At 38.8% G+C, this 72089-nt stretch overlaps 2 protein-coding genes across 4 annotated transcripts; one reads left to right on the top strand and one right to left on the bottom strand.

The window, feature by feature from the left end:
- Positions 1 to 1411: 1411 nt before the first annotated feature.
- Positions 1412 to 9413, top strand: SDCBP (syndecan binding protein; the record flags this gene model as incomplete). 3 transcript variants are annotated; one of them, XM_079534022.1, is made up of 8 exons in its annotated part: positions 1412 to 1444; positions 3006 to 3084; positions 5004 to 5104; positions 5362 to 5520; positions 6755 to 6930; positions 7999 to 8170; positions 8678 to 8769; positions 9202 to 9413. In XM_079534022.1, the coding sequence occupies 8 exons, from the start codon at positions 1412 to 1414 to the stop codon at positions 9254 to 9256; spliced, it is 867 nt and encodes a 288-aa protein (XP_079390148.1). In that variant the 3' UTR covers positions 9257 to 9413. The 3 variants fall into 3 exon arrangements, with proteins under 3 accessions (XP_079390148.1, XP_079390147.1, XP_079390149.1); XM_079534021.1 differs by having other exon boundaries at positions 1412 to 1462; XM_079534023.1 differs by lacking the exon at positions 5362 to 5520 and having other exon boundaries at positions 1412 to 1462; positions 6770 to 6930.
- Positions 9414 to 13011: 3598 nt separating this feature from the next.
- NSMAF (neutral sphingomyelinase activation associated factor) lies at positions 13012 to 49992 on the bottom strand (the record flags this gene model as incomplete). Its single annotated transcript, XM_079533477.1, has 31 exons — positions 13012 to 13106; positions 13950 to 14059; positions 14660 to 14762; positions 15202 to 15352; positions 16398 to 16481; positions 17001 to 17124; positions 17366 to 17433; positions 18888 to 18955; positions 19609 to 19667; positions 20480 to 20588; positions 21780 to 21937; positions 22309 to 22351; positions 24017 to 24148; positions 24412 to 24532; positions 26255 to 26306; positions 26424 to 26487; positions 26580 to 26670; positions 27906 to 27985; positions 28858 to 29034; positions 30220 to 30328; positions 31159 to 31230; positions 32177 to 32306; positions 32800 to 32852; positions 32945 to 32992; positions 33356 to 33427; positions 35598 to 35648; positions 38625 to 38661; positions 38771 to 38838; positions 38999 to 39077; positions 39176 to 39265; positions 49940 to 49992. 31 exons carry the CDS (start codon positions 49990 to 49992, stop codon positions 13012 to 13014), a joined length of 2751 nt encoding a protein of 916 aa, XP_079389603.1.
- Between the last annotated feature and the right edge of the window lie 22097 nt (positions 49993 to 72089).

The raw sequence follows: 72089 nt of genomic DNA, 5'->3' as shown, positions 1-72089 counted from the left end.
GCATTTGCATTGATGGCATTCAGGTCAGTGCTGCCTTAAAATGGAATCTTAAACTTGTGTTAAATGTGAGTGTTTAATTTTTAAGGTTCTGGGTCTGGGTTATATTTTGTTTGCTTGCAATGACCTGACAAAAAATATCAGTTGCAAATAATGAGGAACTCGTGGCCAGTTCTGTTGGGGTAGTTTAGATCTTTGTCACACTTTGGGCTCTCTTTGGAAATGTTAATTGTAGTGTGACATGATACTTGAGCTGTTGGGTGCTCTGCTGAACAAGTAGAAAAGCTGTTGGTGACATTAATGTTATGTGAAGAGACATCTATTGTGTTACTGCAGCATGACATTAAGCATCAGCTTTTTTTTTTTTTTTTTTTTTTTTTAAATCAACTTAGTATCTGCATGTAAAGTAGCAGCTCAAGGATTTATGCAGTGGTCACTTCCGGTCTTGCACAAATAGGACCTCTAACTTATCTTTGAATGAGATAATTGATCTCCCAACCAGAAGCTTTTCACAGTGCCTCTGTTAACTACGCTAATGTTAATTAATACCACATCTTAACTTTCGAAGCTTTATCGTGTTCTTATTTTCTGTTTCTGCCCTTTCCTTTGCTCAGTTAAAGCGTTCACTTATTCTGGGGTGAAATGTCTTAATTACTCTTCTGCAAAGTTCTGTTGACCTCACTGAGACCTTGAGCAAAGGATCTCTCAAAAGTGGAATTTTCTAAAGCCTCTCTGGCACAGATCAAGCAGAACTGCGTGCCTTCCAGGATCACGTGAAGTGTTTTTATTTCATTGCTTCCTGTTATGTTGTCACAGGGCTCTCTCCTCATCACATGACGGAGGGAGACTGAAGTTTGTGGATTTCGAAACCCACCACTGTCTAGGTCTGGCTGGTTTGTGGTCTGTTGCTTCTCTTTGTTACATTTAATATGGTACAAATGGACGCAGGAAGCCAGTTCTCTTGAGTGACTTCTTAATAGGAGTGTTAGAAATTATGAAAGCCTTTAGATAGTGTGAAAACTTCTGAGCCCTTTTTTCCTCAGTTGTATGTGAATTACTGTCCTACTTGGAAGGTGGAACATGATTAGGTTTCCAGCTTAATCCTCATCATTTTTGCAATACTTCCTGAGAAGCTGTTCTCTGTGCAGGCTTTCTCATGGCTGCGACCTAAACTTTAACAGCACTGAGAAAGCAAAGCCTATTATACACGGGCTATTAGTGATAATAGATTAAATGGTTAGTCTTAATGAAATTTGTCTTCAGTGCTTTGTATCTGTAATGCTAAGATTTACAGGTCACAACTTGCTTATTTAGTGCTTTCTCTTTCATTTCTGTTTTAAGCTATAATGCGAGGCAAATTCCCAATGGCTAACCCTTTCTTTGTCTTTCTCCAACTCAGTGAGGCTGCATCAACATGTCTCTCTATCCTTCCCTGGAAGATCTGAAGGTGGACAAAGTTATTCAGGTATGGCAGGCTTTCATGAAGGTGGTTTTGGTAACAATAATGTTCCCATTAATATTTAAGACAGGGACGGGAGAACTACTAGATTTTGTATTTTACAGTCTCTGAAAAGGAGAAAAAAAGGTAAAGTGTCTCAGTCTCACCTGCATTTCTCTGTGGGGGTGAAGGATCTTTTGAAACTGTGGGAGCTGCGTTGGTATTTCTTTGTTCAGCCCCATGTGCCCTGCATTGTTCTGAGGTGAAGATACAGTCAGTTGACAGTGAACTTTGATTGAAAAACGAAACCCAGTCCTGCCTGGAGCTGATTATGTGCTCCTTCAGCCTTTTGAAGACCAGCTGCCAGTGTTTATATGCTATAACTAAAAACCCTCTACTACTTAACTTTTGTGACTGCTGAGGTAATGGAAGTAGAGTATCTCTGTACTGAGTACTGAAAGATGTACCGTGTCCTCTGCAAATCAGTATGATTAAAATGAGGCTCTTTTAAAAAAAAAAAAAAAAAAAAAAAAACACCTGTTCTTACTTTAAGGTGTTTGAGTTGGAGGTTTTTCTTCCAAGTACTTGGTAAATAGGTAAATAATGGGTCATTTTTGCTCTTCTTAAATGTGGCTTCCTGGAGAGAACAGGACTATGAAATCTTCTATTTTTAAGCATTATTTCATTAAAAAACAAAAACATTCAGTAATTCAGTCATGTTGAATTTGGTGATTTATGTGTCCTGTTTGGCATTGTATTTCACTACTTTTAAACTTAACCACACCTTTAACTTTTAACATCAGTAGCAATGTTAAGGTGGCTGTTTCTGTTCTGAGTACTAATTGGTCTCTGCAAGGTAAAGTTTTTTACTCTTTGTGGATGCTCAAAGCTAAAAGAGAAGCAGATCAGATACTGTGAGAAGAAAGGGAATTGGCTTACTTTAAAACAGTCCCTTCTGTTTGTAAGCCAATAAGCAGTATGGAAACTAAGCTTAGCACACTTGTGTGAAGTTGTGCATTTGGGAAGATAAATAATTTTGGTAAGTACTTGCCTTTCAGAAGGTATGGAAGTAGTAGCTCTGAATTGTGTGGAGCTCCACTTGCAAGCTGCAAATGGTTTTGGCAGAACCCGTGAATAATACTTCTAAATGATGAAAAGGTAGAACTGCTGGTATCTACCTCAAAAAACCTACTGTACTTTCATATAGTACTGGATGTGCTTTTAAACTTTTAAGTTTTAAGCTTCGGCAGTCAAGCTTATGCATTTTTTTTTTTTGAAGATCACAGGCTTTTTAACTTGCCTAATGACAAAACTGGAACTGAGGCTGGTGAAGCCTTCCTGTGTTATTAGAATAGCTCTGTCTCTCAGGAAGGTTCGAGTTCTTGTTGAAGTAGTATGATAACACAGCATATTGTGTTAAATACTTCAAAGAACATGATTGCCTTCAGTACTTGAAGTTGAATGGCAATTAGCATATAAAAAAGAAAATGCTTGATCCACTGGCTGCATAAGGAACATCTCTTATACAAAAAAGATCCATGATAACATATGGGAGTTTCCTTCCTTTTAGGCTCAGACTGCCTTCTCTTCAAATCCAGCTAATCCAGCAATCTTGTCTGAAGCTTCTGCTCCTATTCCTCACGATGGAGGTAAGGTCATGCTCTGTATAGTATGCTAATGTTGTAGGTACCATTTTAGCTCTCCTTAACTCCCACCTCAGCCACTTGCATCTACTTGTTTACAAACACATGTGGTAAGTTTCAGACAACAGCATGAATCTGAGCATCTTCCCTCTGGAGCATATCAGCTTGCTTGGAAATGAGCGAGCACGGATCTGTTAATAAAGAGCTCAGGAAAATGGAACTTTGCTGTCATGCTTTCTACAGCTTTCGGGGTGAAAATGTATGTTGAAAAATGCAGTGGACCTAAAGCTGTCTGTCTCACTTCTTTTTATTCCCATGCTGATGAGCATCCACAAAGATGCACAGATATGCCTGAAAATCTGTAACTAGCGTGACCAGCTGCAGTGCTGGAACACAGCAGTCAAGGATGCTGGTAGTGCAGGTATTAAGGCTTGGTGGATGTACCTTTGTCTGCAGTTGTGCTCTTGGAGCTGGTGTGACTTAAGTGATTTTAGGGCTGGAATTTGTTTAGCTCGTCAGAGACCAGCCTTAGATCTGAGAAAATTAATCGGACCAGAAAGAGCTGAAAACGTCACCTGAGCTAGCATCATCAGATCAGATGCAAGTTTGCTTTGTGGGTCCCTTTTTAGTAGCATTCTTTCTGCTGCCTGGCATTAGTGTTCTCCTGCAACTTTTGTGCCTTTCATATTGCTGATCAAATGTCTTATTTTGACATCAGCTTGTCTGCAAATTCCTCAGATGTTGTGTATGGCTGAGAAATGTTTAATTGCTTATTAGATATCCATTCTGTTGGGGCATATCGACAATTTCTAGGACGTGTCAAGCCCAAAGGGACTCCCTCAGTCCTGTTAGAGGCAGGAGAATGTATGTCGTCCTTATTTAGAGATGCTGGATGCTTTCTGCTGTTTGGAGTACTCTCTTACTTTGAATTGGAGTCTAATACAGCCAGCAAGATGCATTCTGCAGTTATCTTTTGATGAAGAACAAAAGACAAAAATAAGGTGTTGCCAAAATCATGTACAGCTTTCATTCCCGAGGGCTTGGAGTGCAAGCAGAAGGCAGCCACAGAAGAAACAGTCATTAAAGACTTGCTGACTGGTATCACTAAACCAATTCTGAAGTAATTGTATCTTCTTATGTGAAACAAATTGTGAACTTGTCCCTAAATACTTTCAGTTGTCGAAAGTATCTTGGTTAGATAAGAATATCTTGTAATGGCCTTTGAGTTCTTTCACAGGCAGGGTAGCTGTCAGTTTCTGGTCAAATGTGGGTTCTTAAAATAGTTGTACGTGTACCTGTAAATGAACACTGGAAACCTAATTGATGTGTATCAATGAGCCTGCTTGCTTTCATAGTTGCCCCTTGTAGCATTTTGCCCTCCTAGAAGCCTTTTCTATCACCACTCTTGTCTGAAGGGCAGGTAGATTTGTGAGAGTCCTTTGTAAGAGTCCTGCTGCTTGTCAAATGGCACCCTTTAATCATCTGTGAAACATGAGTGCCATCAAGCTTACTTCTGGAGTAGTTTGACTCAAGATCTGACAAATCTCTGCAACTTCCTTTTTTCCCCATCCCCTGCCACCCGCTTCTCTCAGAAGAGGATTGTCCCACTGGATGTGTCAAGGGCTGTAGTTCTTTCTCTGTTGGTAGGAGCAGCGTGACTAAACAGATTTCCACTTGGAGCTGTGAGGGAATGGCAGCAACTTGCTCGTGAAGAGCATAATGTTCAGCTTTACTCGTGTGACTTTTCTGGGGAGAACTTTTCAAGACCTGTTGGTCTTTTCAAATGCCTGTTGGTTCCATGTGTATCTCTTGCACTCAAATAAAATACGTTAAGATATCACAAGATTTCAGTTAATGTACATATGAATAATACGCTGTTCTGTTTAATTGACAAGTATATTAATTTCATGTTTCTCCTCACCTAGGCTTGTACCCCAGGTTATATCCAGAACTTTCTCAGTACATGGGTCTGAGTCTCAATGAAGAGGAGGTGCAGAGAAACTTGCTGGTTGCTCAGCCACAAGGTGTAGGTACCAGTCAGTGGTGTTTCAGAAACCACAAGTGTAAAGACTTAAATGTTTGTTAACGTTCTAGGTAGTAGATTATTGTTTGTGTTAAGTACTACAGTTAACTGATTAATACTTTTTCTTAAAAAGTCATTTTTTCCTCCACTTTTAAACTATTTCCATTTTGGAGGGGGGAAGAAAAGAGCTGATGTTGTGATTTAATTATTTTTAATCAATTGCCATAAACTAAGTTGTCTGGCTGTTTTGTTTTAATCAGCAACTGGTAACGCGACCTCCTGCTAATTATATGGTAGCTCCAGTGACTGGAAATGATATTGGAATTCGCAGGGCAGAAATCAAGCAAGGCATCCGTGAAACAATTTTGTGTAAAGATCAAGATGGAAAAATTGGACTTCGCCTTAAGTCTGTTGACAATGTAAGTATAGCAGCTTACTTTTGCCAGGAGAAATCCTACTGCTGGATTAAATTGGTAGTTAAACGTGTGTGTATGCCCGTGCGCACACACACACACATATATATACACTGTATGTACATATATATACATATATATGTGTGTGTATATATATATACACACTGTGTGTGTGTATATTATATATATAGTCAGAAAGTAACCGAGCATTATGCATGAGACTATCTGCAGTCAGAATTTGAAAGTCCTCTATTAGCTGAAACTAGAGCATGGACTAGGGTCTAAATTCATAGCAGCAATATATTTTCATATTTTACAGCACCTGAAGAATAACTGTAATTTTCTTTTTCACTTTGGAGAGTAGAGGTGGGTACTTAGCAGTTCAAGACTTAGCTTTATGGAAACTCTGGGAGGTGCTTAAGTTCAGCAGTAGGTGGAGTAATGCATGTGGCTTAAACATATATTCTTCTAATAGACTTTTAGAGATGTTAATAGAGTTCTGCAGTATGCTATCTGTGAGGGAATTTAGGATAGCAAGAGTGTCATTTTACTTGTACGCAAGGAATAATTTCAGAGTAACTGTCTTCTAGTTTCCCTTAGCATGAGTATACTATGAGAAGATACAGAGGATTCCACAGTCTGCTCTGAAGTTTCCCTCCTTTGGTATTGCACAATTCTCAGTGTAGAAAGCAGTACTGTTTTGTTGACTTTGGTTTTTTTTTTTTTTCTTTTGTCCAGATTATGTAATTTGAATGTACAAAAAACCCATTGTATTCAGGGCTTCAAATAGGGTTAAATTGATTCTGCATTTCTCCTAACCCAGAAATGCTGGAGTCTTCCTAGGAAGTACTGTGACTTCGTTCTACTGCCTGTCCTGTCGCTCCAAGAGGCGTCATCTACCTTCTATATTGACCTGCTCTATCTGGGTTTTAGGGTACTTTGATTAGGAATTAGTGGTATTAGGTTTGTTGTTCTAATGCTTCTCTGTTGTTTGTTTTTACCTTTTGTAACAGTCTAGCAATTCTTAATTAGTAGAAAGTTGAAAACTAATGACGTTGAGTAAGAGGGAAAACTATGTGGAGCTCCTAACACTGCTGATCCATTTCTCAAGCAGCATATAGGCTGTCTTGCACAGGAATTCTTGGTCAAATCTGCAGGAAGATGGGCAAATTTAGTACTAGTCTGTATGAGGAGTTGCTCAAACTTTTTTTTGCTTCTACCCTGCCCCTTTCTTTTGCAGGGAATATTTGTCCAGTTAGTACAAGCAAACTCTCCAGCGTCTCTAGCTGGCCTGCGGTTTGGAGACCAAGTTCTGCAGATCAATGGTGAAAACTGTGCAGGATGGAGTTCTGATAAAGCACATAAAGTTCTGAAACAGGCTTCTGGGGAGCGGATTACAATGATCATTCGGGACAGGTAATGCTAACTGCAAGTGCTCCAAGATGGGTGGCAACCACTTCTAATCCTGTGAGGTTTGGGTTTCTCCTCTCTTGAGAAGCATTGCAGGCATAGTACACAGGCAAACAGGTTCTGCTTTCTTCACATAGATCTCTAGAAGTGTTTCCTCTTGTGGAAAATAGTACAGATCATAATAGCAACTAACTTGCAAACTTCCATGGCACCCCTCATCTTGGTGTGATGAGGCCTGATGTCTTTCAGGTAAATGATGAGTGCTAGCACAAGTTTAAATTCTGAATTCACAGTTTCTCTGCTTCTTTGACACAGCTTGACTTGTGCTTATACCAGTTGAAGAAGCAATAGTAGGTAGTGTTGAAATATTCATTGTACTCATGTGTTTAAAACTTTCATTTGCATTTTTACTTAGCATCATAGTCTCCTTCTGAACTTCATTATTTACCTATGAATTTGTGACATGTTTGTTACAAGTATGTTTGGTAAAGAAATAGGGGTTTTAAAATGGGAATTGGATACGTAGTCATAATGGTAGTGGTGTTGGCAAAGGTCATAATGGCAAAGATTCTGCATGAAGTCCATAGGTTGAGAAGATGTATCATATGCAGTAAGATGTATCACATGCACTAAGTAGGCCTTCAGAAGCTTTCTCAGTGTTACGTTTTTAAGAATGAAGATTGACCTCCATGGCAGCGTAAGACTTTTATTGTGATAAACTGAAATACAGTGATAGTGTATTTCCCTGCTGCATAATGCTTCTGTGCCTGACTTCCTACCCTACTCCTGGATTAAAGTGGCCTGCAGTATGGCAGCTACGTGGTAATGCTTGTATGCTTGAATGGCTGTTTGTGTGGTTGTTTTAATGTGTGTGGTTTATTTTTAGTTTATATCTATAGAAAAGTGAGAACATAACAGGTTTAGAAACATTCTTACATGTGTAAAGTATGGCTCATACTTCAGTTATATGAACTTCTGGTGAGTTGCAGGAACTGAAATAGTGCGTAGTTCTTCCTGTGGTTTAGCAAACTGAAAATGTGTTTTTACATTTTATAATTCCTTTATTTCCTGCAGGCCTTTTGAGCGTATTATTACTATGCATAAGGACAGCACAGGGCATGTTGGTTTCATATTCAAGAATGGAAAAATAACCTCAATAGTGAAAGACAGCTCTGCTGCAAGGAATGGACTTCTTACTGAGCACAACATCTGTGAAATTAACGGCCAGAATGTAATTGGACTGAAGGTAAGATAAGTACTGCATGGCTGATGTAGGGGGCACGTATTTTGCTGTGCAGTAACTCTCTTTTGCAGAGGGGAAAATGATATAGTGAATGTTTATAAAACATGATGGTAACTTGATCCATAACATGATGGGAAACACCTGCTTTAAGGTGTCTTTGCTGCTTATTATCTACTAATGGGGAAACTCCATCTTCTCTGCATCTACCTGTTACACTTGGCCTTCTGTTTTTAATCTTTACTGGCAAAATGTAAGGAATGTTCTCTGTCAACCTGTATCAAGTTGTAGTAGGGTGCCTGTATCCCTTCCCCAGGCAGTTCCTGTAAAGCATAACTCCACAGATGCTAATGGATTGGCACAGTGTGTTAGTGATTAGCCCTAACTAATTCAGGTTAAAACCCTGAAGTAAGGAGCCATGTATCTCTGCACGTGTCCAGAGGGAGCTCCTGAACTCTGCTTTATTAGTCATCTTGAGTGATGTTGCTCATACAATTTCTTGTTCAATAACAGGACCCTCAGATTGCAGACATCTTGGCAACAGCTGGAAATGTAGTGACAATTACCATCATGCCTTCAAGTATTTATGAGTATATAATAAAGAGGTAGGTAACAACCAAACAAAGCAGCCAGTGTTAATTATACTCAAGTTGACCACTGCTAGCTTTTGCAGGCTAAATAAAATGTAACTTGGGCTTGCCATGAGAACAAGCTTGACAGAAAGTCTGGTTAAGATGGGAAGTCTGAAAACATGCATGATACGATGACTTGCATCAGACTGGGGTGTTTTGGTTCTGTTTTCAAGCTGTTCCTATGGCAGTGGTGCTCCTTTGCTTTTTCTTTACTTCCAAAACCCTCTTCTAAGCACAGTTAGACTAAGTGCCTTGAAGTACAAGTCTTTGTTACCTTAGAACTAAAATATTGTTTCTAGTGGTGTGGGAGGCCAGTATTTTTAATTAAAGAGATAGCAATGACAAAGATACAACAATCATTCTGCATCTGTCTTGCACAACTGAGCACCTTCTCCTTTTCTTTAGGATGGCAACAAGCATCATGAAAAGCCTCATGGATCACTCTGTTCCTGAAGTCTAAACTTCCCTCATGCATGTGTGTGTACATGTATAATGAGAGTTCTGCTCGACTTGGCCTATTATACTCAGTGATTTCTTTCTGCTGCACATGAGCCTTTCTGGAGGCCAGGAGAAGTTATGCTGTGTCAAGCACTTGCATCTGTCATGGCTGGGAATGTTGCAGTTCAACATATCTCGTTTATTCGCAAACTGTAAAACTTGTAGCCTTATATGCTTGACAAATGTGAAATTCCAGTTATGTTAGGACTTCTTTTCATAGGTCTCTTCCTTAGTTTACTACTATGATAAGCCATGCAACTGAAGGAACCAGATGTAACTTGCAAAGTTAAGTGTTGTTAACTAGGGCAGTGCTGTGCTTTGTACATTTAAGAAAAAAAACATATTTTTACTGCTTTCTGTTTGCAAGAGTAGATTTGATATAACACGTTAGAAGTATGGCTAGTAGTAGCTTATGTTCTTTGTTTTAGTAAATACTGTTTACACAAGAATGCCAGGTAGGCTGAATATAGCTGAAGGCATCCCTCACTAAGTATAATGAAAAGTAGTGTACAGATAATCAAATCTTTTTATTACTTGTTATACAAATTGTAACTAATACGCTTATCTCTCGCCTTAACCAAGTTCTTAAGGATTCAGAAGTAATGACAATAAACAACTGAAACTTTAGATGGGGTGTGTGTGCTTAATGAGACCAGCTAAGATGGGCTTCATTCATTAAGGCCAGTTTCAGCTGGAAGCGAAGACAAGCTAGGAAATAAGCTTAGTTAAGAAGACATTACAAAACTTCACTGCCAACGAAGTTGAAATATATTAAAAATGCAGATCTCACATGTTTTGCCAACACATGCTTATTTTCTACCTTCTGTTTAACATGTAGAATAGAAGTTCCTATTCATCAGGAGTACTAATTGTGTAGTTCCAGTTGTTCCCAGTTGTGTGCAGCTCACTAAGTATTCTGGGGCTGGAGTTAACTTTCTCTGAAGTGCTTCCAGGTACACTGGGGTTTAGATTTGTGTTGGGTGCTGATAGCCTGTGTGTGTTTGCTAAGCAATACCTGCAGTGCACTGAAGCCTTTTGTTTTTTTACTCTGTGTTTGTGCACACAAACACAGGTGGGGGGGTGGGCAAGAGGCTTGAAGGGACGAGAATGGGATTGCTGACCTGAATTGAGCAAAGAGGTATTCTGCACTGTCTAACATTGTGCTTAGCAATAAAACTAGGCAAGGGGAAGAAATGCTTCCTGAATTGCTGCTTGGAGATACCTGGGCTTTGGTCTGCTAGTAAGTAGTGGTGATTGTCTTTACATAACTTTTTTTTTTAATTTTTCCCTTAATAAGACAACCAACATGAATCTGTCTTTTCCCCTTCCTTTCCAATCCATCCTGCTCTGTGGCAGGTGCCAAACTCGGTGGGGACACCAGCTGATGGGTGGTGTGACCTGCAAGTTTAGGTCATAGGCATGGGTTCAGCTGAGTCTTTAAGTGTTCTGAAGCTAAATGCCAAGTTCAGCAATTTGTTTCCCTTTTCATGCTCTGTTGCAGGCACTAACTGTGTAAACATTAGACCTTTAGGTACCTTAATTGCTTGCTTGTTCATTTAACTGAAGGGAATATTTCAGAAGGGGAATGCGAAACACTTGAAGAAAGCAGACAGTGGATAGCTACAGGCTATGGGGTCACTGTATTAGCACACACAGGTAGCTGTGGGTTTTCCCATTTGCAGAAGCAATGCTAATACACTACTGCAGTGGCGGTGAAATTCATTCTGGAGCCTCTTTAATTGAATTGTTCAGTTAGTAATGATCAGGCTGACTGTGACTGGGGTGAGCTCTTAGTGGCACTGATTAATGATGTCACACAGTGTGTTATGATTCAGCCTTACGGGGGTAGGACCTGTGACTTCTAGCAGTGATCGTAAGGTTCCTAAGAAAGCCCCGGAACCTAAGATGGTGTATAAGTGAGTACATCTGTTCCTTTATGTCTCTTTAGACAGATGAAAACAAATTCTAGCAACAGCCCTGGAGATCTGCAGAAAAACCCTTAATATGCTGTGTAGAGGGCCCTTTAGGGACAAAGGAGTGGGCCTGTGTCCAAAGCTTGAATAAGAGAAGGGTGTGAAAAGTGGGAGGCTAGTAGTAGTCAAGTTCTTTTGTGCTTCTCAAGGCATGCCGGAGTGCAACTCTAAGCTGCCCAACTGCAGAGTAGCAGGAATGGAGTAGAAGAACATTATTACCTTGTGAAACAAGTTACAAAAGTTTTAAACTCCTGCAAGAGCTGGGTGCAGAAAACCCAGTGAGCCAGGGAAGAGAGAGAGTGGAGGTAAACAAGCAAAGACAGGCACAACTGAAGCAAAGCTTTTAACAGGCTCTACAATTCATTGTGACCTTGCTCAGTGCTTTGTAGAATTTGGGTTTCTCTGCCTTTTTGGCTACATGTAGCTGTATTGAGGAAATAAAATGAAAAAACAGCAAGCAACAGCCAAACATTTTAAGGCAAGGTTAAGTAAATCTGGTAACAGCAGGTACAGTATGTAGCAAAAGCTTCATGCAGCTGAAGCAAGCTTAAATTATGTTGTAATACAAAAGGAGGAAATTAATTGTAATAATTCCAAGGAAACAGCTGCCCCCTGAAACCTTTGAAACCCAGGCACTATGGCTAAAACCAGACTCAAAGGAGTGATGGAAATTCCAGGGAGGCATCCTGAACACACTGACAAGGCAGTTTAACATCAGCAATAAAGAACACCATTAAAAAAATATTCCTCTTGAGGGAACAGAACCACAGGTGGCTCTTACTGTAATATGCCCCTAAGGGCTGGTATTTGAAGTCTTTAACTTCAGAGTAGCCCCTTGCAGGGAAGTGTATTCTGAAGTCCTACAGAGAAAAATAAGCCCAGTACAGTACCACTTTACCCCTGGGTTGCAGTAATAAGGGCTCACATAAACCCCCAAGTTATACCTGTACTCAAGAATCTTTGGTATGAAACTTGAATGCTGTACTAGAGCTGAAGGAAGCTGAGAAGGCCAAATAAAACAAGGTGAGGAAGACAAAGTAATAGAACAGATACAAGGCATTAAAAAGAAAAGATATTACAAGATCTTAGTATTAGGGGAAAGACTGATATATGCATAGTATGTCAATATCAAACTTCTCCACAGTAAGGGCTCATGATTATCCTTGGTTCCCTTTCAGACTGATGTGTGAAGGCTGTAGTTTTCAGTGTGTTGTTTGTTCAATAATAGGAAAAAAAAACCACCTCTGCCTTTGCAGGTAGCTACAGTTGGAGACTACATAGTAAAGCAGACTGACCCCTGCTCAGACCAACTTACTACCTAAGCTGTAAGTGTTCAAAGCAGTGTTTACCATCATATGCATCTTTGGTAGGAAGGGAGATGTACATCCATTGTCATGTTGCAAGTATCTTAAATCTTTTAAAGAATGCAACTGCTGCTACTTTAGAAATGGTTCAGACAACACACTACAACAGTAACTACCAGTTAGGAGCTCTTCAGTTACAGAAAAATAGGTCTTTAATGTTATCTCACATTATTAGACAAAGCATTTTTGGTAGTTTATGAAAACCCAATACATACATTATTGAAGTTAAGAGCTCTCAGTGAAGTCACCAGAAAGTTGTGGTTGAGCAAAGCTTCTTTTCTGGTTGAACTTCAGTAACCATCATTGCACACAGTCAAGTTCCTTTAAAAGGTTTGGTTTAAAATGAAAGAGTTCATTTAAACAGCTGGAGGGAAAGGCACTTAGTATTGCAGTTTCCAGAATATAATTTGTTTGTCTTCCCCTCCAGTAATAACACTGTTGCACTGTTCATTCATCCACATGGAGGTTACAGCACCTGGAGGAAAAGAAATAAAAGAAATCAAACCGGACACAAGTAGAAGTCAAGAGAATGGAACGTATTTAAGTCAGTTTAGGATCATCAATCAGTATCTTGGATTACACTGACAGTACATGCACTACTGTAAGAAGAGCCACCTTGTATCCTGTTAACCTTCATGACCTCTTGGTACACTGCCTCAGCCACTTGGGGAAGAAGAGGCAAACTGTAAGTTGACATGTACAATATAGATCACAGTAGCATAAGGATTCACTGGGAAAGGGGACAGGCTTGTCTAGAAAGTTTTTCACTTTGCCCTTTGGGCTTTTTGTATTGTAGGTATGTAGCCTAGCAGCTCACTTTTAAAGATTCTCCTGGCTACAGACTGATCTCTGTACAGCTCAAATTCCAGAGCTTCAGTTACCATTAGGGGGAAGTTTGAAATGACTATTCATGAAAGCAGCCATAAAAGCAAACTAAGTAAAACTAAGTTATTCCTCCCTTCTTGCAGTTGAGTTGCTAGCATACTGAAGACAAGGCAGGTACATATAAGATGTCTACAAACACCCATCCAAAATAACTTTATCACAGTCTGTCTAGGCTGTGAGTCTAACAATTAACTTTGCTAATTAGAAAACACCAATGCATCTGCCCCTCTTCATTCTTGCAATAACACTGGAAGAGTACTGTTGTTTATACTTCCTAGGAGGTTCAGGTGTTACCTGGGACAGAAGAAAGAGGTACGTGTAATATCATGAGCCACTGAGTGGAGCAAATGATTCTCAAAATTGGTCAATACTAACACAGACAGAAAATAGGAAGCTTCCAGGTAATTTGAGAACAAGAACAGCTCAGGCATACCTGCATGTCCTTTGATTCTTTCAGTAACTTTTCCATTAAGGAGATCCCAAGTCAGTAATTCACCAGACTGACTTCCTGACAAGACAGTATTTCCATCCCATCTGAAGCACCTGCAAAGTAACTGTTCATTAGTACACTTAACTTTTGTATACAAGCTGAGCAATTTCAGACTAAGATAGAACAAATTGGAAAGGCTACTGCCAGTTTCCTACTTCAATCTTCATCTGTTTACATGACACAGCATTGTATACGTTTTAGTTGGTGAAAAAAAGTAGAAGTATTAGCTGACTGCTCTTTATCTTTCAAAAGGCAATCTCTTCTTAGCTTACACAGAAAAGGAGCTTTGGAAAATAAAGGTTATTGACAAGTGATGCAAGTAAGAGAACTGGCCGCTTGCTAGAAACATCAGTTCTGGAAGAGCCGGTTGGTGCTACAGCTAAGCAGCTCTTCTTAAACACCATCTTTAACTTTGTATAAAGAATAGAATTACTTCCTTAAACAGTTGTTTCTTTTATCCCTTTTTGAAAAGCTTGCCTGGAAAGCACTCAAAAGCCTTTGCACTTAAGTGCAAATTAAGTATTTTGTATCCAGTACCTTCACTGTTATCACACTTTTCTTTTTGCTATGGCAAAAAGAAATGCATTGAGCATCTACATTTAACTAAGCTGGCCATGCAACTTCATAATCCATATGGATGTTCTCAGGATTACCTTTGTGGCTCATCAGCAGTCACAGAAGATATAAGCATTCCAGTCTGTACGTCTATTACTTTAAAACAACAGTCTTCTCCCGCACTGAGTAGATGTCTGCCATCTACACAAGAGAGCAAACCATGACAACAAACAAAAGGAGCATGTTTAGACACACAGTCCCAGTTATCATCACAGTCTGCAGTATGGCATGTTGGCTGTGATAGGCCTGACCTACTTATTTAGAGAAAATGTACTTTACATTGTCTGCAAGCATACAATGATAAACACTGGTCTACAATCTAGACTACTGGTTTACAAGTTGTTATGGCCTTGCATCAATTAAAGATTTCTTTAAAGCAGAGAAGCATGTCATAGAATTAGAATGACTGAATTGGAAGGGACCTTTAAAGATTATCTAGTTCCAACTACCCTGCTGCAGGCAAGGATACCTTCTGGTAGATCTCACCATTCCCCTTAGACTAGTAATTTCAATAACAGAGCGTATTACATGTAATCAGGAAACTCCCAGACTTATATGTTAAAACTGAAATCCAACATACCGGGACTAAAAGCAGCATCAAACACAGTACCAGAATGACAAGGCAACTGGTGTAACGCTGTTGCTGTGGTAACATCCCAAACACTAATGGTACCCTCTTTGGTTCCAGATGCTAGTATAGTGTTTGAAGCAGTAAGGTCGATCGTATTTACCTAGGAAGTTAAACATCCCATGATTTTCCTGTTCTTCCATGTAAGCTGTCTCAAAACAAGTTTTAAATATACACAAAAAAGTCCATCAGCCGTTCAGATGCCATTTTATTGTCAACAGATTTTGAATTTAATTCTGCAACATCTTTAAGCACAGTTATTACTGAGAAAATGTAAAAGGCAGCTCCCTTTAAAATATCTGAAGAAAAACATATTTTAAAGTACTTCTTTGTAGAAGAGGAAACACAAAGTGACATTTCCTACTACTTTTAGTACTCATATTCTCAACATAAATGCAAAATTTTACCCTTTATCAGAAAGAACCAATGGCTAGAAATTTCTTTTAAAAATACCCTTGGACACCATTCTTCATTGTTACAACATTAGATGCTATAAGAAAAAGTGCACAGTTACATGTGATTAACTGCACAGAGTGTGATTATACATTTACTGTGAAATTCAGCAATGTGTTTTGGAGTATGTTTAAAAAAAAAACAAAAAAAAACCAGCAGTAACTCAATTCTTTTTATTTGTTTGCCTTTGGAAGAGTTTCATTAGGAAGCAGTAACAATAAAAATACTGAAAAAAAAAAAAATCCTCACTCTTGAGTTTTCAAAAAGCAAAAGCAAAGAAGGAAACTAACGAAAACCAACTCCCTCTCTGCTGTCCACCTCCCCCAACCTTGAACTTTGTGCAAACAAGCTGACCAAAGCAAATAAGAATAAATGAACAAGTAAACAAAATAAAAACCACAAAGCAGAACTCTTCCTACTGTGGCTTTCTTCCTTAAGAGCAGACTTGTCAGCAAAGGAAGCAGGGGATGCTGGAGAACAGCACGCTCATCTTAGGCAAAGTTATGCCAACAAAAGCCAACGAGACAAAGCAACTCACCGCCCCAGAAACACCAAACCCCAAAAGAGAAAAAACGCACAGCAAAAGGAAACATCACCCCAGACAATCCTCATACTTTAGTTGTTTGTTAAACTGAGAGTTGAGATCACGTGATACAATCTCAAATCTGGTACTGCATCTCTGTCAGCATACTTACACTAACATCGTGCTCTAACTCTGCAAGCAATTCAAAACAGTTTCTTTTATTGCTCGATGTCTCTCCAGGTACACATTTCCACACCTACAACACAGACATTAAAGTTTGTTCAAAGCAGCATTAGTAAAATCGGATGAGTTTCTCCACTGCTTAATGCTCACATTACAAGTGCTGCTTGTGTAACTGCAGGCCTCATCTGTGTGGCAAAACAGCAACTGGCACCTTAAACTGTTCACATTAAGCAGAGCAACACCTTAAACATGACTGTGCTGATTCCCAGTAGGTTACCAAGGTGCTGTATATCACACCAATGAATGGGTACTTACCACAAGGCTTTGGGAAATTCTTTCCTATCTCTAACTTCCAAATTATTTTTTTTAAAGTAACACTCCAGCTTTGAAACACAGTTGAGGCAAAGCTAACAAAAGATAAACTACTTGTACTTATTATATTATTTGTAGTGACTTATAAATATTATATAAAATTATTCATGTATTTATTACTAGAACATAACAGATGCATCCACTCCAATGCATGCCTCTGGCCAAATATTAACTGCTAGCAATAAATAGCTACTGAAGTATTATAAACTTGTCTACAAACCTTTACAGTGGAATCCCAAGATGCAGAATATAAACACCCTTCTCGCCAACAAATCTTGCTGACAGCATCATCGTGTCCCATTAAGATGTCCTGCCGTCTTCCAAATGCAATTGAATAAAAATATCTAACAGGAAGAGATCATGAAAGTGTTACACCTTCAGGTAACATAAACAGTTTTCTCTGAATTGATGAAAATAACTTTTTTTTCTACAGTTTTTAACAGGAACCAGACTAAAAAAAAAAACAACAAATGTAGAAGTACAGATACTGCATTTTATCAGTGATCTTCTGTATCTATAGCCATAATTATAACTACCAAGGTACTCAATATAATTCAGCAGAGTCAGCAGGAAGTAAATACTCACATATTATTGTCCCATGAAGAACTTATGACAGTGGTATCTCCTGGCAAGATGATACAAGATGACAAAGCCTGTAGAAGAAAAGGAAAAACAAAGCAGTGTTCTATTTCTGACCCTCAAAGAGAGACACATTAACGTGGTTCTGGAGAACAAGGAGCATAGTAATCTTTTCTGCGTGCAGCATTCCGGTGTTGCATGAATGTTAATTAAGAAAAGCCTTATGAAAAACTCCAGTAAATACAAAGTTAACTCCAAAGTTGGGAAACACAGGCACAGCCAATGGATCTCCTTTTTTCAAGTACTTCATGTATGTTGCACATGATTCCACACTCAGGAGAAACCGAGCCAGCTTTTCATCTTTCAAGCTATGTCAATTCTATATGAAAACAGAAACCTGAAAAAACAGGTTTTCTTTCATGCTTTTCCCTCTCCCCCCCCATGACAGTAACTCTGCTCTGCTCTTTCAAGCAATGGATGTAGCCATGTAATTTCTATTATTCTCAGCAACAAAAAAAAAAAAAAAACAAAACACCACAACAGCGCAATGCTCCTGTAAGTATCATTAGAAAAATGAACAGTAATCTGCTCTTAAAAACATTCTAGCAGGCAGGTGGAATGCAAAGAGATTATAGCTTCTGGCCTTGCTGCAACACATCAACACTGAAACTACCAAGGGGGCAGGAGAGAGTGAAGAGGAAGAGAACAGAAAGGTACACAACCTCCTCACTAGTGACTAACTTGGACTAGGATTAAGTGAAGGGCTCCCTTTTTACAGCATCAAGAGGAGCATACCATGGCAGGCAGTAGTGTCTTGATCTTACAGCTTCTTTGGGGATGTGCTAGAGTATACTATGGCTTCTATCTGGGCAACATATCTGCTTTCCCTTTCCTCTAGAGAGGAAGGTACAGAGGAGTGTTAATGCATCCTACTTGTCTCAGTAAATGACTCAGAAAGTGACCCAGCTCAGGCCCCAGCACTCAAGCACAGAAAATAAAACACAGAATCCCTTTCAAAGTTCTGTTTGAGAAGCACGTTGTTCAGAGGTTGCTGAGATTATCGCTCATGAAGCAAGGACTGCTAAAATTCACACAGCTAAGATTCCACTCCCTGTCCTTTGCATTCTTCAGCTGACTGACTGACAGACTCCAAACACTTTGAGTATGACCTGAACATGGGTATAATTCAAGCTTTGTTTCTGGGCTTGAACAACAATTCAAAGTTGTTTGGAAAGACGTGTCTGCTCATGCCAGTGTATCTTAGTCTACCACAAGACCTTCTCTATATAGCAGAAAACTCAGAACATTATTAACACAGAAGAGAACCATTTAATGCTCCCTTGCTGCGTTCAAAGAATGTGTTCTCTCTCCCTGGAGACCTGAGAAGCAATCTCAATTCATTCTGCTAAATTATCCACATGTCATATAACTGACATGTGGAAGAACACACTGAGCTACACCAAGAGACATTTCTATGAGTAGCTTTCAAAAGATTCCTAATGATGTTTTTATTTTGACAGCAACTTACCATGTTTGAAAAGGACACACTTCTTTGGAGTGTTTTGGATTCTTTGGAAAACATCTTCAGAGTTGAGTCTAAGTATAAAGAACAATACTACATGACTGTATGACTGTAAAATGACTGGTTGATATTACAGAAGATAAAATTTTTGTATCTGTTTGAAGATTCATATATTTAGTTATAAAAATCAGGTACTTTTTTTTCAGTCTTTGAATTAATAATCTAAGGAGATAAATTAACACTTTCACAAGCCCACATGTGGACAACATTGAAATCCGCAGACAACTTAAAAAATATATAAAATAAAAAAAAAAATCATACTTAAGCTATTTAATTACAGGAAATATCTATTTGGCTTCATTAATTTCTATAATAGGTGTCTTGGGAACGTCAAAAACCAAAAGTAAACAGAAGTACTGACATTGTTTGAAAACTTCAGTATTTGTAAGAAGCAATAGGGCAGAAAGTGAAAATGAGTATCTTGCATTTGGCAGAACACTGGGACCATGTTCCTTTAAAAACCCAAACAAATGAGAACTCAGTGATTCTGGAAGAAATACCCTTGAACACTACCTTAATTTTGCTTCCAGTGAAGGTATTCTAGGGATTTAATCTTCACATTTGAAAGTTGCGCGCTGTTTTGTTCACAAAGCATCACTTGGTGTCCTAAGTTCATATTGAAGCATTTGCACTGCAGGTTTGAGGAAATAACTGCAATAATACTCACCTTGGGATGTGGTGAAAACAGAAGACCCATTGCAGGTGACTGCTATTCCAGTAATTGCCCTGTTAATACAAATATGCTCATCAGTTATTTCATAAGTTTTGAAACTTACCCACAATACTGCAAATTAAATACTGCTGAAATCTGTTATTTGATTTCTATTTAAAAAGTTAAGATATTCAATGAGATTAAAAATACTGCAGTGGTGAGCAACATGCCCACATACTCAAATATACCTCACTATCATCAGTACAGGTTCCCTATATTGTTCTGCAAGAACTTCAACCTCGCTGGAAAGGACATGCCCACGTGAAAGGATCAATGGTTTCCCATTCAATCTTCCCAGTGTGGGATTAGCTGGGCTTTGTCAAAGTTCACCTGAAATTGGGCTGCTTGGTGCGCGGCTCCCTAGGAACCCATCAGAACACCAGTGTGGTGCTTGGATTACCTTACTGCCCATGGCTGGAGACATTACAGACTCCTCGTAAGGAGGCAGCTCTGGGTTGTGCAGTTGCTTAACTTTCAATTGGCTTAAACTTTCAAATTAAATGGTATGAAGAAATAAGTGGAAATGCTTATCTAGCTGCTGCTATCACAGTTTTGGCAAATGGGTATTAATGTCTGCTTCTAAAATGTGAATGAACTTGCTTTAGATCTGTCTAAGGAATAAAATTAAGCTCATAACTACCTTTTCTAGATTGGTAATTCATCACAGACTAAAACCAAACAAACAAAACCAACCCAGCTATCTCAAAAAAGAAAAAAAGAGAAAAATTACCATAAGCCTTAACCCGTCATTCAAATAGACTTGCAGATACTCCTATCCCTAGTTAGATGGAACAACTGTGACTGAAGAGTGAAGAGCAGTACCTACTCTTTGTGAATTTTATATTGTTCATCTTGTCTTAGTTTAGAAATATTGTTCCAAGCAAGTGTAATGCTTTCTTCTGTCAAATCTTCAAATGATTCTTCATTTGGAGATACTGCAATAAAATGCCACAACAGAATTTTACTACGGGCAGAAATCAGAAAGATAAACTTCAAGAAGTAGGTGAAGGTACAAACATAAACACAAAATACAGAAATCATGCAGAGCTCCAGGAATGTAAATTTTTGGTTACTGTAGACATTGAAATGTCAAGAGTTTCCCAAATGGAAAAGTGCAATCAAAGCCACCTACCTATTATTCTTTTACATTCAATTAAGAATGTCGTAAGTTTATTTTCTGCAGCGTCTCAGAAGTTAAGGGATAAAGAAGTGGAAACACACTAAATATAAATTATCATAAAAAGCCTAAATCTGACAGGAATTATGTGGCCTACTACCAGAACCATTTAAGAGGCATGGCCATTATTACAGCCATACACAACCGGTATAGTTGCAGGTTACCAAGTAAGTAGTAATCGTCTTTGCTTCTCTATGTAAAAATGAAAGCCATCAAAAGGTCAGCAAATCAAGGACAATCGACCAAGAGACTGAATGTCTCCCCATTCAATAGACAGCCTGGAGATTCAGTCCAGTTTAAAGTAGACCACTGTTCATATAATGAGGGCCACAGAACCTTAGTTTCAGAAAAATGGGCAAAGTTTGACATTGTAAAGAAACCTGTACTGCCATTACATATCCCTTTCTTGAAGTTATTCTACCAATTTTTTTTTCCAATATATACTGTAGGGACAAAGTAATTTCTCTGCAGTTTCACTCAAGTAACAGTAGAGGGGAAAAAGACCCCAGTCTCACATGTTCATATCCAGATGCTCAGATTAAATTCTCAGTTCAAGCTTACTGCCATAAAGACAGTTCTGTTCAAGAACAGAATGAATCTCTACATTATTTAGTCTCTACAGAGACAGTCAAAGAAACTGCTGTCGTATCAGTTTGATTCTGAAGTGTCACAAAAGGCCAGGGAACACAGCCCTCCTACATCTTCAAAGGCAGAGACTGAACTGGACCATAAAGCAAAGTGCAGGATCACAGCTACGGGATATGTGTATTTTCAGATTTGAGACTGATCTTGCCTGTTTCTCCTTTAATAGGTAAGCTCATGGATTTATTCTGACTCTGCTTCTAGGGCAAGTGGCCAGGAGATGCCTATAATGAGATCCTGTGGGAAAAGATAGAGAACTCCTCCAAATTACAAATCAGTTACATCAATTTATCTGTTATACACTTACCTGGAGATTCACTTATGGAAACACTGTGACTAGATGTTCTAGAGGAGCTTTTTGGCATTATCCGTTGAGGATGAGGAGTTGTAAACAACTGTTTTGGTGTCTGTCCAAACTCCAAGATTTGTGTCAGCAAAGCTACTTTCTCATTGGGGTCCATAATGCTTCAGAGAAGCAACACAGTTAGTTAGAGCAAGTTCTCTGTTTCTGTCCTGGAAGCACAAGGCTGCACATAAGAGTTACTATGGTCATCACAGAACTGATTTACAACAGGCATTCATATGACAGCTTCACAATTTCCTTTATGTATGATGGCAACGTGACCTCCAGTTAAAAATAGCAGTAATAATAATAATTAAAAAAAAATAAATCAGATAAATCAACATGAAGAAGAGTTCAAGTAAGGGTCTTTGAACATCTATTAAAACTGACAGCCTGGTATCAGTTCACCAGCTATTTTTACAGCCACCATAGAATGTGAAGAGATGACGATACATTTAGCTGTTTTTACAAAAATATTCAAATTCTTAATTACCTGTTTAAATCCACTCCTCCTTCATAAGTTAATGGATGAAACACTGGAAAAAGAAATATTTGTACAATATAAAAATACAATGTTTATCTTGGGCTTGAATCTAGGAGACTCGGAGGCAGTTTCCAAAGCCAGCTCCTTCATAAAGGAAGGACAGCTTATTTAATCTTCATGAAGGAGAACGCCCTCCCAACTCCTCAAAAATGCATAGCTATGTGACTAGATCTTCGGTTATTTTATAGACAGGTAACAAAATACAGCAAGAAAGATCATAAAAGCCTATCTATGCTGCAGTTCATTTGATAAAGTGGTAGTGGATTGCAAACTTTGCTAATTACATTGGGAGCTCAGTATATGAACACTCTGTCTCTTGATACCAAGTCATTTGTAGACATGGTCCTTTCTGTCTCTCTTATCTACTCAAGAGGGTCTTGCAGTTCATTACATTAATTAAAAAAAAAATAAATAAATCACACTGCATCAAGAGAAGCATGTTTTGCTTTAGAAGTAGATCTGCACAATAACAATACAGATACCGTAACATAAATACTACTTCTCTTTATTCAGAGTCTGGCATATTTTACCTTACATTTATGACACCTAATCATATGGTAACTGGACCCTGCAAGCTCAAAATACAGCTAATCACAATTCAAAGGTGCATGAGGAAGCATATTCATATCTATGGATTTTCACATCACATCAGCTCTCTCTAGAAGTAGAAAGCAATGACTATCAAAATTAAGATTGCTTATGCATTCTTTCCCAGTAATTGTAAGTTTAAGAAAAACAAAACCTGCCTGTCTCAAATTTTCTCTTGCTTATAATCAGGGTTTCTGGAATAACCAAAATCATCTTCTTCCTATACTGTGCATCTGCTAATCTTCCTTTAGTGAGAAGATGGTTCCTTATCAGGCAGTAACACAGTTAGGTTAAATATCACACTGTTAAACAGATTGATCATTGATATTACTATGATGTCCAGAGAACTTCAGCACACCAACATAACAAATACTGAGCAACAGCTTCTTTTATAAGAATTTACAATAGCTACCTACAAGATCAAAACAATATGTCAAACATTTAACCTTTACTTACATAGAATAAAAAGCACACGTGCTACAGAAGGACAAATCTGGTTACCCACGTACTTTTTCCTCCGTTCATGCTCCTCAACAGCTGTAGCCCATTACCTCCTCCTTTTCCTTCTCAATTCACTTAAATGAGAGGGGAAGGAGGGGGATTTCTGAATTGAAATTCTCACACTACAATCACAGCACAGGGAATGTTGAATACCTGTCTGTGTGGCTGCTCCCTCAAACTCCCGTTCCTAACTGAGGCACACTACTTGAATACTACATTGCTGTACTGCACTGTAAGTAAATAACAGCAACACTGCAGAATCATCTCAGCTACCGTTTTAGAAGCATGGAATTGGTCGGGTTGAAAAAGACCTTAAAGATCATCAAGTCCAACTGCAACCTAACCATACTACCCTGACTCTAACAACCCTCCCCTAAATCATGTCCCTGAGTAAGATTTTACATCTTCAAATATAAAGGCAATAGATTTTTCAAGCAAGATACTACTTCAGGTAAGGAAAACCTGTATCTCCTTTAAGGATCAAGCATTTAAAGCACAGCAATAAAAGATCAAAGCCAATTTATCATCAAAGTTTTGGTTTTGTTACTTCAGTGAAATGTATACTTACCATTGCAAGCTGTAACAGCTTTGCTTCCTTTTTGTTTGCAGCCAAATATGAGGTCAATCCACTCATGAAGATGCTCTGAAACGTACTGACTTTCTAAAGCCTCTTGGCTCTTCTGAAGAAAGTCATCAGGACCTGGCAAGAGACAGGTTAATTAAAAATTTCCCACTTACTATCATCACCTCTCCCCGTTCTTACAGAAAGAACCAAACCAGAAGACCCATACTAAACTCAAAATTGCCATGAAAATTAAACACAACTACAGAATATATCAATGCTTAAGAGCAAAAATTACTTCAGGAGGTAACTATGAGAGCTTTTGAGAGAAATATGATCCCAGGAAATAATAATGATAATCCTGAATTCACTCATAATGCAAGAAGCTGGACTACTACTACCTGATGCCCAAGGGGGAAGCTCTACATCTTCAACGATCTTTCCACCCTGTCTTTTTCCCAAATCCAATTTCAAGCTGTTTACTAGAAAGCTAGAATCATTTTCATAAAATTCCGGAATCAACTGGTAGAAAAGAAAAAAAAAATAAGAAAGGAAAAATTTCTGAGGTCAGCTTAGCTTCAGTCATTTTAACTAGAAGACATTCAGTAAAAACAAAGTTACTCAAGTTCACACATTAAGCCCTAAAGTTGGATAGTAATTCCTCCAAGCTTTCCTCTTTGCCAGAAGAGCAGCACTAGAAACTTCCTTACATTACAATTTCAACTTCCAAGTATCAGGCATCCTGTCCACTACCAAGGCAATTATCCAAACTAAATTCAAGGGCTTATGTATTTTTAATATAGTACATGTAGCATGTGAATTCATAACAACAAGAGTATCTTCAGATCTCTAACTGTATAGCTGCCTTCTTAATTTTAAGACATCAGGTAAGATTCATAACAAAAATCTAGAATGCAACTAGAATGACAGAAGTTTGAGAATTTAGATCAGTTATTTAAAGACCAACAAAGCTAACCATTCTTACTTCTTCCATTATATAATTTTAAAAATTAATTATCATTAATCACTTCAATAAAAAACATTTAACATCACCCACCAGTCGGCAGTTAATCATTCAACATATTCTACGAGGTACTGGTTTTATAAAGCTCAAAAAACCCAAGTTAAAATGTCTATTGTTTAACATCCCAAATACATTGTTACCGTAGAATAACTTGGGTCCAAAGAGACCTTGGGGCCCATCTAGTTCCAAGTCCCCCCACTGTGACAGCAGTGCTGCCAGCCACTAGATCACATCACCCAGGGCCCCATCCAACCTAGCCATGAACACCCAACAGGGATGGGGCAATCACAACTTCTCTGGGCAATCTGTTTCAGTCCTCACCATCCTCTGAAGAATTTCCTCATGATATCCACATCTTCCCTGTTCTAGTTTTAAACCATTCTGCCTTGCCCTACTGCTATTAGACTGTGCAAAGAGTCAGTCTCTCTCCTTCTTATAAATTCCCTTTAAATAATGGAAGGCTGCAACAAGGTCTTCTCCAAACTGGGCTTCCTCAACCTTTCTTTCTTCAAAAGAGGGGTGCTCCAGCCTTCCAAATATCTTCACAGCTCTTCTCTGGACCCACATCTGTCTTGTACTGGGGGACCCAGGCCTGGACACAGCACCCCAAATAGGGCCTCACAAGGTCATAGCAGAGCAGGACAATTACCTCCCTTGCCCTGTTGACCATCTCTCTATTGATGCTGCCCAGGATACAGTTGGCCTTCTGAGCTGCAAGCACATAATACTGATTCATTCTCAAGTCCTTCTCCACAGAGCTGCTCTCAAAAGTTTGCACAGATATTTAAGATTACCCTAACCCAAACACAACACCTTGCACTTGATAACCTTGAATCTCATGAGGTTCCCTCAGACCCACTTCCCAAGCTTGTCCATGTCCTTTTAGATGGCATCCCTTCCTTCTACCATCTGCACCATCCTCCTTAACCTTATAACGCAGCCAAATCCTAGAGAGACTCCAGTAGATGAACACAATACCTACAATTGTACATTTTCCCCCTTATCCCTGTAACATTCATAATGACACTTCTATCAAATTAAAAGATAGAAAGCCATAAGAGGAATCACACAATTACAGAGAAAAAACTTCAAAGCATGAAAGGATACATAAAATGCCATCAATAGCTGAGATAAAATATAAATGAATTAAGATCAACAGGAGACATCTGAGAAAAGTTCTGCACAAGTGCTTAGACTTCAGTTATTTTCTGGCCATTTACCTCTTTGAAATCTGTTGCGCCATCCAAACAGTTTTTCCAGGTTTCTGCAACACTAGACAACATATCAATTACACATTTTAAAATGTTTTCTAACATTTTCTAATGCTTTGCACTCCCTTGATGCCCATTTTAAAATGACAACTTACATACAGAGAAAATGTAAACAAACCTGTTGAACATTCTGTCAGCATGATCAAACTTTCCATTCTGCAGACAGAGCATGTATTCTGGAGCTAGAGAGAAATAAAAAGTCATCATCTGCCTTCAAACCTTGCCTGCTTTTGAGGCAAATGTCTGAACAGAGAACACATAAAAGCAATCTTACCAACTCTAACAAGATAAAACAAAACATAACCCGGGGATGAATAGTGGCTCCCATACATGAACTTAGGTTCTGGCATTTCCTCATAACGTGTCTACAACATAACGAAGAGAGGTCTGTTTAGTATCAGTGCTCCTGCTTGCTTTCATGATTTTACTCACCATCTCTATAGATTTATTTAAGAAGGGGAGAGATAAGAGCCACCCATTACATTTCTTTTTCCCAAAGACAAAGCACATTTTAAGCACTAATAAGCATGCAGATTTAATCAGGTCAGTAAATCAGTAACACACAAATGTTCTTATAACTTATCATCCAGAATTATCAGGTCTTCAGCTTTCTCATTCTCTTACTTTCCACACGCTAAGGCAGTGATATAACTTCAAAGTAGCATGAACACAGCCCTCCTTTTTTATCTTTCATGTGAACTTTTCTAAGGTTATGGAAGAACACATTGATTGAACTCAACCTGGCACATTCCTTCAAGACTTAACCTTTCTCACAGGTTATCCCTAAAACCTACTGTACTCTAAATAAGTGCAGTAAGCATGAGATGGCTAGCAGTTTGAGGAAACAGCCTAATCTTAGAAAGAAATCTTTATTTACTGTTACTGAAAATGAAATAGTGATCATATTTGTACTCTCCAGAATCTTAAGAATTGTAAATGATTTGGGAATAGCAACCTTACCATGGCAGAAGATTATGTTATATGATGAATTGAAAGCAAAGAAATTGAGGACCTTCTAACTCTAATGGTATATTTGACTGCTTATAAAAAAGAATGTCTGCTTATTTTGAGAAATGGAAGAAATTTATTCACTATTATCTGCGTGTGGAATCTTCATGATACTCCAATCTCCATGAATCTGTATTTCCTCCCTTTGAAGCACTCTCACTCAAACTCTGCATTTTTCTAAAACAGAAATACTTTGCATTGCTACTACTTTGCCATATTTTACATTATGCTTTTTTTAATCTTTTGCTCTTAAAGCTTCATATTTCCAGTTATATGACTTGGCAGTTTATAACTACTATAAAAAACAACCAACCATCTATGCAGAACATTTAAAGGTACAACACACAGGAATGGTACTAAGAGAGATAAACTAGATTAGAATAATTTGAAATTTTTCACTTGTAAAATTGGTGCTGAAAAATATTAACCTGAAAACAATTGTGATGAAGTTTTATAGGCAAGTTTGTTTCTGATAAGGTTAAGAGATTGTTGACAGATCTGCATACTTAAAGGTTGCTTGACAAAGCTGCTTTTATTGCTAACACGCACAAGGCCAAAAGCGTACTACAGATAAAGTTCAAGATAGACATACCAATAATCTCTCCAGTCTCTCTTTATTCAGGGCACCAATCGGTTTACTGAGGTCACGGAATGTTTCAGGTTTTGTCAGATCTGAAAAAACAGACCATGAATAGTTCCCGCCACAAAGGAATACGTTCTGATCAAAAACTGAAAAACACCCTAACAATAGAAAAACAACAAAATCCACAGAAGCACCCAAGTTCTTTTCTCTTCTCCCCAACTGCAAGAGAATAAAATTCTTACCATAAGCACATACTTGTATCCTTACTTCCCAGTAGACTTATCTCGAATCTCTTGCTTATGAACTAGAAGTTAGACATCATTGACAGCTATTGCAACTAACATCACCTGACGCACAAGATGCATGCTACCAGTTGCTAACCAGTACTGTCTTCTTTCTACATGCTACAGTTCAAAACTACCAAACAATCAGACTGCAGTATCTGAGCAGATGCTTCCCATACTCTGCTGGTTTTAGAGGAACACAATCCTCTAAAGAACAAGCTTCCAACACACATTAAAAAAGGCCCTTAAACAAGAAGCCTATTTAGACACAAGCCTTGTTAGCTTCTTTTTAACTTGCAATATTAAAAACCTGCCCAAGAATGCCTAGATCTTATTCATTTCAATGCATCCAAATCATGCCATGGATGGCCATTAAGGTGGTCCTTATGCATTTCTTAGAATCAGAGGCAGTCTTGGAATGTTCACTACTACTAATTTTCAAAGTGACCGGACAGGTGCAAAACACTCTGACAAGTGAAGTTTTTCCACAGAAAAAGTGGAACAATTGAAGTATTTTTTCCACCAAACTCCAGAGTAAGAACGCATGAAAACACGCAAGGTCAGTAACACCAGGTGCATCCTGCTATACATGGAACATCATGCAGCATAACACACTCCTGATGCCTCCCCCCAAGCTGCCAAGCATGATGCACTAACGTGCTGTCTCATACACATACCTAATTCTGCACTAGAGTAGTCTGCTATGATCCAGGGAAATACAGGATACTGGGAGAGATCATTGCAGCTCCTGTCAGCTAGATTGTTGAGATGAAGCAGATACTGGTAGTTTGATATATGTCCTCGCTGCCATTGCAACATGTAACTCTCAGCTGTATGCTCCGTAATATGATTTTCTAAAATAAAATCAAACATTAAGGGTTTTGAGGTTTGCAGTTCCACTCATAAAATATCACAGAGATTAGCATTATTCAAGGTACTATAAAGTTATTCTTGGCACAGAAGCTTAAAATCAAAAGTTAGAATTAAGTGGTGATTTTATGTTTCAATAGCTGCTATACTTAACACATCCTGTAAGTCCTGTTCAGATAGGTCTGCAGGCGTACTAAAACTGAATATGGAAACAACGGATGGGAAAGAACCTGACTGTTAGTGGAGTTAATTTTCTCAGCACATATGCTAGTATTTTGGAATGTTTCTGTTCATGGTATGCAGAAGATCCATTCATTTTCTAGGAAGTAATGAATAAAGGACTTAATAGAAGTAAGAACGTAACTGTGTTTTAGAAGGGTAGGTTTCATCATCCATTGCTGGGCCTGAGGAGAGTTCAGATATTTATGTGTGCATTTAAAAATCCATTTGTTTACAAGAGTTTTCTCCTGCATGGAACACCACCCCTGTAAGGACTGGCTGTTCAGCCTGGAAAAGAGACGGGTCCAAGCAGACCTAAAAGTGGCCTTTCAATATCTAATGGGAGGCTGTAAGAAGGAAGGGGACAGACTCTTTAGTAGGGTCTTTTGTGACAGGACAAAAGGAAATGACTACAAAATAAATGGGAGATTTAGACTGAATATAAGGAAGATGGTTTTTTTACAATAAGGTTAGGGACGCAGCAGAACAGGCTGCCCAGAGACGTGGTGAATGCTCCGTCCCTGCAGATGTTCCCTTGATCCAGCTGCAGATGTCCCTGTTCACAGCCAGGGAAGACTTACTAGGGCATGAGAGGAATCCACCCATACAAAACAAAATTCAGCAGAATCAATCTTATATATTCATATACTCTTTTCTGTTTAAGATAGTCCCTTTTTTTTTTTTTTTTTTTTGAAGGTACATATTAAGTTGCAGATCAAAATAATCAGTTTCACTTTAATAATGTTATCTCAACTTCCATACTCAGCCCTTCAAATACAAACAAAACATGCAACTTTTCAATGTCCATTTTGAATTTTGCTTTCTTCCATTAAAAATTCTTATGGCTAATACATCTTTTAATTCTTCCCACAAATCAAGAGAGAAAAATCCAGACAAATTTCTCCTTGCAAAGAACTACAAACTAAATTAATAAATTAAATGCTGCAAACCTATGTATGCTGCAATAAGGTAATAGAGCTCATCGCGATCTTGACAGTTGTAGAATTTCAAGTAGATGTCAGAACATATATCATTTTCTGAGCAAAATACTTCGAGTCCCTTAGAAATTAAAGAGGGAGAAAAAGTAAATTGAAAGCAGTTACTAACAAGCTATAACATTCATGCTTTTACAGAATATTCCAGTTACTAATGTCTAAAGCTCAGCGCTGGTCATAGTTTTGCATACATACAAGTCTAACATTTTCATCTTTCCTACTTCCAACCATGAAAATATTCCATTTATACCCAATCAAGTGAAAAGATTAACAGCTGTTCACAGACAGTCTCTACCTAGGCTTGTTTAAGGGCAGGTAATGTTTTTGTTGTTGTTGTTTGTTTTTTAGTTTAAATGTGTTTTGAGAGAAAAGTTTTGTTCAAGTCTGAAATTTCAGTGTAAACACTGGAAGCACAGAAATGAGGTACTGAGGAAGCACACACTGCAGCACTGTCATCATCCCTCAATCACATACAGCAGGGTTCTTCACTCCATATTAGTTTCAATCTACATTAGTGATCAGACTCCCTCCATGAATCAATCCAAGGAGAAAGCACACCAAGGGAAGGCAATTCATTCTATTCCAAGGTAGGTGTTTGAGATAAATAGAATGAATTGCTTCCTGGAAGTACTCCCTTCTCTCCTCCCCTACATCAACTGCTTATGAAGGAAGTTTTTCATCCTTGACAGAATTCACTTTTTCTGTTTTCATCTTTTTGACAACACAGGGAACAAAAACACTTCAAAACTAGAAAGTGTTGGGTGCTGTTCACTATATAATCCATAGTTTTTAAAATTACCTCTGCCTAACAACGTGTACAATTTCAACTTGTCCATTTAAGAAACTATATACACAGTATGTTGTTTAAAAAAAAAAAAAAGTATTTGAGCTTACCAGTGGCATTAGACCATGCCTTCTTTTATAGATGCGGCGTACATTCTGCAGTGTTATTTGTACTACTGGTTTCTGTAGGGGGAAAATGGGGCAGAAGGATGGAAGAGAAAAGATGGAGATATATGTTCTTCTACCTTAACCTGAAGTTTCTCTGAACTGGAGACACTTGGCAATACAAAAGCTATATCCTTCCACATCATGTTAGCAGCCCAACAGTGGTTTTAAGCAGCTACTTCAAAAATAAGTTAATCTTTGCTGTAGCTTCTTGTCTGAGCAGAAAAGCAGGTTATGACTAAATAACAATGTATCATCAACCAAATTTATGGCCAGTTAGAATAATCAAGCAAAAGATGAGCAGAACAGAATTATATTAAAAGTAAGGAAGCCATCAGGTTAGTGGGCATAACATTTGCTGATGGTGCCATCTGATGGACAGAAATTGAATGGCATTCTGTCATAATAAGCCATCATAATAAGCTAAAAGCAGATTACTTCTCAGGACAAGTTTTTCGTATCTTAGAGGCCTGATAGGACTACTGCTGCTATTTCTGTGACAAAGTTCCAAAGCAGCTATATGACTGTGATATGCACTCCATTTTCCATTAGGGAAAGAAACATTCAGATTTATAGAAAACCTAGCTACAAACTTCCTAGCTCATACAAAGTGAACCAAAACTCGCACCAGACAGGATCAGCACCACAGAGTAAGATTAGAAACTTGTCTTAAATTATATGCTACAGAAAGTTATTTTTAAAAATATTAACAGAGAACAAGCAAAGGATACTTTGTGCTTTGTCAATTGTAAGAAAGTCAGCTCAGAATAAAACCTAAGAGTACTGAATATAACAAAGCAGCATAAATTACAAGAAAACTAAGGACCTTTTATCAGAAATGAAAACTGTCTCCTTGGAGATGTGCCCCACATGCATTTAAAAGGAATAATACAAAAAAATGGAAACTGTCCATAGAGGAACAGTGTGCTCACACCATATGCAAGACCATGTATGAGGCACTTACAGGATATCCATTAAGAGGCTGGAAGTACAAGTTAGCATCAGTAACACACACATGCCCTGGATTAGTCACCAGTGGTGTCACCATTTCTGCTTTACATTCCATACGCAGCGTTTCAGAAATGCTTTGAAATCTACAAGTGAAGAAAGGGAGTAAGTTTACCTCTGGTTCTTACATATGCAGAGCTATCCTTAAATTCTTCAGGTTAGTTTATAGCTTTGGCACATCTGAACAGGGATGCCTTAGGCATGAAGAAGGTTCTTTGTTGAGAACTCTAACTGGCAGTCCAGAAAGGAAAGTCATATGTTCTGCTTCATTCTCAGAACAGTAACCCATCACTACTTAAATTATCTTATGCACTGCTTTATTTGGCATTTACTGATACCTAACTTGGAACAAATTCATGGATAAACAGAAGAGTCTGAAGAGGAAAAAATGAAAAAAAGTAATATGTACACCTTCACAGAACGTCCTATTCTCCACACCAAGTTTTTCAGAATGTTAAAAAGATAAATCGGCAATTTAGACACTTGTGCTGCTCAAAGAAGCACCTACTATGTAATGGAGCTGTAGACTAAATAACCAACAGGTAAAAAACATTTTCCCACAAGTTATTAGAAAGATACCTGTTTTTATCAAATGAAGTTCTAGCCAAACGGGATTGCAGTATAGCAGTTATCTAATATGAAAGAAAAAAAACATGGTTTATGATTGAAATGCAATTAGAATTTCATTAGAAACAGTAATATTCTGAAATAATCAGACACTTACCATGGCAGCCTGATCTCCCATCTTATCTAGACAAGAAGCCCTGTAGAGCTAAAGGACAGTGAACTTAAGTGATACAGCACTGATGTCTCACACAGTTTAAAAGTCTACAGCAACGTGGAGGGCATTAGCATTCTTGTTGACTAAAAGAATACTAGAAGAGCTATTATTATTTCTCCTTAAAGTTAACACATTCACTCATGTTTATTGTCAAATAATTTGTCTATATATGATTATCTTGCATAGCTAATGAGAGTAGCTTACAACTGACTTTAGAACTAGAAGGTATACTCAACTGCTGCATTTTCAAAACTAGATACTCCAAGAATTTCACCTTTAGAAATACTTAAAGGAAGCTTCCCATTAAATATCAAAAAAGATGATGTGGAGAAGTGTGTAGTGATAACTACATACCTGATGTAGAGTTTGCACAACATCTCCTAGTTTCCCAGCTACATCCAATTGGAATAGGTGTTCTGTTTTGTCCTAAAATCAAAAGCATATTTACCACAAAAATAGTTTAAAATACAGTACAGTGAAAAAAATTTTTAATTAAAAGTAAACTTCGTCAAAGTATGTTTCCATAGGTTGCAGTATACATTTGAAAGATCTATGTAAAACCTGTTGTGGTTTTTTTTATCTTTATAAATCTAACTTCCCTGTGGTAACTTCCTTGTGCAGTCCTTGGTATTCTTAATATAATACAACATAACAGCTTCGAAGCACTCCATTTAATGTAGCAACAACATCTCCAAGTCCAGAACTAATACATGCTCCAACTAGTTTAACATCACATACACAAGCAAATCGTATAATCATAGGAAGGCTTATATTGGAAGGGACCTTAAAGAACACTTAAAGTTCCAACCTCCTTGCCACTAACAAGCAGCTCTCTGAAGTGTAAGTTCAAAATATTTCTGGTTTTGACTTAAATCTGCTAAAAATGTGTATGGATCAGCTGATAGTAACCCTTACACACGACTCGTCTACAGTGGAGGTGGTTGGGATCCCTTGAAAATCCCTGAGCATAGTATAAAACTGCACTGACAATTCTGTGGGGTTCTGTGATTTCTTAAGTTAGACTTCCAGAACAGTGACCAGTAAGTCTACTTCAAGACATTGATCAATGTGGATATAACTATGAACAACCTAAGAAAAAAATGAAACTCTAGATGACTGTTAGCATAATTTATGCAGTCAGAGCTGAACTGACAGCAATCCAAGAGCAAAGCATGGTTCAGAAAGCAAACTGTGCTAGATTAATGAGAGACAAGAAGTTCTACAGCAATTTGGATAAAAGCCTCAGTAACATTTCACTGACTACACGTTTTTCGTTTAACAGGAGAAACATGGCTCTCATTCCCTAGTGGATGGTCTTCAACGGTCACTTATGGCCTACAGGGTAAAACCTGTGGAAAGCAGTTCTGTGTCTAGCTCTACAGCCTGGAAAGACTTGGTGTTTCGTAATAGATCTCCAAAAATAAACAAATAAATAAACAAAATCAATTGAAGACATGGAAGCAAAATCATACTACCAGATTCTAGCAACCAATGAACCACCTGGAACAGGCAGTGATTCAAGTATACCTAGCAGCAGCAAAGAAATACTCGTAAGTGGCTGAAGGCAAACTAGACTTCTTGTTTTGCCATGAAGAAACATAACTGCACTTTCATGAAGGAAGCTGTAATGGTTAACTATTAGGAATTATTTAAGTATCTTGACTTCAGAAAAACTAAAATGGAGAAGTTTCCAAACAGTTCTTCCAATTATTTTCTTTTTCCCCTGTGTCAATAATGCTACTGATAGTTACGCGATAGTTAATAAATCTTGCACTTGGAAGCAAAACAGAGAATACAAGAGAACAGAAATGAGGTTTTGCATAAGGAATTAGTGACATTAAGTAAATAAGGAAAATAAAAATATAATTAAAAATCATAGTTTAGAAACACCACCAAAACAACCTGAAGTAGTTGTTGAGAATAATTCAGACATCATCTACTAACCGTCTTTCCTGTTCACAGTAGCAACATAAGTTTACTGACTTGATCATTCTTGAAACCTTTTACTTGAAGAAATATGGCAACAAATTTAATTGCCTGCTCACTTCTAAACTGCGGAAAAAGGTTGAGGCAGAAAGAGTGTTTATAAGACTCTGATTTTTCCATTTTGTGTTTGTATCTTCATCTACCTCACATTTCAGCTGAAAACCACTCAATTCTTTACCTTGCAGACTTCAAACTCAAGAATTTGAGTAGAAAGCAACAGAAGCAAGCTCTGGATTCTGATGTGAGCAAACTTAACCTGCAATTTCTTTGAACTGTGACCCATTCAGCTGGAAAACATAAATTAAAACTGAGGAGAAACAGTGCCCACCAAATATGAGTGGACAGTTGTCTGTCTGATTGTTGAGCCCATAGAGCTGCACGCTGAGGCAATTAGCAAGAGACAAGTCTGCAGCACGTATTCCAATAAATATCACATATGCCTTATGGAAAAATTCAGACACTAGTTTTATCTAATATGCACAATTATTTATTTTTTGAAGTTTTATTGTCATATTGCTCCAATTAGAGTTATCTTACTCTTTCATAATAGAGAGCATTGGTCTCTGCAAAATATTAATTTGCTAAGAATAATGAAAAACTGTATACTTACTCTTATTGTTTTATAGGGTGCAATAACATTTCTTTCTTTAATGAGAAAAACCTGAAAGAACAAGAGACTGTTAGGGCTTTTGTCCAAAAACAAACTAATAAACAATCACCCGCCAAAAAAAAAAAAAAACAACAAACCACCACCTCTCCACCCAGCCATCAATAATAAATGTAAGTCCTGATAAATACAAAGCTAAGAACACTGCTTAAGCAACCAAAATACTAGGTTGCAACATCCTGCTTTAGCTACCCTAGATGAACAGCAAAAAAACAATGACCTTTTGTAGCTGCTGTGAAAGGGATGAGTGTTCAGTGCATTTCACAGGCTTACTTTGACAGTTAATTAGTGAGTTTTTATTCCCATCATATGACCTTCAAGAAGCTGTAAGACGGAGAGCAGTAAGCACAGCCACCAGCCTAACCCCATTCAACAGAATATTTCTGCCTGCTTTTTTTCTGGCAGCTTATGCCCCTAGGGTTCTGCTCTGAAGGGAATGTCCCTTCTCACAGAGGGCCTCACTCCATGACTGCTGCACGAGCCTTCTCAAATGAGCTCTTTCTGTGCCAAACATTTTGCTTCCAGTTCCAACAATTATGAATGTCATTTCCTTTCTCACCCTACAGCTTACTTTTGATCAGTTTTGTTTCTTTGATGCTACTCCCAGACCTGGAGAGGATCCTCCACTCAAAAAAAGCCACTAAAACCAACAAAAAAACCATATGAAACCTCTTCCCTTCATAGCCCCTACAGAAAGGCTTAACTGTTGTCACACTGGTTTGTAGATTATCACCTTATCATTTATCATCTGAAAGATGTCAAAGCCAAAAAATGAGTCATGTTTCACTCCGTCTATAGGAAAGACTCAAATCAAATCAAAAGAGCTAAAATCTCAGACCTGGGTAGGATCCTAAATGGGTATGAGCTCCACAAAACACACTAGACTGCATGACCAACTGTTTTCTGCTCCATGCCTTAGATACCTGCCTTCTCCAATGGTCTTCTCAAACACCAGGCATCCACCCACTCCAGACACATGGTTTGCTTAGGCCCAGTGCCTTGGTTTGCTTCCTACAGCAAGCACCAGGCCTGTGGGTCTGCCTCCAGAGGCAAGCAAAAAAGGCAAAAGCAAGTTATATGGTTTGGCCTAGCAAATGAAGGTAAAGAGAGTGGATAGCATCAGCCTGAAATGTTGTAGACCCACAAGCAGGAGAGCTGGCCTTTGCCACAGGGCAACTCACAGCACCGATATGCCAGACGAAATTAAATGGTATGCCCAGTGTGCCTCTGTTAGTGCTACTTTAAATAACAGCTAGCTCCTTTAATCTGATGTTTGCTTTTACAGACCTACATTAGAGCAAAAGAAAGTCAACCCAGTAAAAGCCGCGCGCTTTATGCTTAGCTCTTACTTCTTGTACAATAATTAAAGGCTTTTCTACACTGAGACACTCCAATTCCAAATTACATGGGAAAAGTAGACAGTACACATCAAAATACATACAGAAGCAGAGCAAAAAAGTTGCCATGTTGTATTAGTTACCTATTTTGTAAGGCAGTTCTCCAACACTACCTTGAGAAAAATTACTGAAAAGTAAGTTTATGTAATCCCAAATTATTTCTATTTACTGTATTGTATAGCCACTAGTCTTTAAGTTACTTGTTACACAGAGCAAAGCTTCCTGTCCAGCTATGGATTAGTACTATTTTGAGCCTAAAAAAAAAAAAAAAAAAAAAAAAGCAAGCATGTTCAAGATGATCTGATTATTCAATATGTGCACTTTCCTATAAGACAGAAATTGCACTCAGAAGAAATATTCATAATTAGGTCATAATTTATCATGAATACAACCTGTGAGTACTTCATACCTGACATACTTTCATACAAAAATACAAGCATATGTCATTCCATCAAAACATTTCAGAGCACTTCCCCAGTGACAGGAGGATGGCTGACACTCCACACAGTGGGGCTAACAATGTTCGCTATTCTAAAAGCTAATTTTTTTTTTCCTTTGTAATGTTTCTATACTCACCTGTTCTGCAGAATATATATGAATATTGTATGATAGAGGAACGGGTAATAAAAAAGGCAATGACATTATAGACAATACTTCAGATTTTTTTTTTTTCCCCTTTACCACCTGGAAGTTTACACAGAATAATCAGAAATGCCTTAAAAAGAATAAAACCATTGAATACATAAAAAAAACCATGAATACAATGAGTCTTAACTACACAGAACTCTGAGAAGTAGTTTCAAGATGAAATTAAGTGTACTGATTACTTTAACACAGGCCATGAACTTTTCTAGTGCAAATTAAATCACATGCTTGAATCCCTTTTTGACTGCCACAGTACTGGACTGAGCAAGGCTACTAAATTCAGCTCTCTTTAAAAAGAAATTTTACAAATTTGCTACAAAGTTTAAGAAAGTATTTCCCACCTCATTTCAGTTATTTCCTGAAATGAAAACATGAACTTTTTTTGAAGCACGGGAACACTTACCAGCTCCAATTAATCAAAGTTTGAAGTACAGTACATTGGTCTTTAGTAAATACAAACAAGTTCAAGTAGATCATAACCCACAGCTGAAACCTGAATCCATGATTCAGAATAGCTACTGAAAATGATTTGGTGGACAGTTTACGAAAACATAGTCTACTGAACTTTAAGAATTCAGATGGCTTTGTTATTACCAATACATGCTACAGAAGGAAGAAAAGGATATACAACTGCAGCAAAACCAAAACAAAGATGATGAATAACCAGATAAGTCTACTCTCTTTTATTCAATTTTAAGATTGTCTTAAGTTCTACTGTAACATGTACAGCGCAGCAAATTCCCTTTAATCAAAGTCCCATTAATAGAGCCACTAATAGTTTAAAGTTTCCAGCATCAAAAGCTTCATGTTAATGCTAAGTTTTGCTTCCAGAAACTCCTCATCCTAGAATTCCAGCTCTGAGAAACACCATTAAGGAACATAACCTCTCACATTTATACAATGAAAATCCATTATACGCAGCTCTTACCTGATTACACACAACAGAAATCCCTCCAGATATCTCCCTAGAATGTAAGTAAGATACTTAGAGATGGACATTTCAGCTTTAAAAAAAAAAAAAAAAAAAAAAAAAAAAAGTCAAATGCATATATACAGTAAATCAAATTCACATACCGTAAGAATGGATTTTTTGCTTCATTGTCTTCTGGTGCTTTTATACTAATGCAGTCTCTCAACGGTATCTGTGGCAAGTTACAAAAACATACACAGATGTGTGCTCCTTAAAAGCAATCTCACTTTCCCAAGAAGGTGCAGTTACAGAATCACCAAGGTTGGAAAATACCTACAAGATCATCCAGTCCAACCATCCACCTAAACATACACCACTGTTGCACTGCTTACCTTGATAATGGGTTGCAGATTCTCATCAGATTCAAAAATGATTGACTTTGAGCAAATTTTTAGGGAACCTCTTATTTTCCTAAAGGAAACAATAAATAAAGAAGTAGTTATGTATACCTTGCAGATAGGTTAGACTAGAATAACTCCTGTAAATGAGGGAATGCAAAACTTCTGTACCTTTCATCTCTGCAACCTTTATTTATGATATGACTAGCTCTGTGTTGTTCGAAGTAATATTCTTCCAGGTTAAGCAGCAGCAGTGAAAACCTACAAATAAACAAACTCAAATTATTCCTTCAAAACCAAAACACCACAGAATAGTTAATATTCTTAACAAAAACATTGGGAAATGTTCACTGTTACTGGTGCCCTGCTCCTCCCTCAATCCCTAAGAATGAATAAATTTATTTTTTTAAAGAACAAATCTATGTGGAAATTTTGCGTGCATGTGATGATGACTGTCTGATGCTCCTCCTAAACATGTAAAGTTTGATATTTCAGGCTGTTCATGCCTCAGGTGTGAACTAGCCTAGAACAGTCAATCTTTTAAAATAATAATTAATTTAACCCACACGAGTATAAGCCAGCTAAAATCCACAATGACATGAGAGGTGGAACAGGAATTAACAGCAAGGAACACAGAAGTTAAAATCTTTCTGAAGGAAAGCCAAGTGACACTGGTTTAAAATGTTAAGTGAAAACCACATGCATGATTTTTAGAACACGGCTGCATCATTCTACAGATACACTCTGGTGAAGTATAACCTTCCTCTCCAACCACTTTTCTGCACTTTCATTGCACCAATACTTGCTCAAATGCACAGAAAGCCTGCTTATGGACTAATAAACAAACCTCAACTAAAAAAACAATAAAAATAGTCTGATGTATTTCATTGTAGGACCACTGTCACGACAATACTCTCACAAGATAAATGCAAATAGGCTAGCTTTGATATAACACAAACCTACATCCTCAAACAGCTTAAATAACTGCTACAAGCACTTAAAGATTTACTAGCAGAAGTAGTTCAAGTTCTTTACAGAGAGAGTGGTGAGGTGCTGGAACAGGCTGCCCAGAGAGGCTGTGGATGCCCCGTCCCTGGAGGTGTTGAAGGCCAGGTTGGATGGGGCCCTGGGCAGCCTGGTCTGGTATTAAATGGGGAGGTTGGTCACCCTGCCTGTGGCAGGGGGGTTGGAGATTCATGATCCTTGAGGTCTCTTCCAACTCTGGCCATTCTGTGATAGCATGGTGAATTTATGCTCACCTATGAGTTTCAGTGGTAGGGAATAACTGAGTATTGGCACAACAGGAATGGAAATATTTTACATCCTTCAGTCATAGGAACAACTGCTGTTTGTGCATGGGTCTGCCCTGACAGGCAGAAGTACTTACCATTAGTCACATCCACGCTTTGAGCTAAGCTCTGTAATGCATTCATGATGTGTTTTACAAGAAATGCTTGTGACACTGCTAATAAGTGCCAAGCATCCCCAGAGCAGTATTTCACATTTAAATAGCAAGCATTAAGTGCGTCAAGAGTTCACAAAGTGAACTCGAACCAGTCTGCTTGTTAAGTAAGCATATTATATACTAGAAAAAAATAGCACTATCCGCAAATTCATTTTGTTTACATAAGTTTTGTGTCATGACTGCATTACACCAAACAGAACATCACAAAAGTTTGCTTTAACTACAAGTAGCAATGAATCTACATGTTCAAAACTGCTTCTCTTCTTAATAGCCCATGTCCAAGACATTCTTCTAATTCTCTGTTGCTTTTTCAAGAAGTCGAGCATGTTACCAACACCCATCCACTCCTGAAAACAAGCATTTTATGATGCCATTAAGAAAACATAAAAGTTACAACGGTATACGTCATGTCAGCCTATCCCACAGTTGCTGGTGCTGTATGGTTCTTGAATGCCTTCAGTTTCCAATGGAGTTTCAGGGACTTTGCCTTCACACGTAGTTTCTCAGAAGACATAATACCAGTTGCTTTCTGTTTTTTATAGCTTATTTTTCAAACTTACTGCAACCTATGAAAGCACATCCTGTCAGAAATTGTAGAATGGCCAGGGTTGGAAGGGACCTCAAGGATCATGAAGCTCCAACCCCCTGCCACATGCAGGGCCACCAACCTCCACATTTAATACCAGACCAGGCTGCCCAGGGCCCATCCAACCTGGCTTTCAACACCTCCAGGGACGGGGCATCCACAACCTCTCTGGGCAGCCTGTTCCAGCACCTCACCACTCTCACAGTAAAAAAACTTCCCCTTCATGTCTAACCTAAATCTTCCCTCCTTCAACGTAAAACCATTTGCCCTTTGTCCTGCTATTATCTACCCTTTCAAAGAGTTGTCAACAGGTGTAAACTGAATTTCCAGGCTTCAGAGGCTTTATTTTGATCATCTCAGGAAACAAAACAGAGGTTCCAGCTCCACATTTTGAAGGGAAAAAACCCTTCACCAGAAGCATTCTACACATTAAAAGGTTAGATGAGTATGAAACTGTAGCAGATTCCACAGTGCTACCATTAAATCTCATTTTTCAACATCACCCAAATCACTTGGGACAAGCTTAAAAGGCCTGGGCTTTTGCAAATACTGATACAGCAAGTGCTATCACACTTTTATTCAAAGCTTTTTATTAAAGTTATGTCAGAATGTATTTTTCTTTCTGATATATATATGTGCCTATGCACTTTGCTTAGTATCCACAAGGCAAAGTTATTAAATTTTTAAGAAGTTGAACACCTTTCATTTGTTTGAAAAATATTCCACTCCTTCATCTGGGAACTGACTATGGACATAGGAAATAATCAGCTTCAGACCAATGATGTTAGCAGTCCAAAAATCATCTTCTAAGACACCTGGGGGTAAGGCGTGTTCCAAAGAATTAGTTTCCAAAGTGCTCTATTTTTTTCCTTAGCCTTCATCTATTCTTTGGATAAGTTCCACACATTTATATGGTCTTTCATAATTCACCTATTGTCAACACAATTATTAGACATGCCTTTTAAGGTTTTAACAAACGCAGAGATCCTCCATATATCCAAGACAAGCCATGTTTCTACATCGAAACATCAGCTACATTATTTGCAGTGACCCCAACACATTTACATAAGCCAAGAGTTTTCTTCGAAATATTTCAGGATGATCCTTCCCTACCTAGAAAGTGTTCCGTCTTCATACTCAACAGCTTTTGCATCAATTCACCCTCCCAAAGCCAGAATCATGGGCCCAATGGGAAGGACCTGGGGTGTACTTGCCCTCGCATTACCCTCACTGCCACTGCCTCAGATGTTTTTGTGAAGCAGTAATGCCCAAGGCAGGCTCAAAAACTCAAGATAAACACAGCCATTATGAAGAGTTCAACTAGGTACTGTAGAAAACCAAGTTTTTTCTTCCTTTAAAATACACTATTTACCCTCAGCATCCAGTTTACCATTTTAGTCTTAGCCTCTTTACATCTCTTCAATACCACTAAACACTATTCATTTCTACAAATAAAGCTTTGCAGGACACCATCAGCCTCCTGCACTGCAACCTTTGTTCTCAACTAGGCTGTCTTAGGAAGAGCACATTTTCCCCACATTTTGTCTTTCTCTTCACCATTCACAAAAACTTCCATCTGGTTCTGCAGCCTCTTCCAAGCATCCACACAAGTGGTACAGAGGAAAATGTGGGAATCGCACAGGGATATTTCCTGCCAGCTTTGTTCAAGCGATTGTTGATATTCCAGAAGACGGCAAAAGGAAAAAAATACCCTGCTCCTCACAATCCATTAAAGGCCCAAGATGTGTAGCACGCTTCTTGCTGTTCTCCCATTCAAGTCCCTTTACCCAAACTGCATTTTCCTTTAATATTTTCAGGCTACCAAGTCATTTCTGTAGACTGACAATCCAGACATCAAGTCTCTGAACACACAATCATCCCTTTTTAATCTAAGGCTCCAGTTACAATCAAGATGAACATATGTCTCCAAAAATTCTGTCGTAACAACTGCACCCTTCAGAAATTCCACTTCTCTCAGCCATACAGTATTCCTCAAATGATTTCACTGTTTCTTCACCAGGACAAAAATAATATATTACTTAAGACACTGTAAGCAAAGATGACATACAATTTCTCCTTGAGTCTAACTGCACGCCTGTATAGATCAAGCTCTATTTCACTCGCTTCCAAGATATTACCAGCATGCTCCAATTCCCTGGAGCTTTCTGGGTTTCCTTCTCCTTTTGCTGTCTTTCAATGATTGTCCTTCAGTAGTAGTTCCTCCTCTCACTTCTATTTCAGTGAATATATGTTTAAGTTTTATTTATGATACCAAAATCTTCATATACTTGTATTTCAACTGATTGTGACTGGCTTACAAATTTAGACCAGTTTAAGTTACCGCTTATAATGAACCCCGAAATTACGAAGCATGATCTGTGGAATAACCTGCAATTTTTCCAATTCTTACCAGTCCTTCTAGCTTAGGTATTTATATTTCATTTGTCTATTTTAGTGATCTATGGAGCTCTCAAAAAAAAAAAAAAAAAAAAAAAAAAAAAGAGAAATTGGTTTCATCAAATGTTATTACAGAACACCCAGAGCTTCATCAAATTGATTTTTTCCATGTAAAAAAATAAAAAGTATAGCCACTAATACTATTTGTATCAATAGGGTCTCTCGTGAGGGCCATCACCACATAGGACGTTATTTCAGGATTGTCAAGAGGTTTAACAAGTATTTACAGGTAGCAAGGGAACACAATACCCTCTGGTATGCTGCATCTGTAGGTAAACAGTGTTGTGAAGGCCTGAACAAATAGGAAATCTAGGAATAGGAACAAATAGGAAACCCAGAAATAGCAACGGAGATCTTTAGCATGCAGCAAAGCAGATGGAGTTCAGATGAACCAGCAGTGTGATTATCTTCCAAAGAACTAAAGAAGGTTTTCTAAAGATGTTTGTGGTATCAAGATACTGACATGCAAAATTTATGTGCTATCAGCTGTCACATGGTCCTATGACAAGAATTGTATGCATGTTTGGTATACATCTAGAATGGTAAGTTGATTCTTCTGTGCACAACAAGGGGAGAGAGCAGGAAAAGGGAAATCAAAACCAAGCAGTAGGAAGAGAATGATACCCAGCATGCAAACAGCATAGAAGTGGAGAACTCGTACTCCTTTTGGCCTTAAACCACTGAGCAGCTGTGCTATTCCCTGTGGTGTGCAAATTCATGAGTTGTCATGCTGCCCTGGCAGAACAGCCTAGCACACAAAGCCAGTACCAAGCTGTGTGACACCAGGCAAGACTCCCAGCCTACCCACGATTTTCCTCAAGTCTGACCCTAAAACACCAACAATACCCAACCTCAGCCATCCCTCAAGGCAAACATGTAAACAAGGTGTTCCAGTGAGAAGTAATGGTCAACTTCAATAATGCAAGTGACTTGACACTTCCCCCAGGAAAAACCAAAACCAAAATCTATTCACAGCAATATCTGCTCCAAAAAAATATACCAAACCAAACCACAACAAAGAAATTCAACTACAGACTGTAATTATCAACTGGGAAATGCACAACACCACTATCACACCTAAGATGATTTTTTTTTTTCTTTTCTTTTACTATCTGGAAAATAGAGTTCTTGTTTTAATACAAGCACTTGTGTTTTTTAATTTAAAAAAAAAAAAAAAAAAAAAAAAAAAAGATCTTCTATCCATGGCTGCTGCTCTCAAACCTTGTTTTCCTATAATGCAGTATTAGTTGTCTATCTAAAGCCACTGTTTCATGCAAACAAAAGGATCAAGTTTGAGGTATTTGCCTTAGCACCAGCAAGAGGTTCATTTTAACCCACTTGCAAAATGTATAGCTCAACTATTACTTGAAACTTCCTACTTACAAAAGATTTCATTAGCATTTATTACAGATATTCCCTCTCTAAGAAGACGTGTTCTCTTGAGAAGCAACCTGGAAAGTATCTGTTGGTGTCAAAACCTTTGAAATCAAGCAATAAAACTCACAGTTTAGCATACTGTAAGTTATATTCATGCTTGCTTCATAATGCAGACATATTTCACAGGCTTACGTTCACATCCTTTGTGGTCACCACGCTATTTAATTGCTTGCAACGCACTGATACAGTCATTAAGTCACAGGCATTTCTTCAGAATCACAGGGTTGGAAGGGACCTCAAGGATCATGAAGCTCCAACCCCCTGCCACATGCAGGGTCACCAACCTCCACATTTAATACCAGACCAGGCTGCCCAGGGCCCCATCCAATCTGGCCTTAAACACCTCCAGGGACGGGGCATCCACAACCTCTCTGGGCAGCCTGTTCCAGCACCTCACCTCTCTCTCTGATGGGTTAGTTTACTATTCCTTCTTCATACACTGAACTTGACATATTAAAATGCCTTTAAGAATGAATATATTAATTTGAAAATGATGGAAATTGACAAAGAAAATTTTCAAAGGATGTTCAAACGTCATTAAAATATCTCTATGGAGTGAGAGTTTCAAAGATGCTCACGCCTTGTATTTTAGCTTCTTAACAGTCTTGTCTCTATCCTCAAACTGCTGCCAGTAGAAAGTAAGATTGCAAGGAACTTCTAAAAAAAAAAAAAAAAAAAAAAAAGTTACATGCATAAAGCATTGGATCACTTCAAAATCTGAAGAACAAAAGCTTTAATAGCTCCACTGGTCCAACCCAGCCTGCCAACTTCCTCCACCCCACAGCCTGCTTAAAACAGTTGGAGATAACTCAATACCAACTGAAGAAGACATCAGATTAGGAAAGTATACATGCTTCCACTGAGAGCTGAGGAATTTCCCCGAGACGGTTTGCTCAGCTTGAATAACTTGAATGAGTTGATGGAAGGGAACAACAAGGACAAGAGACCAGGCAGTGTTGAAGGAGTCGTGACAAGAAGAATGCGGCCAGAGATGAAACCTTTTTACTTGGGAGGCAACTCTGCGGTCAGAGACAGAGAAAGCAGCAGTTCCACTTTCCAGGATGGAATCAATCAGTAATCTTGATCTTTAACAGTGGGTGGAAGGACATTTAAGCTGCTACGTCTCAGACCAACAACAGTCAGGACAGACTAGAAGAAGGAACTTTAGTAAAGGCCATAACAGCTTTTGCATCAGAGCATCTTGATAACAACCCACATCCACTGGCATTAGTCCACTAAACTTTGTGGAGTAAACAGATACTCTTTTAATTGCTTGAGCAAAGGAAGTACCCATGCTTACATGTAAATTAAAACACGCCAATATAACTTGAAGACATTTTCACATTCCTGTTCTTGTTTTGTCCCAGAAAAATGGCATTAAGGAAACCTGAAAGATCCGGATAGAAGCCATGCAGAAATATCTTCAGGAAAAAAAATAAAAACAAACAAACAAAAAAAACATTACAAAACAAAGCACAAGCACTTTGCCAAGCAAAACAAATGTTAATCTAGTTAATCTACATAACTACTAGTGAAGGGCAGGTGAGGTTGGTAAATAAAGCAGCGAAGAATTCTGGCTTTCGGTTTATTTTTGACATATAATTGCCACTCAGAAAAGGGCTGAGGGATACGAGCCAAGAGCACACCCAAGACACATCAAAGAACTAGGCACCATGCTAAGTACCAGGAAAACACTTGCAAAATTTGACTTCACATGATGTCATCTCCTAAGCATAAGTTTTGGGTACCAAAATTACACCCAAACATTCCTGGCATTGTTCAAAGTACGCAGCACTGAAAACAAATGTAGAATTCTTGTACCAACTTCAACTTGAGGTATGCAAGCCCTGCCAAGACGCTATGAAGCATCCCCCAGAAGAGAGTGTTCTTTATCAGATTTGAGTATTTTACTGCTGTTTTGCTTAATGTGCATGTCCTTCTGTACTTCAGTTCTTAAAGAACTGAGCTCCAACTGAGACTGTCCAAGGGGGGGAACCAACCCAACAACAGCAAAAACAGATCAACAAACCCACAATTTATTTTATGTACCAATGTCACCTACCAACTGAAGGATCAAATCTGTTGTAAGTGGATACAGGAATGAGCATGCAAGGACACATCTCAGCAAAATTCCATTTGTGCCACCCAGAAGAGAAACTAGCCTGCTGATCCTGCTTTAATTTCTTAACTGTGACTGCACTGTTTCATTGTTCCCATTTCCATCACTTCATTGCACATGCTGGAAAACCACTGGGGCACAACACCTTCAGGTGTCTGACTGGACACACCTTGGGCAATCACTTGACCAGGAAGCACAGTCCTGATAATGGAAGTACACTGCCAGGGTCAGAGCAGGTCACCTACTTTTGTGGCAGCCTGGGGCTACAAAACTAGTTCTAACAGCAAACCTCCTCTTAAGAGCAGAGCATCTGTAGGCCAACTATAGGACTCGCTGATGTTTGTATAAAAGCCTCCATTATGAATATTTTGTCCCAAGAGGGCAAGATAAAGATTTAAACCACCAAGCAACCATCACACAGATGAACCAGCAATACTGCCAATACATCATCTTGATGTGATGCTAGCAGCAGAACAGATAAATTCTGGCAACAGAAAACCAAGCAGGCAAACCAGCAGGTCTATTTATAAAAGACCTGTGTAGCAAGTGTTAGAAACACCTGTGGGCAGCTGAACCAAGAACTCAAGAGATAAAGAAAGCAACAACTTTAGCAAAACATCACTTAATTTCAATTTTAACTAAGATTAATTGGGGAAAAAAAATTATATATATTCCTACTCACGAATGCTGAATATTTTTAATGGTTGCACCAGGTAGGCACACATATCATTAAAAAGAGACACAATATCTCATCTTTTATTAAACTCTGAACACCTAGGAAAAGTGAAAAAATGTCTTCTAATACAGGTATGTTTGAAGGGGAAATCGCTGCCAAAATTAACTAAATAGGTGAATTGGTTTATTTAAAGGAAAACTCCCTCTCTGTCCTCAGCATACAAACAAGGCATTTTAGAATTACCTTGTTTTGTCCTAGAAAATAACATATCAGAAAGTAGGCTTATGTAATCAGATATTAATTCAGTCCAACTAATTAGTTCAATGTTTTTTTTCTTACCACTTAGAACTGGTCTTTCTTCCTTCCTTCCTCCCTCCCTCCCTCCCCCAAAGCAAAATCTATGTAAGATGATTGACTTTTTACTCACTGTTTCACAGTACTCTTAACCAGAACTTCCACAGCTCACACATTTGTACACTGCTTTATACAAATAAACAAACAATAAAACCATGTGTGAAACACCATTACCACAAAGTTTCAAGTCCTAGTCAACTCACTATGAAATAGCTACAATGAGGTTACTTCAGTCAGGAGAAGCTCTGGGGCAGGATCCAGTGTCCCTGCAACAAGTACCCAGCAAGGCTAAAAGAGAAGATTTCAGTGCAACTCCTTCAAGAGAGAGAAGTAAACAACTTCTCTGTGCTGCTTTAAGGCAAGACTACCACAAAAGAAGAAAATGCAGGATTATATGTTACTCATTTGGTATTTCAGAGCCAAAAGCTCTTAAGGGTGCTTTAGAAACGTTTCTAAGCTTTTTTTTTTCTTTTTCTTTTTTAAAACATGTACAAGATGAGAAACAGGAAAAAGCAGCTGACATGAAGTACAAAATATTTTACACGTTAGGCCACAGGGAGAAGCAGAGAAACCAATTAGCAAATACAGAGGTGGAGAAAACTGCAGGTGTCAACAATAACAAAACTCATCTTCCACAATATCCTCAAACTGCAAATTCAAATAAGACAGAACATCCTCAAATGCTTCCAAGGAACTTTCTATAACTGAAAATCAGTAACACTGACAAACATGGTTAAGTTGGTATCACTTTCAGAGCTTTTAGGTGAAACTTAAATTCCACCTGGGTCTTTGGAACACGTGTGGTGAGTTATGGGCATTTCTCAGCTTCTGAGAAGGGGAGACCAGTTACAGTAAGCCCCGAGCAGAGCTAACAGTCATGGTTCTAGCATTTCCTACACTTAAGATGTTTGACTTCAAAACTAAAAATCCTTCTCCTCCTCCATGGGAAGTTTATCCTTTCCCCCTCGAAAGGGGGGACTTAACTAAACATAACTGAAACCATAACAGCCACAAAGGCAGCCAGGAAAAGATACTCAAGAAAGCAAAACAGAACGTGTTTGGATTACGTCAACACTCCAAAAGCTGTAGTAGCATCACCACTCAACAGCAACGAATCAGAATTTATAGGATAAAGTGAGCCAAACTCATTCAGCCATGTGATTTGCTCCTAAACAACAAACAGCAGACATGTGCACAGCAACACGCCCAGGTGGGACCTGCCTCCCATAGTGTGGGCCACAACTGTGGAGCACTTGAGCCCAGTTCTTATTTAGTACAGATCTCCTTGGTGGCAATACAAAGATCAGAAGTAACTTTGCAGCTTTCTGACAAGCCAGATGTAGGTAAGGCACATAAAAGAAACTGTGTCACTGGCTAAAAATAAGAGAGCACATTCAGGACTTACAAGGCACGTGTGGTACGGCCTGCTCACAGGTTCAGTTAGGCACACAGCACAGCAGCCAGACAGGAGGAAAAGCAGCTGCATTTAGTGCTCTGAGGAGCTGCCAGGGAGCCCATAATGCGAAGGCTGGCAACACGCTGAACAGCATGTTCGGGAAAAGCGTGAACAGCATTTACAGAGCAGCAGGGCTGTACCTCCACGCCACGAACACAACAGAAAAGAGGAGCTTATACGCAACTCTATTTTCCCAGCTTTACCCTTGCAGCCTTTTCAGCCTTAAGCCGGGGCAATCGATGACAGCAGCAGTAACAAGGCAGGCACTGCAGCAGCCCCCCTTTCTACGCAGCGCTCCGCCGGGACCTCCCGCAGAGCCCGCGCTCCCCGGGCAGGGTGAGCCCGCTCCACCGCCGAGGCCGAGCCGAGAGGGCCGGACGCTCACCTCTCCTTGGAGTACAGCTCCCGCTCCTGCTGCCGCTTGCGGATGAAGGCCATGGAGCCCCCCGGCCTCGGTGCGGCCGCAGCACGCCAGGCCGGGTCGGGCCTGGCCGCGCCTCAGGGAGGCGGGGAGAGCAGCGCGGCCCGCAGGAACCAACCGGTCTGGCGGGCCTGGCTGGGGACGCCCGCTCCGCTTATACGGGCAGAGAGGCGGGGAAGGGGAAGGAAGGCTGCCGGCACCGGACTCTGCGCCCTCGCCCGGGCTGCGGCGGCGGTGCGGCCGCTCGGGGCCTCCTCCGGGTTTTCCGTGGGGCAGCGCTCACATGGCTGCCTGCCTTCCTCCTTCTTCTTCCTCAGAACTAACGCCGCGTTGTTTCTGTCATTGCGGATACGGAGGTGCCACCCCTGAGCCCAGAGCCGTGAGGGCGGCTGCGGAAATACGAGAGCAGGGTGACGGCATCCCTGCTGCCTCCGTGGCGGTGGAAAGCCTGGGCCGAAATTTGCTCTTAAGTGCAGGGAAGCAGCCTGGTTCTCCTATCCACCGTCTACATCCAGTGCTCTTCCTCGGCAGTGGGCACGGAGTGGGAAATAGCCGGTTGAGTGCCTCATTCGTCGTTCTGTAGGGCTGACTGAAAGCTTTGGTACTCAGAGCCATTGTTAGGTGCAGCTCCAGCAGCTGCAGTGGTTTTGGAAAGCTTTGTGGAAGTTTCTATTGCAGGCCTTCTCAATTGCATGTGCTCATGTTATGTACTCTTTATTTTGTATCAAAAGAGCTTTCTTACTTGCATTTAAATAAATCATTGTAAATATAATGCCATTGATGTGAGATTCCTTTTGCCCATGGTGTGACAGATGCTGTGTAGATTGGACATCGTGCAGTCACAGAATGGCTCCGGTTGGAAGGGACCTTAAAGCCCATCCAGACCAATCTCCCTGCCAAGAATGGGGCTGCCCCCCACCAGTTCAGCTGCCCAGGGCCCATCCGACCTGGCCTTGAGTGCCTCCATGGATGGGGCACCACAACCCTCTGAGCAGCTATGCCTGGGCGGACTGCCCTCTGAGAAAAGTATTTCTACCTAACATCGAACCCAAATCTCTCCTTTTAGCTTAAAGCCGATCCTCCTTGTCCTATCACTATAAGTTTATAAACTCTTTTTAATCACTGGAAAGCAGTGATGAGGTCTCCTTGAAGCTGAACAAGCCCATCTCCCTCATCCTTTGTAGGAGAGGTGATCCAGCCCACTAATCATGTTTGTGGCCCTCCTCTGGGCCTACTCCAGCATCTCCACATCCTTCTGCCAGATGTTCAAAACCTAGAAGACCTCCGTGGAGGAGAGGTAAATAAAATTCTGAGTGCTTTAGTTCATGCAACTGCCACTGTACCTGAGCAATGTATATAATGCATGTACTGACAGCCCCCTGTGAGATGGGAAAATACTATTTGCATTTTTGTTGAGTAAAAGAAAATTGAGTTGCAGAGGGGATGTGATTTTTCACAGAGGAATAAAAAGAATTATAGGCTCGTAGGCCCCAAGAGTTTAATCTAATCTCTGCACTGAGGCGGATTCTAATATACGTTGATCCGCATTCTTCAAACATCTTCAATTTGTGCACTCATAAACATAAATATGAGAACTGTTGCATACGCTGAGATTAGGTTTGCTTTGCTCATTTGTTTTTCAGGGACTTCTCTGGAGTAGTTCACAGAATCTAAGGAGGCTGTGGATCACGTTTTCAAAAGTGGCATCACTCACAAAGAATTGTTTGACTAATTGATTTATAAAAACGTCTGTTTGAAGGAATGCTGCAACACTTGTGTGTAGATTGCACTAATGCTTACCTGAATGAAAATGTATTTCCTGTATCCAACTTCAATTTTCTTGCTGCATTCCTTTTCATACTTCCAATGAAAATGAATAATATATAAAATGAATAATATATTTTAATTTTTTTATATATATATTCACATATTTTTTTAAAAATTGTGTCTGTTAATATATGTGCATATTCATTTATACAAGCTTTTGTGTGTGGTTATGTACACTATCTTTTCATAGACAAAATAGTGTTGCTCATGTTCGTAATAGACTGCATTAATTAAATGACTTACTGTTTTTCTCTAGCTTCTTTCCAGTATGACTTTTGCATTTACCTTCAGGTATAACACCTCTTTCAGCAGTCCAGCTGAGACATCAACAGCAACTAGAGTGTAGGAATTACGTTATTACATTATTAGATGTAAGAGCAAATTCTATCAGTAAATCCTAGAAATAATTTGCTTCTGTGATTGCTTCTGTGACAAAAGCCTTACTTGTGCTGAGAACTTTTTCTGATATATTGCCACCTAGTTCCCTCATTTTTAGACTATCCATTTATATTCTCAGGTGTAACACTTTCCTTAGCCCTGATGATTTAATCCTGCTAACTTTTAGATACTTATCCATGTTACAGAACTGATTTTGAGCTCTAACTTTGTCTTACAGTTCCCAAGTTGGTGAAAAGCTTTTTTTTTTTTTTTTTTTTTTTTTTTACATATCTATGTTCTGTTATATCTTGCAGATCATTAAAGGGATGATTGAGTGGAGCAGAAATGACAATATATCCTTATGGGATCTTGCTGAAAATGTTCTCCAGCTTTGTTTTTTGCAAGTAGCATGCCTTTTGGTTTTGATTTCATGAAAACTGTATTTCATTAAAATTGTATTTACTTTGCTTTTTGTTTTAATAAAACTGTCATGGGACAGTCTCTGACTTATTCTAAATTCAAGATCTATGACACCTTTTTTCTACTGACTCGGGGAAATTGATAAAAAAGGGCATAAGATTAGTGTGAGATCACTTATTCTTGACAAATCTGTGTAAACACATTTTTTCCAGAATATCTCTCAGGGTTAAAATTAAGATTGTTTTGGATATGCTTTCCTTTAACTATTCTGTCCTTTTCTGGTCTCCTTGAATCTGCATAGTCTTTTAATAATTCACATTATTTTTGCTATATTATTAAACCGAATTCTTCAGGCCCTATTAAATCAAGCACATATCGTCTAAACAGTTTAACTCATTTTTTCTCTAAATTCTTTTGTAGGACTTAAGTAAGTATCTGGGCACTTCTAATATATTCCCAGAATATTTTCTTGTTGCCTTTTATATCTCTTTTTACTTCATTTTGTACTAAAGGATATGTGATTTTATTCTTTTATATTAGACTTCTTTGTCGCCCTATTATGACTTTTTTTTTCAAATCCTTGAAGAGCTCTTAGTGTGACTTTAACGCAGTCTACCTAAGCTTCCCCTGCTTCCTTTTGTTCACATCAAGATAGCTTGCTATTGTATGTTTAATTAAAAATGAGTCTATTGTTCTCTGTAGGAAATCTAGGTTAGCTTTAAATTACCGAGCTGCAGCCTAGACCATGCAGAAAGGAGGTTAATTAACTCATATGGAATGGTGTGCTTTTATGATGAGCCTGCTTTTAGAACCAAGATTAGCCTGATTTAAAACTAGTTTAACCATTTCTACATAACAATGCAATCTGTGTTTGGCAGCATAGGGCTGCTTTTTCTTCCTCTTTTTAGAACAGAGAAGCCTATTTTGGTAAAACATGTCATGATCACTTTCACTCAGTTTACCTTCTGCCTTTAAAATCAAAATGAGTTCCACTCTACTTGTCATGAAATTCAAGTTAGTAATGCCTCTTTGAGTTTGTCTGTCCCTTGAAGCTTAAGATAATCCCTAAAACATTACAAGAACTCAATGGACCTTTTTTTGCCCTGCTATATAAGTTTTCTGATTTTCAAGTAATTGAAATCCACTGTTATCTCAAAGGCAAGCTTTTGGAATACCTCTATTAGTTTCTCAGGATAAGACAGAAAAAAAGTATCAACTTCCTCATTTTTAATAGAGCTATAGTCTGTTATGAAAAATAAACTCTAGCCATGACATGGTGTTGTTTCTTCCTTTTTATTTTCACCAGTACACAATATCTTTTGTTTCTTCCTGCATCTGATGCAAAATTAGGCATCTTATCCTGCATTGCTCTGTCCATTTTCCTTAGCAAGCTACATTCTTACATGCAGCTATCGTTGAAGTGTGCCACTGTATCTCTGTGATGTTGATAAACAGATATTTTTTCCATGGGTTCACTAAATCCCTGACTTAGTTTGATTAAGTTGACAGGGATTAAATTTGACTTCACAGAATCACAGAATTGTAGGGGTGGGAAGGGACCTCCAGAGCTCATCAAGTCCAACCCCCCCGCCAAAGCAGGTTCCCTACAGCAGGTCGCACAGGTAGGCATCCAGGCAGGTCTTGAACATCTCCAGAGAAGGAGACTCCACCACCTCCCTGGGCAGCCTGTTCCAGTGCTCCGTCACCTCACTGTAAAGAAGTTCCTGCGCACATTCGTGCGGAACTTCCTATGCTGCAGCTTATGTCCATTTCCCCTTGTCCTTGAAACATCACTTGACCACTGAAAAGAGGCTGGCCTCACCACTCTGCCCCCCACACTTCAGATATTTATAAACCTGGATCAGGTCCCCTCTCAGTCGTCTTTTCTCAAGGCTGAACAGACCCAGTTCACTCAGCCTTTCTTCATAGGGGAGATGCTCCAGGCCCTTCACCATCTCTGTGGCCCTCCGCTGGACTCTTTCCAAGAGATCCCTGTCTTTTTCGTACTGGGGAGCCCAGAACTGGACGCAGTGCTCCAGATGAGGCCTTACCAGGGCAGAGTAGAGGGGGAGGATCACCTCCTTCGACCTGCTGGCCATGCTCTTTTTAATGCAACCCGGAATGCCATTGGCCTTTTTGGCCACAAGGGCACACTGCTGGCTCATGGCCAACCTGTCATCCACCAGGACGCCCATGTCCCTCTCCGCAGAGCTCCTCTCCAGCAGCTCATCCCCCAGCCTGTATTGCTGCATGCAATTATTCCTCCCTAGGTGTAAGATTCTACACTTGGTTTTGTTGAACCTCATCCAGTTTCTTACTGCCCAAACATCCCAACTTGTCTTTTCTCTTAATGCCTACTCATTTGTTTCTGTCTCTATCTCTCTAAGATCCCTTATTTCTGGATCCTTGTGACAGGTCTCTTTCGAAGCCTTTTTCTCATGTTGTTAATAGATCACATCTCTTTGTACGTTAGTCACTGTCCTCTAATGCTCTTTCTTGTCTCTGTTGAATTGACCCCTTTTCTTCCCACAGAAGAAATATACTTAAGGAACAATAAATACCCAATGGTCAAATTGTTCAGAACTTCTGTCAAATCATCCATAATACTGCTCTGTTAACCTCTGTATTTGTCACAGAGTAACCTAAACCCCATCTTCCACCCCAAAATTATTAGTTCTTCTGTCAAAGTGCTGCTATAATCCTGCGATTCTGGCTAGCTTCCACTATTCTAGATTTGTGTTGTGTCGGCATCTTGCTAATGATGTCCTTGTCATCCCTCCTATTTCCCAGGTAAGCTCCTTTTCATTTTCCTTTTCCTGAAGAAACTGGTGGTGGGCAAATAATTGAAAGCATCAGAATGACAAGATGTAGTACCATTATGTTTTCATACCATTAGTGCAATCTTAAATAAATAAAGGGTTCCATTAGTCAGTGACCATGTATCAGCAAAAGCTTTAAGGCATACATAATTTTTCTTGGGGATTGATATGAGCATATATTACCTGATACAATACAACAGTATCATTCTAAGTACAGCATTCATATATTAGATGTAGGCTCATAATAAAACTGTGCCAGCAGTTTTATTAGGGAAGGTTTTTACAATAATAGGTTTCTGGCAGATATTCTTCAGTAAAGCTTTGTCCTTCAGGTAACTGAAAAGCTTCCTGAAATACAGTGTTCAAGTGAGCTGTGTCAATCTATTCTCTTCTACAGATAATTTTTAGACACATTCATGATAGACTTAACCTCATCTGTCTAAGTCAGTGAAATTCCCACTGAATTGTTGGGATCATAAAAGGCTCCTGAGTGTATTTCAAGGGTCCATCCATTAATATATTTCATATTTATACTGCCATGTATGGTATTGGCCTGCACTTGAATCATTTACCAAAAATAAAACTAGTAACAAATACTGTAGCTGATTGTTTTTAGAAATAGTGGTAAGCAGAGGCACATTTTTTCATGGAAAACAACACAACTACCTCTCAGTTTTTCAGTGAAATTTAACCTACTCAAAATACATTTCCCATTTTGTAAAGTTAGCTTTTTGTTGTGGTTAATTTACGAATGAATAAATGAGTAGTTTTGTTTACAACAGAAGCTTGGGCAGGCTGAATGTTGCAAAGCTGATGCTAGCTCATAGTTCTTTGTGGAATACACTATCTTTTCATTGTATGTGTACTCAGCCTAGAATAATAGATCCCCAACTGGTACATACAGCAGCAATAATAGAATCAGCATCATCATCAACAGTAATTATATGTGCCTTGGCTTATCTGTTGCCCTGATTTGAATAATGTCTTAGAGATACATGCAGGAATTCCACTAATATAAAAATAATATAAAATGTACCCAGTGTGAACACCTTTAAACTAATTTTTAATCAGCTTATTTGTACTAAATTGTCCTAAAGTTGTTGTTTTTTTTTTTATTTTGAGAAAACATGTACACAAGCTTTGTAAGCATTTAATTGATTTAAATTAAATTTTAATTAAACCATTTTACTTGGAGCAGAACTACCCAAAAGGCACATCTTCAGTCAACGTTTAATGTCGTTCTTTAAAAAAAATAGACAGCAAAGAGATAATTTTGTATAAGCATTTTACACAATTTGAATTGACAATTTCATAAAAAAGTAACGTTTCTGGTGAAGTCCCTCTGAACTGCACCAGTGATTAAATGAAGTACTTCACTAACTTGTGATTTTAGTTCTCTGTGAATGGTTAGTTAGCTAATATGTCACCTTTTGATATCTTTTAGATCTTCTGTTAGTGTTGCTAGCAGCTCTGTATCACAGGATAACACATGAAGTATTTCAGGGCTGGATTCTTCTGATTTGGTCAGTTCAGTCTGTTTAGGAACTGTAAAGTGGCTGATGTAAGCAAACATGGGAAATAACAGGCATCTTGAAACTGCAGATGCAATTTAGAAGAGGTAGGTTGTCACCAGTCTGAATTCCTTTGAGCTGTAGATGTCTTATCTGGTCAGAGATGAAATTTGCAGAAGTATTTTGTCTTTTCCTGCTGCTGAAGCTTGAACTGAATGTCTCTGAATGAGGTGAATTACTGTTTAATCATATTCTTGAGAATTAAGAGTGATTCTTAAATCTCAGGCCATCACCTGACTTCACATATGGTTGGTTCTCCACCATAATTAAATAAGTATGATACCTAAATACCTACAAGTATACCTATAAGTATGATACCTAAGTAAATACCTACAAGTGTCAACATCTCATAATTGCTGCTCAGCCTCTGCTGTTCCCATACAAGCAGATCCATACAAGGCTTATTAGGGAAATGTCTTGAAGAGGATCTGCAGAATAATGCAGGGAGAAGATAATTCCAAAATTATCCATACCTGCACTGATGGAGAATACTGCACTCCATACCAATTAAGTTTCTTTAAAGGCATGTCAGATTTAAACATGAAAGACAATTTTATCATAACTGAGTGTCTTTATTAAAATTGGTTTAAAACACATAGTGCCTACACTGGAGAAAAAATTATATTCCTTGGGTAAGATTCTTCCTCATGACTTCATTGCACAATTACTTCATTTCCTGCCATTAGGTGTGGAGGAGTCACTGTGCTCTGAGGTATAATGCTAAATATGGTACCATAAATGCTTGTTTGACAAGTGGAGAAGTGGTTGAGTCATTTTTCTGTGTAGCCAATGTTTTAAGGAGAGGCATTTTAGTTACCCTGTCACATATAGTTGTGCACAGTCCTCAGGACAATAGAGCTGTATTACAAAACAAAAACAAAAACAAACAAAAAAAAAAAAAACAGTGGTGAAATTAAATGTGGATAGTAATGGAGAGACAAAACCAAAACAAAGTTTAGGGGAGGACATTCAAGACAGATGTATTGCGTGAAAGTAATATAAAAATACAACCCTTCAGAGTAAAATCTGGTTTTCATTGTATCCACCACGATAATATATCATGTAAATACACATAGAGTTTAGATAGTAATTTATAATATTGTTGGGGTTTCCCTACTTTTTTATGGACAAACCTCATATGTTCGCAGAACATAAGTTTGCAAATGAATTCATTGTTTCATTTCATTCCTTGTGAGCAAGTGCATTTGAGCGTATGTTTAACAATGCATATGTATAAACCTCTGCAGCAAGGGGAAGTGCCAATCCATAAATGCTAAAATCACGAATTTCCCTCTTTTGGTCATCAGTCTCAGCATTCTGCAAGAAAGTACCTTCTCTTGCAGGGGGTGGTTTGCCTGGGAAAAGTAAGCAAAAGAAGAACTGAAATACAGGGCAGTTCTGTGTAATTTGCCAATTTAGATTGCAACTGAAAACTTAAAAAAGTCTTGGCTAAGGATATTTTCAGTTCTTGTATTTTTTTCCCGTAGGTACTCCATACTGCTTGGCTATTTATTTATTAACTACTTCTGTTCTGCATCCAACACCATTCTTGCTGCAATAGCAGAAGCTGTGATAAAGTAATACTCATGCTTCCATTTTAGTTCAGTAAAGCATATCCATAATGTAATTTTCAGACATACGCGGAAGCTTAGAATGTTTCTTTGATACATATTTTAAATTATTGATTCACTCTATCCAGCTTTCCATAAATCAGAACCTACTTCAGCCAAGAATAATTCCAAACCTAAGTTTGGTCTAAAAGCTCCTATTGTGTGATGAGCTGGGGAGGTGTAAAACCAGCTCAGTCAAAGCCTGAATAAACAAACTGGACTGCTTGTGAAGACTATGGTACTGGACTATAGTGAAGACTACATAACAAAGATTTAAAGGCCATTTTTTCAACAGTATTCCAATCCAGAAAATGGGATGTGTTTTGTGTAACGTCTGATACTGTTGTCCTGTATATATCTTTCTGAATGCAAGACCAGAATTTTTCTTGGCTGGAAACTTCTATCTCCCTTGTTGCCAGTCAATGAAGTTGGATTTTAATTCAGAGCAGCTGGAAAAGTGAGTAGGGAATACGATTCTCCTATTCACAGAAATTGTTTAGAACAGAATTTCTTCAGGAAATAACGGCACTGTAGGCATTAAGGATGGATTCTGTTCACGTATAATTTAGCCTTGCATTGTCTTCTGTATTTCTACTGTGCATCATGGAGAATGTGTTGCTTCCTATGGCATTTCCACTTGCTATGAAGAGTCCAGATGACCGTCTAGACTTCCAATTTTGGGATAACTTTTTTTAGGTAAAATGAGCATGCGGTAACACATGTACATACAGTAACACACATGCAGTAACTTCCAGCATGCTGATATTTCTGTGGCCATGCTGATCTCCTGAGTTATGATCATCACATGTGCCTCAACAGGCTGCCCATTAGGCAGCATTAGGGAGAGGTAGTTCTCCAGACGTAAAGTTCACTGCTTTTTCAGCTGCTTTGCAGATTGTGCTCTCATTGTAGCGAAGGCATAGCTGCTATCAGCTCAGCCATTAGTAGGAGAGAGGAGAAGCAGTCTGTTGCTTTTTACGTGGACTGCTTTTAATCCAAGAGCACTGGTTCTTGTGTGCTCCGAAAAATTTCTGAAAGCAAACTAGGACTTCTGCTCAGTACTCATAAGCATATGGTAATTTTTACAGTATCACACTTAGAGTTTCCACTTGGAATGATTTAAAAGAGAAAAATTCAGTATTTGATACTGCTGTCTCATTATAATAGCCTGATTTCAATGGCCTTCTGTTCGAAGAACTGGAACAGAATGGGGTGTGAGAAACTGCTGAGGACTACATCACTCAGCAATATGCAGGATATAAATTGATAAGCACCTCATGGTATATTCTTTCCAAAATTTAAATGTGTCTTAAGAATTCCTAAAGGAAAAGGCCATGGGTGGAAGAAGATGTTTGACTGCAAGGTACCTGCATTCTTCTTTCAAAAGCGTGTTTGAAAGATAATTTAGAGATCAAATCAGTATTTGGCTTTTCGTTCTTGGGTAACAAAGTTTAAGAAGTTCATATGTTGCAATGGTATACTCTATGTAACTAAGTAGGATTTTAAAAGGTATAAAACAAAATGGTGTTTTTCCTCTTCGGAGCTTTTGAGCTTGAAATCCTTTGCATCATAGGACCTTGTGCGTTTGGCATCACTATTGACCAGGCACCAAGGAATCCAACGCAACCGAGCAATGAATTGTGGTGTTTTGGGAAGAGGAGAACAGCAGAAAAAAAAGCCAAGAATGTGTTTTATCCCCGTGTGTCCAACGGATGGAATGCACTCTTCAGTTTGTTTTACATGAGAACTGGATGTTTTTGATTATTTTCCTTACTCTGAATGCAAGCATTTGTTACCTTTTCATGTTATCTTAAACAGTAACTTTGGAAAGGGGGCCATACATTTTCACTAGTGACAAAAAAAAGCCTGTGTGCTGTGCTCATAACAATGGCATGGCTGTTCTAATTGTGGCTTGTCTTTCACATCACTGTCACCACTGCTGAAACACAACACTCACCACCTCTCTGTGTTCACGTCCACTGCCATAAACACTCAGCAAGTGATAATGAATGTCAATAGGTGCCATTTTTTTTCCATGTAGAGGAATTCAGTGACATACCTTTCCTTCACGTGTGCATCTGTGTCAGACGCCATTGTGTCAGACTGCCCCTCTGCTGCTGTCTGTCATATTGCAACAAAATGTAATGGAATATTGGTTGGAAAGTTCAACCTCTACTGCCACAGCACCACCATCCACCTCTGATGTCATGGGCCAACATCATAAAATAGGAGATATGACTTTCCAGGCAGCCCTCATATATGGATTTTGAACATAAATAGCATCTAATTGTTTACGTACTGACGATACTGTGCTCTTAGGGCACTCCCAGACAACATGAAGCCTGTAGAAGTGAAGGGTTGCATACAAAGTGTTTACTTCTTGCAGGCCTTTCACAAAGTAGATCAAACTGTAAACTACAGCCCTTTGTGAAATAGCAACACCACCAAGTTTTGTTCTTCTTTATATTTCACTGGTAGCTACAACCACAAATGCTATCTGTGTGCACATGATGAAGGAATTTGTGGAGTTGGAGATGCTGTGAACCTTCAAGAAAAGAGTTTTAGAAAACTACCTATGGTGTTATTTCTGAAGGCTATCCAGTAACATACATGGTTTGTAGTTACACTCCAGGCTCCCCTCGCCCACAGCCTAGTTCTGGCAGGCCCCTATTCTCAGCCTATTACTCATTGGGGCATTACGTGGGATTTTTGTATTTAGTGCTCTGCCTGTGAATTCTTGGCTCTCTCAGTTCCCTCTGAAGGGCTCACATTCACTTGATAACTGATTTGGAGCTTTTTCTGCTGGTGGGAAGTTAACATAATATCCTGGAGATTAAATGCCCTCACCTCCATTTTGAACTTGCTTCTACCCTCACAAATCAGAAACATATTTGTGCTTGGCTTCTGCATCCACCCTAAGAGGTGGTGGGAGCTCTGTTCCTGGAGACATTTCCAGGTCAGATTGGATGGGGCTTTGAGTGACGTGCTATAGCTGTAGGTGTCCCTGTGCATTGCAGGGCAATTGGATCAGATGGTCTTTAAAGGTCCCTTCCAACTCAGATGATTCTATGATTCTATGTTTGATGATTGCTTCAAATTTAATTTGCATATGTATTTATATAAAGAAAATCTCAAATAAGAACTTGTAAAAAAGTTTTTTTTTTTTAGATATTTACATGACATATGCTGCTTTGTGCAGTGGTCATTCATATAATTAATGGGCAAACTAAAACCTAAACATTTTCTATATCTTGTTGTTGATGCTTGTTCCTGACAGAGCTAGTCATTACATTTTAGAAACTTATGTAAGGGCTTATACATCAAGGTTATGACATCCTCAGTAAAAAAAAAAGATTTTGTATCAGAGTGTCAGGATATCACCATGAAATAAAAAATTATCATGACTTTTCACCTCTTACTGAACTGTGTGCAGCAGAGATTTCAGCCAGAGAGAAGTGGATGAAGTTCTTTAAACCTTATAAACAGGAAAAGGGAGTCCTTGACTTGGCATTGTATGGGCAAAATTTTGAAGTTAATTTCTGGATTCTTATAGAAAATATAGATATATATCTATAAGCAATACTCCAAAACCAAAGCACCAAAAACTTGTGAAAGTGTTAACCTGTATATGTTTTGAAAGGATAACAACTCAGCTTTCTTTATGTTAAACAGAAATATCTGAAAGAAGCCTCACAAAATAAAGGTGTTGTTTCACATTTTTGGTCACTTGATGGCACTACACTAACACAGTATACATATTAATCACTGACAGCATAAGAATATTTTCATGCCAGTTTATTATTTTTTAAAGGCTTGGCCTGATGGAAGTGTTTTGTTTTGTTCAGGGCAGATTTCAGACGATTAAAAATAAACAAACATAAAACCTAGAAACAGTTGTGAAATCTGGCTTACTCTGTTCCATCTGTCTTGCTAAAGTTCATGACATACTACAAATACCACAAAGTAATGGAATACATAGCATTTCTGAGCAGAACAAAAGTCACTTTTCCAATATAACACACTGAACCAAGCCTTCAAGCATCAAATCTGACAGACCTATCTACAGACTTTGGACAGTAGGGTTTCCACCACACTGTACAGTCAGCAGCTTGTTTCTTACCACTTACGTTAGGCAGAGCAGGTGGATGTCCTGGCCCTTTACATGTCTCAATAGCTACAGGGAAATGGCCAATATTTCAGGGCTAAATGTCAGGGTTAACTCTGTGAATGTGGAGATGAAGCAGGGAGAATTTGGCATGGATGATCTCAGTTTCTTATGGAAAGCTGCTGGTGCAACTGATGGCTAAAGGCAGACTGCAGCTCGCTGTGCTTTTCTGTAAAGGCACCTCTTTATGGCTCATCCAGCAAAATGCCTATGCTCTTTGTATTTGCACTTTGAAATCTGAGAAAAATCTCAGCTAAATCGAGCCCTTCTAGGGACTTTTCAGGATGGGATTTGGAAAGTAAGGGAATATTTGTATTTGATTGATAGTTTTGAGCTTTCAAAGTATTTTCTCATCCTACAAAGGGAGAAAAAATATTTTTTTTGAAAATTTTCACACACCTGCAATCAAAAATGCTTTGGTTGGATCAAAGGATATATTATGTTATGATAATTTATTTTTTTTTGTCTGGGGGAGAGAGGAGGGAGGGGATGTTTTTAACTTAAATAGGAAGTTACTTTGATTTCAAAACCCAAAGGTTTTGAAAGACTTTTTACATCCTCCAAAGACAATCATTTATTTTGGAAATCTAAGGCAGGATCTACAGCAAGTTAATTCAAAAAGGAGAGGATTTTTTTCTTCTTTAAATCATATTCAGTCTTTTCCCATAAATAGGTCTTAATGAACCAGTAAACACAGCCATGGCACAAAACTCCCAGGCAGCTCTAGAAATGATGCTGCCGATTGCAGCCACTCTCTGCTGTTTTAGCAGCACTCCTGAAAGAGCAGATGTGACTGGATGAACAGCAGTTGCACAGAGGGACTTTCACAGAGCTGAATATGGGAAATGCCGTGACGTCACATGTGCCTAGCTTAAGGGGAAGGAAATGTGGTTGTCGTATTTAAAGGCAATGGTTTTTCTTTTTATAATTTTTAGAGTTATATCTAGTGTATTTTTCATTTTCCATTCTTTTATAACCAAGTCTACTTGAGGTATGAGAGACTCGGACGGTATTCATTCTGAGTAATCTCTGACTCTGCCACCATTTCTGAAGCAATGATCTGCAGTTTTTTCTTGTCCAGCTACAGCTGAGGTAGGGTCATGAAGGGCTTCACTTTGTTGTATCCTCTCTCTTTCTTTTTCCCATGATTCTGCCACAGTCAAGAAATATGGTGCTTTCCTGGGGTTTTGTGAAATTTGCTGTGGCTTCAGTTAAGTAGTAATTTGCTCCTTGCCAGCCAGTGAATCCTTTGACAGAATTTTGATTGGTATTGTAATCTCATGTCCTTAACTACATTAAATTAGAAGAGAGGTTTGGCCAAAATACTGGAGTGATTTCCACAGTATTCTAAACCAATTTCTGCTCTCTCTTCTATTCATGAAAATGCATGCATAGGAGCTAAATAAGGACAAATTCGGCTTTCTTGTCTATCTGATTATACACTCACTAAGTTTAATCCAACTACAAGAAACTCCATCTCTTCATGAAGCTGGATAAATGTGAGCTAAGCTAATATAAACCACGTGAAGAATCACACCATTCTATGTAGCACCAGTCAAACTGTAGTTGAAAAGATGTAAGTGAATATATATGAAAATCTTTTCAGAAGTAATAGAAGCAGTTCTGGCCTTTAGATGCAGGTCTAGGTTGTGCATGACAAATATAAGCAAAGGAAGCTAAGCCTAAACTCAAACTCATGAGCTGTCAGAGAAATGAAGGAGAGAAATGGAGAGAACTCAAGAAATATTCTGTTCAATATTACACACTGTCATAAAATTTTTCCTTTGCTACATATCTTCATCTCTTATGCTTTCAGTAAATGCGTTGGACCTGCATAACTCAAAAATTAATTTTTTACAGCCACTGTTAAAAATGATCACTATTTTAATTACATGTCAAATTTTGATTATGGTTGTACCCAAAATGAATAGCTTTTCATAGCAACTCAGAAACCACCCTCTCCTTATGTTGCTGAACTGTGATCATTTCCTTCATCTGCTTGGTCATGCAGTAAAAATGTATTCTTTTTTAAAAATTTCTAAGGGACTCAAAACAGTTGCAAAAGCAATAATAAAGAATATAACATCAGCAGGAACACCTAGGTGATTGTCCCCCTCTACTCTGCTCTTGTGAGGCCCCATTTGGAGTACTGCATCCAAGTGTGGAGCCCCCAATACAAAAAAGACAGGGAGCTGTTGGAGAGGGTCCAGAGGAGAGCCACAAAGATGATCAGGGGACTGGAGCACCTCCCCTGTGAGGACAGGCTGAGGGAGCTGGGCTTGTTCAGCCTGGAGAAAAGAAGGCTGTGGGGTGACCTCACTGCAGCCTTTCAGTATCTAAAGGGAGCCTACAAACAGGAGGGGAATCAACTCTTTGAAAGGGTTGATAACAGCAGGACAAGGGGAAATGGTTTTAAGTTGAGGGAGGGAAGATTTAGGTTGGATGTCAGGGGAAGTTCTTTACTATGAGAATGGTGAGGTGATGGAACAGGCTGCCCAGAGAGGTTGTGGATGCCCCATACCTGGAGGTGTTCAAGGCCAATTGGATGGGGCCCTGGGCAGCCTGGTCTAGTATTGAATGTGGAGGTTGGTGACCCTGCATGTGGCAGGGGGTTGGAGCTTCATGATCCTTGAGGTCCCTTCCAACCCTGGCCATTCTGTGATTCTGTGATTCTATGAACACCCACTGAGAGGGCTACTGGAAAATCTTCCAGGAGGACGGACATGGGGACAGTCAGCAGGTCTGCCATGACTGTGCTGTCTGAATGTCTTGGGTACTGCTGCTCTTTCTCTCCTCTGTGTCTTCATGAAACCTTGCAATCTTTATTCAAAAAGGCCTGCATTAAATTTATACCTCTGTGAAATAGGATAAAATGCAGAAGTGACTGCAGTTCAACTAGGAACACTTCTGAAGACAACTAGGAAGCTCTCTCATGTCCACTTACTCCTTACTTCTTCCTCTCAACCATTAGCCACCTAACAAGGTGGAGAATATATTTCTATGGCATTCAGTGCTTTCTCTCATAACTATATGCACTCACGTATGCTGCAAATTATGAATCTAGTAGATGTTTAGCCTAATTCTTCATTGCAAACAAAGCTAGCTGTAGGACCACTTCAGTGGTCACAGTATTCATGTCAGAGCTAAGGATAAAATCTTGGTCTTATTGGATGAATCTTTACTGAAACTTGAGGGACAGCCCTGGTAAGATTTAAGTTAGTGGTTCATCCTGTCAGTAAACCTGGCAGAACGGCCCCATCAATGATTCCCCCAGAAGAAATAGAGTCCTGCATAATGCTCTGTTACTTGTTGATCATTAGGTGGAAGCATTATATATAAGGTCTTAACTAATCATTAAATTCAAGCACGTGGATGGCAAAAGGAATCAGCAAAATGTCAATAGGTAAGGAACAGGCAGATCTGAGAGTCTGACATGGCTTCTGGCTGCTCTCAGAAGAGACAGAGATTGAGCTTAATGGCGAACAACACATTCACAGTTGCCTCCTAACTCTGAATAACCTTGTGCTTGAGTTTAAAAAAGGAAAGGAATTATTGTATCCTCTTCTTTGAGGAGAATGAAGTGAGGAAGTCTATATGTTTTCACTCATCCTCTGCTCTGTCAACATTTTCAGTGACTTCAGTAGAAGCCCAGATGGGGAAAGTTCAGCTTTAATATTTTATACTCACAGCCTTCCTCTTGTAGAGCCTACTGATTTTCACAAGTTCTTGAACAATAGTTTTTGTTAAAACAAGAGAAAAAAATATTTAGTTACAGATTTCAAATTATTGATGTACGGATACTGAAGACTAAATATGATACAAAGAGGAAAAAAAGCTATGAAGCCAGATACTAAGATAACGTAGCATGGCATAACTCCTTTAACATCAACACAGATCTTCCGATTTACCCAAACAGAGAATCTGGCCCATTAAAGATAAAAAAAGAAAGAAGGGGGAAAAAAAGCATCTACAAACTTTGTGCTTTGAAATATAAGGCAGACATCTTATCCAGGGGTCTGTGCAGTCTCTTGTTGAAATCCACTGGAATTTAGACATATTATTTTTGGCCACTGGAAAGCACTCATAGTGTTCCATGACAGAAACAGAAACATGTTGTGAATTCAGAAGAAAAATTAATAGAAAAGCAATAAAAAAGTCATAATTAAAAAAAAAGAAGACGATGGAGTTCATAAAAAGTGCATTGCTTTATCCCAAATTAAGATCTGCTTGAGAAGTCAGACTTAATTTAGCTGTCTTCCTGAAGAAATTGTGTATTCACAGTAGTGAAAAGTTTTTTCCCCTCTTTGCTAACTGTTCATTTTTCTTTTAATCTCTTAATTTGCATCCTGAACAGTGTGTGTAATTTGGGAAAGGCTTAGTCTTTACAAAAGGAGTACAAATAGCATTGTGTATGTTGCCTCTGCAGTACTCAGCAGTGCTCATCCTTTCTGTACTGACATCTCTTTGAATGCCTGCTGTCTACTGAGGGACTCCCTTTCTCCTGCAGCCCCACAGGAGAGACCTTATGGTCCCAGGAGAGTGATGGCTCTCTTAAGTGTACATTTTTGGAAATGTTATATAGGTAAGGTAAACTGACATGCCAGGTCATGGATCATAGATTGAGCATGTTTACAGTGCCACACACAATCCCATAAAGCTCAGTGCTCAAGAGAAGGTGGATTTTTCAATAGTCTATGCTAAGCATGACAAAATGGGAGCTTTGACCCCATCAGTAGTGGAAATAAAAGCTAAATCAAGGGTTATGGTACCGAGTAGAAAACCAAACAGAGGATGTATCTATACATTCATATAAACATGCAGTCAAATCCTGCCATTTTTAACCACTGGAAGCCAAGGATTTGTTCAGCACACTTCTACACTGCTAACTAATGGGTGCTGTATAGGAAATTTGTCTTATGACCACCTATGCTGCTTGGTTGGTAGCCCACCTTTGCCACCTAATATACTCTACCACAACAGCTGGATTTGCATTTGGGGTTTGGAGGCACTAAGAACCATAGGGCAGTATGAGCAAGAATGACAAGTCTTGGCTCCCTCCAACTTTTGCAGCTCTCCAAAATGGTACTAGCAGCCTTTGTACCATCAAACATGCCTGCATATCAAACCCGAAGTATGAAACCATAATTTTGTTTTCAAGCTACAGAATGCTGCAATGCACTTTCACATTATTGTGAACACTTTCGGCAAGCATGCAATGCAATGAAAATTATATCTGAGAGCCTCAGGGGTACCTGAAAGAGACATAAAGGACAAGTGGTGTGTAGTGTAGGCTGCACCAGGCTAGAACACTGCCTCAGGGCCAGGTAATGGTCACTGACCAGGTGTCTTTTAGCTGTATAGTCATATTCACAGCAATGGTACTATCAGGATCAAATAAGAAATGTTACTGCTGCAGAGTAGCTTATTTCTGTGAACTGAAATGCCAATTCATGCATTGTAGCCAATATAAGAGTAAAAAAGATCTTTCTGCTTTAGATAAGCCCATTAATGTCAAGATGTAAAAATAAACTAAAATATCAAAATATAAATCAATCTGGCACATATCAAGTAGTTCTTATAAATAAAAAATTCTTTAAAAAATATTCACTTTTTAGACAGATGCAACTCGTTGGTATGCCATAGTACCTCAAGCCATATCCCTGTACTAACAAAGTCTCACGTTTTATTAGGCAGAATATGTAGTGCAACCTTTTTGATTTCCTCTTTTCTCACTGTTTTGAAGTAAAGACATAGTAAGTAAAGACATAACTAAGACATAGCTCTGTGAGATTGGTGTTCTTTCTCTTTTGTGGAAGGTAGAAAGACAGGAGTTGGGATATGGCTGATTTTGAAAACATGAGGGACAGGGACATTTAAGTTCAAGTAGCCGTTACTCAGACACTCACACAATTCCTGTTCCCTTAAATGTGTATTTACTGCTGATCTGGAAGGTACAGCGTTTACATAGTCATATACGTTTACTGAGAGTAAAGGTTCTTGAGACAAACTGCTCAAAACTCACTACAGAAAAACCCCACTTCAAAGATAACTGGAAAATATGATAAATCTGGTCCTGGAGAGTTGCAAAACATTTAAGCAATGAGAAATACAAATCCAGAATGGATTTCAGATATGATGCAAAGTTTACATTAGTTTCTATTGAGATGAACACTCTAATCAAAAAAGGTCAGATTTTCTTAGGCGTTGGGAGCATGGGGCTGGTCCCATGATGTAAGACTGGAAAATGAGGCTGATATAGTACAAAGCCAAAGTCACATGTTGCCAGTGAAGACACTAAAATGAAGGTTCACTAACTCTATCAGATAAACGATTTGGTCAATATTTTAGCTAACTGATGCCTCTGTATATGGAAACATGTAGAAAATTACAAAGTTTTCTACATGCCACATGGTGAGAAAATTGTTCTTTGGATTGCTGTCTGCTCTCTCCATCTGCGACTCATATATGATGTGAGATGTACATGGGAAAGTGCATAGGGAAAATACAATTGATAAAACTCTTTTTCCTTTTAGGATTGGACAAGCAGGTCAACACTTTGAAGTACTAGTTCCTAAAGTTAGGCACCGGAGTCCACATTTCATCATCTCATGTTCAGGTTCTTAGTCCTAGCTTCCCCAGCGAATCTGAAAAGAATGAGTGATGCTGTCTATGGGTTATTCTTTTATTTGCTTCCTTTTTAAAAATGCAGACATGCTTCTCCACTGGAAGACAGCCCTCTGTTCTGTAGATCATGCATTTGCAGCAGGTTGCACTTGGCCTTCCATTATTGATTACAAAATGTTGAAAGCGTATGAGTTTACATTTATAGGTTTAGACAAAATAACAAAAAATCTTTCATGATATTGTACAAGGCAGTAAACAGCATCTTTAAAAATTTCCATTTGCCATATGGTCTTCAGATAATTTGATATAATTCAAAACAGGCATTCGGTAGCCTAATAGTTTTACTGTGCCACAGATGTGTGCATTCCCTTGAAATGTATTTTCAGTTTGCTTCTCGGGCCTTGATTCTTCTGCTGGCATTAGAAGCCCAATTACAGAAGCAAAGCAAATTCCAAATTCAGTTCACAAGTCTATATTATCAAAACCCTCTACACTGGAAAAATATTCATGTCAGGCTTGGAATGCCTTAATCATATTTCTTCTCTTCATCCACCAACAGAGTATATGAGGATATGATATAGAAAAGCTAAAAGTAGCTAGGAGCTGCTGAGGAAAAGCTCTTCCCTGTGTCATTTGAGTCATTTCAGAGAACTATGATTTAAGTCTGAGCTTAGGCTTATGGGTTTGCAGTTTTAACATGATTATGCACATGCATGACTACCACTCATAGTCGAGTGCACACACTGAAGATTTTAATTCAGTTTTTCCAAACACTTCTTAGTTTGTTTTGTTGCTGTGTCTGAAACAGAAGCAATAGCTCTCAGAGTGAGCTAGGGAAAAGAGTATTTTCTTTGCTGCCTTGATTTCTTAGAATAACTGAAGTATTAACATGAAAATTTTGAGCTCTGATGGAAGATTTTCAAACTGAGTGTGTATTCGTAGACTGATAAAGTATAAATATCAACAAAAGTGTGTCTGAAACCTTAGATGAGCAAGCCCACTTCACTTTGCACAGCCATCTGTTTGGGCAGTAGTCCAGCCATGGATTCATGATCATTTCCTCTCCAATCCACCTCACGTAGATCTGACAGATTGCATTAGAGAGGTAGCAGTTTCATGGCATGAATTTTTCCTTAAGTGTGTCGGTGTGAGCTAGACATTCTGTAGTTTATGGATCTTAATGTTTCATTCTGCTTTAACTGTGTGGATTAAAGATCAGCATAACAGTCTCAAAGCTCTCAATTTCCAATTGAATCCCATTTTTTCAATCAATTGCTCACTGCTTCTCCCAGCACAGTATCTATTTGCATACTGTATATTATGTGATTTGGTTTAAGAAAACTGGATTAAATGTTATTACTTGAAGTGAGCCAGTGGTTAAGAGATTTTCAGATATCTCCAAGGAACACTTCCAGAATCATCATTGCTGTAGCTTGACCTCACAATTGCCGAATCAACAGATGAGCAACAGTGTATCTATATATACATATGCACTGTTGTTAACGTGGTAAAGGTATAAGCATGCTTTGCAGAAACTAGATATTACCAGAAGGCCAAATGGACGCAGATGTAGTTGAGTACTAGTGCAGGACATGTTAGCAGAAGGGGGACCACACATCATGAGGTATGATGACCACACTCACACCTGAAATAAGTTCTTGATCCTATGGTTTGCCCACATTGCAATCTCCAGTAAGGTATCACTGCTATTTTTACCTTAGTTTTCATTTCCTTGGAGCTCGTGTGGGTAAACCTAGTCCTTCTGTATTCACGCTGTCTTGTTCCTGTGCTGTCACACTACAGTGGCCAGCACATTTTTGACCTGCACAGCAAGCACAGCAATTTTTTGGCATGGTTGCCAGCCATTCTCTTGGAGAGACTGACCAGGAAGAAGCCAGTGCAACTAGCTTCTGTAGGCACAGCCAGGAGCATCTCCACAGGTTCACAGGTGGCACGTGTGATCCTCTGGGAACACTGCAGAAAAGCAAGAAGCCCTTCCTCACTCTTGTATTTGTAAGGATAGTTATAAAGCTCTTGACATTGTGGATCTCATTGAGTATAGCCATTAGGGATCACACACTCTTTTTTAGGCACTAACACAGAGACACTTAGGGGAACAGCAACACAACTGCACACTATTTCTAACTTTTTATTAACGAGGTCACAGTTCCTCATTCAAAACAGGTGAAAAAATAAATACTTAGTTTAAGCAGAGAAAGTTAATGGGCATCTGGAACTTTTTATTAAATAACCAGTAAAAAATTATATATCGCAGACTTGTAGCTTCTTGCCAAGCTCTTGTTGGTGATCCAACAAAAATTAATAACTGACCTACTGTAAAGCTCTGTTCTCTTATTACTTTCTTGAGGCTTTCATCAAAAATAGATATCTTGAATATGTTGGATATTTCTGGTTCTTTTGATGATTTGCTCTAACGTTAATCTCCACAGTGCGGTTGTGTTAACACCTTCCTGCTGCTAAACCAAATTTCACCTTCAGACACAGGGGACTGAATTTTTAGACAGGGATAATCCAGGACTCAGCAGTAGTGGATTTTGGAAAAGTGACTGAAATATAACCCAAGCTGGGCTGACTCGGTTGGCAGGCTGAAGCTGAGGCAGCTTAATAAGAAGTGAGTCTTGAAAGATCCTGTGCTCTGATACTTCACTTGTATGCTACTTTTTTGAAACTTCCAAGGGA

This window comes from Tetrao urogallus (assembly GCF_951394365.1).
Source record: "Tetrao urogallus genome assembly, chromosome: 3".
Taxonomy (NCBI): Eukaryota; Metazoa; Chordata; class Aves; order Galliformes; family Phasianidae; genus Tetrao; species Tetrao urogallus.
This window is presented reverse-complemented; position numbering and strand designations above follow the sequence as displayed.